At 48.3% G+C, this 72,089-nt stretch overlaps 2 protein-coding genes across 2 annotated transcripts; both read right to left on the bottom strand.

Annotated features, from left to right (window-relative positions):
- Positions 1 to 39,217: 39,217 nt before the first annotated feature.
- LOC112898155 (uncharacterized abhydrolase domain-containing protein DDB_G0269086-like) lies at positions 39,218 to 40,369 on the bottom strand. Its single transcript, XM_025966538.1, has one exon. The coding sequence runs from the start codon at positions 40,367 to 40,369 to the stop codon at positions 39,218 to 39,220; it is 1,152 nt and encodes a 383-aa protein (XP_025822323.1).
- A 279-nt stretch (positions 40,370 to 40,648) lies between these two features.
- On the bottom strand, positions 40,649 to 41,293 carry LOC112898154 (neural Wiskott-Aldrich syndrome protein-like). Its single transcript, XM_025966537.1, has one exon. It carries the CDS (start codon positions 41,291 to 41,293, stop codon positions 40,649 to 40,651), a length of 645 nt encoding a protein of 214 aa, XP_025822322.1.
- Positions 41,294 to 72,089: the final 30,796 nt, after the last annotated feature.

The following is a 72,089-nucleotide window of genomic DNA, read 5'->3' as shown; positions in this document are numbered from 1 at the left end:
ACTGTCAATGGGATCAACCAAGTTCCAAACTTGATTGGCGTGCATTGATTCTATTTTGGATTTCATGGCTCCAAGCCATTTCTCAGAGTCTGGTCCCATTATTGCTTCCCTATAGGTTTTAGGATCATCATTATCCAATAACAATACATCACGCTACCCCGTGGTTAGGTGCGGGGCGTGCCCTTATAGACCTTCGTGGGGCTGGTTCTTCTAAAACAGGTTCTACAACTCCTTGTTCATCCCATGAAGGTTCAGTGGGGGCTGAAACATTTCAGGTACATCCCGAATTTCTTCAAGTTGCACGGTGCTTCCACTAACTCCTTTTGAGAGAAACTCTTTCTCTAAGAAGACACCATTGCGGGCAACAAACGCTTTGCCTTCCGCTTGATTATAAAAATAATATCCTTTGGTTTCCCTCAAATAACCCATAAAGAAACATTTTCCTTATTTTGGAGTGAGCTTATTGGACATCAAATGTTTGACATAAGCCTCATATCCACAAACTTTGAGGAAAGATAATGAAGGACGTTTCGCAGTCCACATCTCATATGGTGTCCTTTCCACAGACTTAGTTGGAACCCTGTTTAGTGTAAATGTGACAGTTTCTAGAGCATAACCCCAAAATGATAGTGGAAGATCAGTTTGGCTCATCATCGACCTAACCATGTCTAACAAGGTTCGGTTCCTCCGTTCGGAGACCCCATTCCATTGAGGCGTTCTAGGCGGAGTCAATTGTGGAACAATTCCATATTGTTTTAGATGATCACCAAATTCGTGGCTCAAACATTCACCCCCACGATCAGATCATAAAAATTTAATTGTCTTGCCCAATTGATTCTATACTTCACTCTAAAATTCCTTGAATTTTCAAATGATTCAAATTTGGGCATCATTAAGTAGACATATCCATATCTACTAAAGTCATCAGAAAAAGTAATGAAGTATTGAAAACCACCTCTGGCTATTGAGCTCATCGGTCCACATACATCAGTATGTACAAGTCCCAACAAGTCACTTGCCCTCTCACTTTGACTAATGAAAGGCGTTTTAGTCATCTTCCCAAGTAAACAAGACTCGCACTCGCACGTGTCGAATGATTCAAAATCAAATGAGCTTAATAAACCATCTTTCGGAGTTTCTCTATGCGCTTCTCATTTATATGACCTAAACAACAATGCCAAATAAAAGTGGGATTCAAAGCATTCGGTCGAAGCCTTTTTGCATTAATGTTATAAGCAGGTTTATCCTCAAGATCAAGAACATACAATCCATTCACCAATGGACAGTGAGCATAAAGAATATCATTATAATAAATTGAACAATGCTTGTGTAACACCCTAGGTGTTTAAAATCCTAAGCAAGAAAATCTAAGCATAGTATCATGCATAATAATCTGGAATCATTGAAACAATGCATCTAATTAGGTGTGTGCATATGCATGTGTATGAATGTGTATGTGCATGTGTATGTATGTATGCAGTACACTTTGTATGAATGTGTATGTGCATTTGTTCCTTTTGTGTTTATAACCTTTCATGCTCCACTTTTTATGAAAAATGTAGCATAAAAATACACTCATATTTTAGTACCTTACAAAGTGTACTGCATACACCATTTGCAAATTCAAATGTTTAACACAGGAAATCACTAGTAATTCAAATCCTATTAGTCTTGAATTTCAAATAACTTTTAAATCGAGGCTCGAATGAACTTTTGGATAAAACAAAATTTGTACATTTTCAAATTCCCTACAACATCCATGCTCAAAGTTTTTCATGTTTCTGTTTGAAATTTTGAGAAAATTTAATTTGAATCGGGTCCTTTTCTCTCTCCCTCCCTCTCTCTTCTCTCGCCCTCTCCTGCTCTGCTCCGACCGGCACAAAAGCACCGCCCATGCGGTAAGGCATCCCTGCGACGGCAAGCCGCACCAAAGGACAGCGCCCTGACAGGCCCTGACTGGCCCGCAACCAAATCACCCTCCCCTACCCCGAATCCACCCATGCCCGACGCGCGCGCGCCACGCGGCCGTTGATTCCCGATGGCTGACCCACGACGCGCTGGCGACACTGCGCCCTTGCTGCAGCCTTGTCCTAGCCGCACCTCCCTAGATCCGCTCGCGCCCAGCTTGACCTCCCCTTCCCTATGCGCCTATAAAAGGGCTGCGCCGAACCCCTGCTCACGCACCCCCGAGTACCACCACCGCCTCGCCATTAGCGCCACCACTCGACCTCGCCATCGAGCCCCACTTTCTGCTCCTCCTCCGCCCAAACCGAGGATCTAAACAGGCCACCCTTGACCTGCTAGTTCTCCTCGACTTCCCCATGCCGCCCTCCCTCGCTGGACCGCTGCCGCCATTGCCCGCACCTCGGCGGAGCTCCTGCTCACCGTCGGCAGTCCAACTCCAGCCACCCCAGCCCCAACTGAGCACATCAATAGCTTTCCCTCAACCTCATTGTGCTCTCCCACCCCTTTCCACTCACCGCCGACTAGTTCCATCACCGGATTTTGGCCAGTAACAGCCCTATCACACCCGGTTTTGGAAAAGGAACCGAATGCATCTCATATGTGCGCTAGGATCAAGTTCCACACATATGATAGACGATACAAGCGTATACCCGAAATAATGTGATAATGAAAGAGAGTATCATAGTAGTTTATTACATGACCGAAAGTCTTAATCTTAAGCAAAATAATAAACGTTTATAACTAGCAGCGGAATTCAACTTCACAGGCAGATGACTGGGAGACATACGCCTAGAACTCCTAAAAATTATCAGGTAACTCCGGACAATTATCTTGTTCTGAGTAGCATTGGTTTTAATAAAGCAAGCAAGAGTAACCTTATGGTTGGTACTCAGCAAGTGGAGTAAATTATATGACATGCAACGCCAAAATTAAGGAAAAGCTGACATGGTTTGACCGCGATAAGCATTTTTAGTTGACCAAGTTTTATTTAGCAAGCATTAACTAGATGTAAGTATATACCAACCTTAAATAAATAAAAGACATAAGATAAACATAATAAATAAAGAGCATCAATTTAGATCATCTTTAAGTTCAATTATCATGTGAGGGTCCAAGCCGCTCGTAACCGTGAGCACGGCTGATATATCAGTTTTCACTCTGAAGAGGTTGTACACTTTACCCACAACTCGTGTTTCCCTTGATGCCCGGATTTACAAGACCCTTAAACACTTCCGAGGTGAGTGGCAGGGATTCACTACGAGGCCTTTACAAAGATTCCCTAACTTATGGCAATTCTCTTAAGGTTTCAAGTCAAAGCGGTCATAACTCTCCCTAATGAGGCAGACGCCTTAATCAGGATCATATCTCACCCTCAAGAGGATCGAGCTATACCCCGACGATGCAACCCCTCTTGCCCTTTCGGTAAGGTTGGTATAAGCTAAAGTTTCTAATTAATTAACCAAGATAAGAGCCATGTAGTATTGTGGTTGCACTATTTTCCTGGGTCGTTCTCCATATTCCAATTAATGCAATGATCTTAATTATCACCATAAAGTATTCCCGAACATGAAGTTAAACAAGTGTAGCTTAATTTTCAGGTTATTCAACCAAAGTCTAAGTAAAAGCAACTAGCATAGCTACAACATAATTATAACAACCTAGGTTTAATCAAGGAAGTTCAAAATAACTAGGCACATACTTAGTTTGGGATCCATCATATTCTAGATACATTCATACAAACAAACAAATAGAAGAAATAAGAAATAGTACACTAAACAATATAAACAGAGCAAAACATCATTATAAAGCTACTGTATGCGTCGCAAGGGTCGCGTGAGCACGAGAATCGATGAAAATGGAGTTAAAACGGAGAAGTTATGGCTAAAAACATGATTCTAGGGGCTTATTTGTAGAAGATTTGAAACTAGAAGGGCTCTGAACAAAGAAACTGAGGGCTAGAACATAACTAAACCTTAGACCTAGGGTTTAGATTGAAAAATAGAGGGGCTAGGGATGGCGGTTTATATTTTGGAAAAGGACAGGGGCCTAAACAGAAGAAAAAAGAATCTATTCGTGAATACTTTTGAACTGCCGTGGACTTCGAGTTGCTTTCGATAGAACTCAGGGAATAAACTGCAAAATATCCTACGGTTGACCGGTATCGGGTTATTTGACTCCAGTCTAGATCTAATCTAGACCGTCGGATCTGGATCGGACGGCTACGCGGGGTTGAGGTGGCGCTGGCGCCGGCGGCGAGGGTTTACGGCGGCGGCTCGTCAAAATGTACTGGGGTTTCGACTCGGGTTTCAATGCGACTCCAGCCATGGTTTTGACTCGGGTTTGGCCTAGGACAAACAGAGCGAGGACGGGAATGCGTTTAGGGGTTGGGATGAGGCGCCGGGGGCCGAGGAAGGCGGACGATGGCGAGGCGCGGCACGACGGTGACGGTGAGCAATCGGGCATGCGGGAAGGCGGGGAAAAAGGGGAAAAGAGGCCAGCGAGGTTCCTCACCCCAAGGCAGAGCTCCGGCAGCTGCTCGTGGCAACAGAAGAGCGTCAAGGCGGCTGCAGCGATGGCGACCGAGATGCAACGGTGAAGGCGGTGGTGCAGGCTAGGGCTTTGAGGCAAGGAGGTGGCGGCTGCGGGATGTGCGGAGCCTAGGGCACGGTGCGGCGGCTTTATAGGGCAGCCGCGGGGTCTTGTCGTGCGGGCCCGGGATGTCACACAGCAGGGGAGGCTGGGACTCGTGCCTCGGTTGAACCCGAGTCTGGCTCGAGGTGGAAGACGTGCCCAACAGGCAGGGGCCACCTGTCATCAAGAGAGAAGGGAGAGGAGAGAGCTAGACGCCGGTGGGCTGGCCGGGCCGGGCCATGCGGTGGAGAAAAAAAGAAAAGGCCAGCTGGGTTGGGCCATGCGGGAGGAAGGAAGGGAGGGACAGGCCAGGCTAGGCTGGGCTGCGTGGAGGAAAAAGAAAAAAGAGAGAGAAGACGGGCCGGGAAAAGAGGAGAAAAAGAGAGAGGGAAAAAGAAATGCATTCAAATGCATTTGAATTTAAATTTGCAATTTAAATTCAAATAGAAGACAAGCAATAAAACAATGCAATGCAGCATGAAATGCGCAAGACCTATATTTCCTTATTTTTCTTTTTATGGTTAAGTAAATTACTATTAGTTCACGGCAAATACTCAAAAATCAAAATAATTGAATAAAAACCTTATGGGTCCGAAAAAGAAGCTAGCAACATTTGTTTAGGTTCCTAATTTGAAAATTAGGGTGTTACAAACCTACCCCCCTTAAAAGGAATCTCATCCTCGAGATTCGGCTGGGCTAGCAAAGAGCTGGGGAAATTCTGCTTGTAACTCGTCTTCTCATTCCCATGTAGCCTCATCCTTTGCATGATGACTCCATTGAACCTTACACATCCAAATCCTCTTACTCCGGGTGATTCTCTCCAATGTGTCCAGGATTTTGACTAGTTGCTCTGTGTAAGTCAAATCATCCTATACATTCAACTCCTCCGGTGGCAACGTTTCCTCTAGTACCCTCAAACACTTCTTCAACTGTGATATATGAAACACGTCGTGCACATCTGACAGTCGTGCAGGTAGCTCTAGCTGGTAAGCTACCTCGCCTTTCCATTCCAAGATCTTGAATGGGCCAATGTAACGAGGTGACAACTTCCCTTTGACCTTGAATCTGCACAAACCTCTGATAGGTGACACTTTCAGATACATAAATTCTCCTTCTTCAAAAGTCAACTCCCATCGTCGAGTATCTACGTAACTTTTCTGCCTCGACTGAGCCACCTTCAGATTCTCACGGACAACTTGTACCTGTCGTTCGGCCTTTTTAATGATCTCTGGCCCGAACAACTGGCTTTCACCTGTCTCACTCCAATACAATGGAGTTCTGCACTTCCTGCCATACAATCAAACGGTGCCATCTTCAAACTGGTCTGATAACTGTTGTTGTAAGAGAACTTTGCAAATGGCAAACTCTTATCCCAATTGCCTCCGTGTTTTAGGGCACAAGCCCTAAGCATATCCTCTAATACCTGATTTGTCTTTTCTGTCTGCCCATCGGTCCGTGTCAATTGACTCATGCAACTTCTGCCAAAATCGAGATTTGAACTGAGTACCTCTGTCTGACACTATCTTCTTAGGTACCCCATGCAAACACACAATTCAGGAGATGTACAACTCTGCTAATCGTGCCCCTGTCTAGGTAGTCTTCACCGGAATGAAGTGAGCTATTTTGGTCAAACGATCCACTATGACCCATATAGAATCATACCCATCTCATGTGTATGGCAACCCCATGATGAAATCCATACCAATTTCTTCCCATTTCCATTTGGGCACCTTCAATGGCTATAACAAACCAGCTGGTCTCTGATGTTCTGCCTTGACTCACTAACACACATCGCACAGTGCCACATGAGCTACAACATCACGCTTCATGCCATACCACCAATATCTCTCCTTCAAATCCTGATACATCTTGGTACTGCCAGGATGAATGGAATAAGCCGAGTCATGAGCTTCCTGCAAATTTTTCTCATGACGGTGATCCACATCGGGCACACATATCCTCTTTCAGAACCACACCGTTCCATGTTCAGCTTTTGTGAAGTCAGGTGCCTTGCCTGCTTCTATCATTTCCTTTATCTCCTAAATCTTAGCATCTTCAAGCTGATCCTTCCGTATTTCCTATTCGAGAGTTGGCTCCACTTCCATAGTGATTCCTTCCGTATGAGCAATGAACCCGAGGTTGAGTTGTTCAAACTCTTTGTACAATTCCCGAGGCATCTGGCTAACCATTGTTGCATTCACATAGCTCTTGCGACTCAAGGTATCGGCAACCATATTTGCCTTCCCTAGATGATAGTGTTCTCTAGGTCATAATCCTTTATAAGCTCTAACCATCTTCGCTATCTTAGGTTGAGGTCATTCTGAGTGAAAATATACTTCAGAATCTTGTGATCGATGTATATCTGACATCTATGACCCAACAAATAGTGCCCACATATCTTCAGAGCATGTACCACTGCTGCTAACTCCAAATCGTGTGTGGGATAGTTCTACTCATGTTTCCTCAACTGACGAGAAGCATATGCAATCACGTGTCCCTCTTGCATCAATACACAACCAAGACCTTGTTTAGAAGCGTCACAATAGATGTCGAAACTCTTGTGAATATCAGGTATAACCAACATTGGTGCGGTAGTCAACCTTTTTCTCAATGCATAACCAACACTGGTGCGGTAGTCAACCTTTTTCTCAACTCATCAAAGCTATTCTGACATGCCTCTAACCATATAAACTTCTTTTCTTTCTCTAGTAGTGATGTAAGTGGTTTCACTATCTTAGAGAAGCCTTCTATAAACCTCCTATAATATCCTGCGAGTCCTAGGAAACTTCGGATCTCTGACACTGTCGTTGGTGGTTCCCAATTCAACACATCTCTTACCTTCCCTGGATCCACTGCAATACCTCCGCCTGTGATAACATGACCAAGGAACGAGACCTCTCTCAACCAGAATTTACACTTGCTAAACTTGGCATACAACTGATTTTCTCTGAGTTTTTGCAGAATAAGCCTCAAATGTTCCTCGTGTTCCTCCTCATTCCTGAAGTACACCAAAATATCATCGATGAACACCACCACGAACTTGTCAAGATACTCCATGAATACTTTATTCATCAGATACATGAAATAAGTTGGAGCATTATGTGGCAGAACTGCCTGAATTATTCCGGTTCAAGTGTGCAGACCATCGCTGTACAGGCAATAGGGTCTCAACGCACTTCAAACGAAACAACTCATTGGTCTGTCGGGTCACCGTCCGATTCAACCATGGTTACACAGGATCGACGTTGATTTACCTCGCACGAAGTCGAGTCCAGCCTTACAACAGCTCGCAAATTTCACACCACAGGATAATTAAACATTATTACACAGGAGTTTTATTTCATCCTAACTAATACAAATTTATACAAGTAGTATTTGAAACTTCAAGTTTTAACTGACACTATTTAGAGGGGCAGCGGAAAAGATATAACAACACGACTACTCGTCACAAAGAAGGCACCATACTTAGCCCAGAGCATGGCGTCGCATCAAAGGGTCATTGCCGGTCGGGGACGGATCCCATTCCACGGACCAGCCAAACAGAACAGTGCAGGGCCAAGGAGAACTAGCCACTAAGTCCTCGAATGGCATACCTGAAAACCACATTACTAACAAGACTGAGTATACTAATACTCAGCAAGGCTTACCCGCCAATTGGGTATACTTAGCCCATAACTAGACCATGAGAGGTTGAAAGGCTCTAGGTTTTCTTTTCCTGAAAAACAACAAAGAGTATGTCTTCACTTTCATATTTTAGCTTTCAGATTCAAGTTTCTTTTAATCATTCTAGGTAAGCACCTATACTAGTCAAGCAAGGTAGATCTTCAGCATACATCAAAATTATTCCATTAACTGTTAACTGGAGATGGTGTGACCTAGAAATTTAACTGTATCCAACCAAAACTTACATTTGGAGAATTTGGCATATAAACGGTGGTCTCTTAATCTCTAAAGAACCACATGGAGATGTCTTGCATGATCTTCTAGGTTTTTGGAATAGATCAGGATATCATCGATAAATACCACAACGAATTTATTGAGCTCTGGCATGAAGACTGAGTTCATAAGATACATGAAATAGGCCTATGCCGGGCTATAGCTCTATAATGAATTCAATGTCTCTATCCGGAGGCATCCCAGGCAAATCATCCAGAAAAACATCTGGGTACTCACATACAATAGGGATGTCCTCTAGCTTGATTCCTTCTATAGCATAGGCACAAGAGTTGATGCACTTCCGTGGTGAGAGATAAGGAATAGTAGTGCCTTGGTAGGGTGAGTCTATCTCAACTGCTCGAGAAGAGATATCTAATGATACTCGGTGTCTAGTCATCCAATCCATGCCTAGTAGGATATCCATTCCTTCTAGATCTAACACAATTAAATCTATCTTTACCAGATTGCTACCCAACTGAATTGGCACATTTCTACAGATTTGATTTGAGACAATTTTACCGCCAGGAGTCGCTATCATATATGCTCCTTTAGTAGGATAGTAATCCAAGCCTACTTTTGTTCCAAACTTTGAATTGATAAAATTATGAGTTGCACCAGAATCAAAAAGTATAACTGCGGGTTGATGGTGTATAGTGAATGTACCCGTCATTATTGGTGCACCCTCAGGAAGTTCGGAGAGAGTTGTGAAATTCACCCTCCCTTGGCGGACTTGCACAACTGGCTTCTTGCCCTTGCCCTTGCTACTCTGGTTGGATGTCTGTCCTTGGAATGATTTTCTAGGTTGTGGGCAATCTTTGATGAAGTGCGATGAACTGCCACAATTGAAACAATGATTGTTGTTGTTTCCCTGGGTGAACTATGGTAAGTTCGGCCTGGGACTAAACTGTTGCTGATGTTGCGGTACAAGCAGTCGGTTGAATCTAGGCTGCTAAGGAGGTCTGACGATCCATCTTCCTGACAGATTATTTCTGGGCAGGGCTCGTGTAGGTGTATTCTGGACTAACCGATACCTCGGGGGTTGAACATTCGAGGGTCTAGTGGGTATCTTTCACTTCTTTTCAGCCCGATGGGCTAAAATGCAATCTTCTTGAGTAATGGCCATGTTGACTAGCTCATTGAAAGTGTCTACCCTCACAAGATTCAATCGTTCTTTGAGCTTGGTGTTCAGGCCACGACGGAAACGATCTCACTTCTTAGCATCGGTGTTTGCATGATAACCCGCATATTGACACAGGTGATTGAAAGCCTGTGCGTACTGCATCACGGGTTCCCTGGGTAAGAGCTAAGAATTCATTGAGCTTCCGCTCAATAAGTCCTTCAGGAATATGATGCGCACTAAAGGCGGTCCGAAACTCTTCCCATCTGACTACATGTCCCTCTGGTTGCATGGCATAATAATGATCCCACCAAATGCGGGCAGTGCCGTGAAGCTGCTGTGCTACAAAAAGTGCTTTATTTGCTTCTGAACATGGTGCGAATAATAGCGCAAACTTGGACTCAATAGTACGGAGCCATGCGTCAGTGTCGAGAGGCTCTTCAGTCTTGTGGAACAGTGGGGGTTGGGTACTGAAGAAATCTTGATAACCAGCAGATGGAGGTTCATCCCGACCTTGATGCTGGTGGTGGTATTGGTTCATCTGTGCCTGCACTAGCTGATTAAGTAACTCAGTCTGCCGCGCCATTACTTCTGCCAGATTTGGTGGTGCTGGGGGTGGTTGTTGGGAACCGCTAGCCTGGTCCAGCCTGAAACCTTCAGGGGTTCCACGCATAGCGCCAACCATCTGAAGAATGGAAAATATTCATTAGAAATCACCAATACTTGCTTCCATTTCCAGAGATATACCGCACAAAAATAAAACATATGGAGATAGTGCAACAGATTGATAGCTCAAACAATAATGGGACAGGAACTCGGGTTACAGATCATAACTTGTGGTCATTATGTTACATCTCGGTAGTCTATTAATTACAACCAAGCCATACCTACACATGCCGCATATAACACAACAAGTGGCCCTTAGGTCAGACTAGATTGCTCACTCCCTATGTCACACTATACTACACTGGGTGCATCTAGAAGGTCGATGATTTGAGAGAGGCTAGAAATCATCGAGGTTGCCCACAGACGACTGGATGCCAGAAGAAGAACGATTGGGCTAAAGATTAGGTTCGGGATCTCCATGCTCGGAATCAAGATCAGAAACTCCTGCAATCTCTTTCGGTCTTCTTCTTCTTCACTATCAAGCTCCTTAGGTACATCAGGAGGTACCGGCTGCTCTTGGAGCACATTGATGTGGGTGATGGCATCATCTAGCTCAAGGGTGAGGTCGTGGACTTGCTCCTGGAGGAACTCAATAATGGTGTTGCGCTGAATAATTAATGTGTCACTCTCAACGATCTAATCCTCTCGATGAATGATGGTTTCATCCTGCTGTGCGATAACTTCATCTTTAGCAGTGATCATAGCTTGGAGCTCTTCAATCTGAGTAACCTGTTGGTCAACATTTCTGTGATGACTTTGGGCTATGCTGGTCAATTGGTTCATACCGCGATGTTGAAGTATCTGATAGTGGTGCTGTGCATTCATGAATATGATTGTAGCACATAGTGTCTCTTCGGCCAGATCGCCCAGCAAATGGCCACAATGCGATACTCGGAAAACCCACTCGGGATCACGAGAATCAGCTGCAGGTAATAGGCCAATAGGATACCTAGCAACTTCTTCTGGATGTTGGTCACAAAAAATGTGGATAGCTTCAAGGGTTGCTGCTTCTATAGTATCAACGAGGCGATAGCCAACCACATTAATCTTGATGGGCTGCCACAGAGAACGAAAAGGATGTTGAGGGATAGTCATCTTCACTCTGCACCGAGGAACACCCTCTTCACTATACTCAACTCCATCGTACTGTGGTGGCTCGGTGTAGCAAAATAACTGAAGTGACTCCCACAAAAGATGTGGAAAACCCTCCTAATGCAAGGCATTGGTATGAGCATGTCCCTCGTGGTCCCAAAAGATCTTTGGAAATTCCGCCATCTGAAGCAAGAATTCAAATGGTGAGATTGAAGGTTTTCAACAATCAGTTGAATAGACTCGGGCAATAAAGGTGAGTTTAGATGCAGGGAATGGCCGGAATGCGACTACCCTACCGAGAACAACTCATTTGTTCAAGAGCGTAGACCATCGCTATACAGACGATAGGGTCTCAATGCGCTTCAAACAGAACAACTCATTAGTCTGTCGGTCACCGCCCGATTCAACCACGGTTACACAGGATCGACATAGATTTACCTCGCACGAAGGCGAGTCCAGCCTTACAACAGCTCGCAAATTTTACACCACAGGATAATTAAATATTATTACACAGGAGTTTTATTTCATCCTAACTAATACAAATTTATATAAGCAGTATTTGAAACTTCAAGTTTTAACTGACACTATTTAGAGGGGCAGCGGAAAAGATATAACAACGCGACTACTCATCGCAAAGAAGGCACCATATTTAGCCCAGAGCATGGTGTCGCATCGAAGGGTCATTGCTGGCCGAGGACGGATCCCATTCCATGGACCAGCCAAACGGAACAGTGCAGGGCCAAGGAGAATTAGCCACTGAGTCCTCGAATGGCTTACCTGAAAACCACATTACTAACAAGACGGAGTATACTAATACTCAGCAAGGCTTACCCGCCAATTGGGTATACTTAGCCCATAACTAGACCATGAGAGGTTGAAAGGCTCTAGATTTTCTTTTGCTGAAAAGCAACAAAGAGTATGTCTTCACTTTCATATTTTAGCTTTCAGATTCAAGTTTCTTTTAATCATTCTAGGTAAGCACCTATACTAGTCAAGCAAGGTAGATCTTCAGCATACATCAAAATTATTCCATTAACTGTTACTGTTATTACTCTATGTGGAAGAAGTATCAAGCAGTCTCAATCTCTGCGAGAAACGGACGATTCCTGAATCGAATTTCATAACCTTGCAAGGGATCCTAACTCACACGCTCGGAAACTTTCCTTTCTGGGCAACCATTCCCCTCATATTCTGGGGCGTGGATCAGGACCACCACAAGCGACTGTAGGACCATACGCACATCCAATGTGGAGGACGTATGTCTACAGCGTGACTATATGACCGTACTCCTGTCTACTATGCAGAACGTATTCCTACACGTCGGTGTGTGTGTGCAACAAGACCAAAATTTGAGTGGTGGGGTAAGTCCACTAGCCGGGCCAATCAGGTACTAGACTTACCGCATACCATATTTACGGTATGTGCTAGTACTTTCAAACACTTGACCACCACTACCACACACTACGGCCTTATCCAATTGATCAACACAGACGGGTACCATTCCAAGTCATGGTATTGCACATAATCCCGTCCGTGATCCTTATAGTGATTGTAAAATAGTAAACAATCAACTCCTATATCGCGCGAGTGATAGGAAATCACTCAACTTCTGCCAATCCTATTAGCAGAGCATCTACTCGATAAAGACTCGGAACATTACATAGGTTCCTAGGTTTCATGCAACTAGGGTTTCATAACAACTCCTGACACTTAATGCGCAAGATAGATATATAGTAATATAAGTGCATAATTTAAAATACTGGGTTATGCACTGGGGCTTGCCTTCTTGGGTGGGGCTGGGGTCACGAATATCAGCAACTTTCGAACTTTGGTTCGAGGCTTCAATAAGATCCTCGGTGACGTTCACTTGGTCTTCAGATATACCCTGCTCAGGTTCCGGGACCAACTCGTAAGTTCCGTCTTCAAGCGTCGTCGATTCTACATGATATGCAATGATTTAAATTAAGTGATTTATTAAGTCAATAATTTTCCTTCATGATAAAGTTGCAATCCAAAAACTTTCATTCAATATATCACAAAGCAATGGATTTGAATTCCAAGAATTCAGATTTGCTTATTATAAATTAAACCTATTACTTTACTAGCATCATAATTAATTTCTATAGCTTTAGGCCTAGGAGTACTGAGGTTAGGAATTTAACTACACATACTTGAAGTTAATACAAGATTTCTGTTAATTTTTCATATTTTTAAATTTAATAGAATAGTAGTACGAAAATGAACAAATTCTAAGTTAAGATAACAATTTTTTATTTTTAGTTTGAAATCTACAGAGGCTCTAGCTTTGAATTTTTATAAGCAGGTTTATTTCTATCAGATGAGTTTGACATAAATTTTTCATAAATTTTTGAAAGCAAAAACTAAGTTATTTGAATTAAATTTAAATTTCAATTTTAAATCAAAACCTAAAGTTAAACAATGCTATAAAATTATTAAAAATTACTATGAATTACTCAACTTTGGAACAACACATGGTAAAGAGATTTAAGCATGAAAGCATCAGTAACATGCTTGAATAAATTTACTTTATTTCAAGCCCACTTTGTACAAATTTAAATGAGTTCAAGTTAGAGTGCAGTACTGATGATGAAATTTGCACACAAGTTCACTCATACCACATAAAAGTTGCATACCAAAAAATACATGAAATAAAGCTAACATGTAAAAGATACTTAAAAGATTCACTTTTGATAGAGTTTAAAATAGAACTTAAAATATTAAGTTTCCAACTAAACTTTAGTAACAAAAGTTGTAGAACTAGATTCCTAGAGTATAACAGAACTGGTTTGATAATTTTTAGATTTTTCTACAAATTTCTATCCATTTTCAAAGCTGGCTGATTTGAATTGAGGGGCGTACTGATATTTTGCAGAGAGGACCCTAGAAAGAAAAGAAGGTCTGCAATTGGGTCCCTGGCCGATTTAAACCGAGGGACAGCAACGGCGGCGATCAAATTCCGGCAAGGATGATCACCGGCGGCGAGGGGGAAGTGGGGGGAAAGGTTCAGGAGCTCACGGCGGGCTCGGGGGTGGCCGGAATCGAAGAAGGAAGGTGCAGAGACGGCGGTTCGATGGAGAACCGAGCCGGCGCGGCGAGGTCCCGAGGCGGCAGCGGCGTTCCAGTGGCCGGAGTGCAGGAAGGTGGCGAAGAAGTGGCTAGGAAGCTTCCACGCGTAGATGTAGTGCTAGTGGTGGGCTCGGTGAGGGCCAAGAGGGGCAGAGCGGCGGGACGACGGTGACACCGAACCGCGGTGGTGAAGAGAATCGCCGGCACGGCGTTCTGGGTGGGGTAAGCGCGAAAGGATGGAGAAGAATTGGCTATGGAGCTTTGGTGGGATGTGGCGGTGCTAAGGAAGCACCGGGTTGCAGACGTGGGGCGGCGGAGTTGGCTAACGGCGACGAGCAAAGAGTGGGGCGGTAGTCTGGCGATGGCGCCGAGTGGAGAAGAAGCCGAGGAAGCGAAATGTGGCCGCGCGAGGAGGTAAAAGAAGTCGAGGAGGACTCCTGTACGTGCGGCGGAACCAAGAAGAGGCACGGGCGAGCGGGAGCAGCTGCTGGCGACCGGCGGCATGACGTGGCGGCTTCGGGTGACGGCGGCACAACATGGCGGGACGGGGAAAGCCAGCAGGGGTCGAGCGAGCGGTGGGCGGGGGAGCTGGAGGGCCAGGTGGTGGGGTTAGAGCGGCGAGGGGCAGCTGGCAGCGCGGGAGCTCCCCGGCGAGGGGCGGCGGGCGGTGGAGCAGAGCCACAGAGAGAAACAGAGAGGAAGGGAAGAGAGGACGACGATGTGGACCCCTTTGTAATTTCCCAAAAGAACAAGGAGTGCATGGTAAAGTAAAATTTTCTTTCAAACCATAGCCCAAATGAAAATATGCGCAAAAGCAAAAGTGTAGAGTTTAAAAAGATCTACAACTTTTCTTTAAAGGTTAGCTTCAAAAGAGTTAGGGTTTTGAAATTATTTTGAAATCCGACAAACTATTAAATTTCACATAAAACCTATTTAAATTTCACATTCCAATTGAGACCTTATGGTAATTCTACTTCTTACAGTGGTTTAGAAGTAAATTCTTGCCTTTACAAAACTAACCTTCATATAATTTTAAATTACCCTATCTTCAAACACATTTATCAAAAGAACCCTAATTTTTCTATAATTACAAAAATACCCTTTAACTTGTATTTAGGTTTTAAAAGCATTTATCAAAGCAACACACACTTCATTATAACAAGCACAACATATACTAGAATTTAGCATGCCTATCTCCTAAGTACCTGAATGTCACACATTAGTCAACCCAAATGACATTCTGAGGGTGAAAGCAAGCCCGCCCATATCTAGTGGTGAAAGCTGTCTTGGCAATATCTGAGGGTCGTATCCTCGGCTGATGATATACTGATCTCAAATCAGTCTTAGAGAATACTCTAGCTCCCTTCAACTGATCAAACAGGTCTTCTATACGAGACAACGGATACTTGTTCTTGATGGTAACCTCATTCAAAGCTCTATAATCAACTCACGTCCTCTACGTATCATCTTTCTTTTCAACGAATATCACGAGTGCTCCCCAAGGTGAAGAACTAGGACGAATGAACTGCTTATCTAGCAATTCTTTTAGCTGTTTCTGAAGTTCCTCTAATTCACCAACTGACATTCTATATGGTCTCTTAGCAATAGGTGCAGTACCAGGTAAAAGATCTATGAGGAATTCAATATCGCTTTTAGGGGGCATACCTGGCAAATCATCGGGGAAGACATCTGGGTACTCACACACGAATCTGATGTCCTTAATCAAATCCGCATTCAGTTGATTTACTGCATAGTCTGCTGCCGATGGAAGTGTTGCAACGAACTCAAATCGTTCACCTTCTGGGCTCTTGAGGATCACTAACCTTTTGGCCTTGCTCAGCCATCCGATTCTGAGTATGATGTCTATTCCCTTAGAATCTAGTACTATAAAATTTGCATGAAATTTCCTACCCACAATCTTGAAACTGACACCAAGGCACTGATACATGGCCTTTATATTTCCCCCAGGTGAACTAACTAGCATGTGGTTTGACATAGAATGCATAGGAATGCCATGTCTTGCGACAAACTGAGCATAAATAAAGGAATGCAATGCTCCAAAATAAAATAAACTGATGCAGGGGCTGAGTTGACTAGGAACATACCGAACACAACATCCTAAGCCTCCTTAGCGGTCTCCGCAGCCACATGATTCACACGCCCACGGATGTAGTTCTGCTGACCCTTGCTGTTCTGCTGCGTCTGGTTGTTGTTCCTGGGTTGTTGCTGCTGTGGAGTCTACCTCTGTCCACTGTTGTTGAACTGGCTTGGAGTATTCTGGGCATTTTTCTTAGGGCAACGATTGGCATAGTTTCCCACCTTATCACATCTGAAGCACACATTAACACCGGTGGGAGCAGGGGTGCTGTTCCTCACAGGTGTTCTAGTAGGGGTGTTCTGGCAATTCTGTAGAAAATTGGGACGCTGAGTTGACTGACCAGTACGCTAAGCTTGCTGCTAGTGGTGGTTCTGTTGGTTGGGGCACTGGTATTGATTCTACCCGTAGCTAACACTCTGTCCTCTAGTGCAAAAAGGTGTCCCTTGCGGAGGCGCGAAACGAGGGCGTGAGTTGTTGCTGAACAGCCCTGACAACTCAAACTTTCTCTTCTCCTCACCCATCTCCTTGCAAGCATGCTCCACCATGATTGCATTATCCACCATCTTCTTGAAGTTTTCAAATGTGTGCACCATCAGCTGATATTTGATAGGACTAGTCAGACCATCCCTGAAGTAATCCTGCTTCTCTTCAACATCTGCGACATCTGCGGGAGCATAGCGAGACAGCTGGATGAACTTGTCCTGGTACTCACTCACAAACATTGCTCCCTGTTTCAGTGCAAGGAACTCTTGCTTCTTGAGCTTCATCAGACCTTTGGGTATGTGTTGCTCCCTGAAATTGTTGTTGAACTCCTGCCAGGTGATGGTGTTGGGGGTGTCATGAGCTATGGTGTAAGCATCCAACCAATCTGCGGTGGTTCCTTCCAGCCTGCTCGAAGCATACAGGACCTTCTCCCTACCAATACACTGGACGATGTTCAGCATCTTCTCCACCATCTTGATCCAGTCATCAGCTTGCAGAGGATTAGGTGAGTGAGAAAATGAAGGAGGCTTGTGGCTCATGAACTCCCTATGCCTGTCTCTTGCTGGTGGTGGTGGCGGTGGTGAAGCTTGGTTCATCTGAGCCCGCATATTGGTGATAGTGTTCGCCATGTTGGTTAGCAGCTGAGTCTGGGCTGCGAGAAACTGCTCCATCCCTGCTGATGACGCCTGGTGCTGTTGACTCTGCTGAGGATCGGGGTTGGTATTGTTGCTCGTTTCCTGACGTGGTATTACAGGCTAATCAACCCCTGATCTGGACCTGGTGTTCACCATTTGATCGGTTAGAAAAGTGAGACTCATAAAATTAATCATGGAAAAAGGATAGAAGCAAGGATAAGATAAAGAGAGTAAATAGAATAGGTACCCCAAACTTTATTAAACTATCTATCTTTATTAAAATTTGATATAATTGTGGTCACCACTCCACAATTTATCGCAATCACTACAAAGATCCAGATCAAATTGTTCTCACAAAACCAAGCACACAAGCACATTAACTAAGATTAAACAAACTATAAAGGCCGTTCGAACTAGCGATTATAGAAAGACACTTAAAGACAATCCTAATTTAAACTTCCAGATCTAACATCTCTAACGATAGCGGGTGCGGTAGCCGGGCTCTCCATAGTGAACGTGCTTGCGGGAAGGTGACTCTGGCAGGTACTCGATGGACTCGTCACTATCGTACTCCAGGGATAACTCCTGATCTCCCCTCAAATGAGCTTCCAGAATCGCTTTCTCCCTTATCATCTTCCTCAGCTTCCTCTTGACCTCCTGGATCTCTGCTCCGGTAGCATCCAAGTCAGTACTGAGAGTGGCGACCAACTCCTGTGTGGTGTCCATGAGTAAACTTCCTTCCCCAGGGGGTGGGCAGGAATCTGCGCACTGGTGGCACCCTTCATGCGGCGTGGAAACTGTTGAAACTCGGTGCCCTGGAGCTCATCCCGATATTTATGGCAGAGATAGTAGAGAGCTCTTCTAGCAGCTTCATTGGTCCCTGCATCCAAAGTCCTCCTGAGCATGTCATCAAAGTGCTTGTAATACTCCATCCAGCTGCCATACCTCTCATCCGGAACACTGATCACTACTGCCACTAACCACTCCACCTCCAACTGAGCATTCTTGTACAAGCAAGCTTCATAACGTGGCATTAGTGGGAAGCCGATTCTCTACATGGCCCTTCAGAGAAGTGCTGGGAATTGACCTTCAGCAAAGTCCAGGCGATGTATTTGCTTCTCATAATGGGGCTCTGGTGGCGGCTTGTCCGCTGCACCGACTGGCTCTGGATCATCATCTGGGTCCTCGTCACCACCATCGGGTGCGGCTAGGTCCTCATCACCATCTTATGCATTATCTCCTCCTGCGACACCTGGATCGGCACCGTCTCCTCATGCAACATCCTCATTGCTGTTACCTGCCGTGTCTGGTTGGTCCTCAGGCAGCTCCATGGGCTCCTCCTCAGTGTCAGTGTCCACCCAACCTCCTCCATAGTAGCCGTAGTTGTCATCATCATCGTCATCGACCACCACGAACTCGGGCAAGTCCTCTGGCTGTTCGAGCTCCTCCTGTTCGGGCACCTCCTGAGGATACTAGATTGGATGAGGCGGTCCACGGGTGCTCTTGTGGATGGTCTGCCTGGTTTTGGCCATCTATAGCAAAAGGCGAGGACAGCGCAAGATAGAGGATCTTTAGAAAGTGTTATAGGTAACCTTAAAGCAAGAATGAGTTTGCAAAATATCAACACACTTGATGCAAGCATGAAGTCAAGGATAAGATAATAGTGATATAATCAAGAAATAAGCAATTTTCAAAAGCAAGCAAGCTGAAGCTAGTTTACTAAGCAAAATAAGCCTTAAATTCTAGCAAAATAAGCCTTAAATTCGACCATTACTAACTAGGCTAACGTCCTACAGTCAACACTACTCTGATACCACTTCTGTCACACCCGGTTTTAGAAAAGGAACCGAATGCATATCATATGTGCGCTAGGATCAAGTTCCACACATATGATAGACGATACAAGTGCATACTCGAAATAATATCATAATGAAAGAGAGTATCATAGTACTTTATTACATGACTGAAAGTCTTAATCTTAAGAGAAATAATAAACGTTTATAACTAGCAGCGGACTTCAACTTCATAGGCAGATGACTGGGAGATATACGCCTAGAACTCCTCAAAATCTTTAGGGAACTCTGGACAATTATCTTGTTGTGAGCAGCATTGGTTTTAATAAAGCAAGCATAAGTACACTTATGGTTGGTACTCAGTAAGTTGAGTCAATTATATGACATGCAAGTCCAAAATCAAGGAAAAGCTGACATGGTTTGATTGCGATAAGCATTTTTAGTTGACCAAGTTTTATTTAGCAAGCATTAACTAAATGTAAGTATATATCAATCCTTAAATAAATAAAAGACATAAGATAAACATAATAAATAAAGAACATCAATTTAGATCATCTTTAAGTTCAATTATCATGTGAGGGTCCAAGCCACTCGTAACTATGAGCACGGCTGATATATCAGTTTTCACTCTACTGAGGTTGTACATTTTACCCACAACTCCTGTTTCCCTTGATGCCCGGATTTGCAAGACCCTTAAACACTTCCGAGGTGAGTGGCAGGGATTCACTACGAGGCCTTTACAAAGATTCCCTAACTTATGACAATCCGCTAAGGTTTCAAGTCAAAGCGGTCATAACTCTCCCTAATGAGGCAGACACCTTAACCAGGATCATATCAAACCCTCAAGAGGACCGAGCTATACCCCGACGATGCCCTCTTGCCCTTTCAGTAAGGTTGGCATAAGCTAAAGTTTCTAATTCATTAACCAAGACCACAGCCATGTAGTATTGTGGTTGCACTGTTTTTCTAGGTGGTTCTCCATATTCCAATTAATGTAATGATCTTAATTATCACCATAAAGTATTCCCAAAATGAAGTTAAACAAGTGTAGCATAATTTCTAGGTTATTCAACCAAAGTCTAAGTAAAAGCAGCTAGCATAGCTACAACATAATTATAACAACCTAGGTTTAAACAAGGAAGTTCAAAAGAACTAGGCACATCCTTAGTTTGGGATCCATCATATTCTAGACACATGCATGCATATAAAGTAAATGTGTGTATTTATAAAGTTATTAGGACTGGAATATGATCAAGGACCACTTGCTGTCACACCCGATTTATAAGAACATAAATCGAGCAATCATATATGCGCCAGGATCAAGTCACGCATATATACAACAGATTATCAAGATATCACAACACATGTCACGAATAGAAGCGTATAAATTATAAATTGAATATCTTTATTACAACTGAATCAAGAATCAGTTCAAGGAATGCGGAAGCGTAAAATGTATGCATAAAGAACTGGGCACCACAGGGACGTCGACTGGGAGACAAACGCCTAGAAGTTGTTGAAGCCGCTGACGTAGTCCTCCACGTTGCCGGGTACTGAACAGCAGTCGAAGATATTCGAAGTAGAACAGAAGAGTAGAGAGGCAAGTGTGAGTACAAACTAGTACTCAACAAGTATAACACAAACTATGAGGCTCTAGGTTGGCTGACTCAACTGCACTAGCTTTTAGTCTTGGCAAATTTTATTAAAGCTAATTACTACAAGTGGATGAATTACCATAACCCAATTGCATAAGAACTTAATCAATATTAATTAAGAACTACTGAGAACCATCCAAACCGAAACCACCCGGGAAATCTCCCTAATCAAAGGTTGATAACCCCACTAATCAAAAGGAGGATCTGGGCTGCTCATGACTGTGAGCACAGCTGATATATCAGTTTTACTCTCTCGAGAGGTTGCACAACTTTACCCACAAGTCATGAGCTACGCTAGTTGTTCATCACACTTCCTTAGGTGAGATGGCTAGCAAGCACACTACGAGACCATTACAAAGGATCACGTTGGTAAGGTGTAACCGCTAAGGATTCTGGATCAGCGACGATGGGGCCCACCTCCGGGGGTACAAGACACACAGCACAGACCAAGCCGGAGGAGCAGGGACCATTGAAGCTTACCACCCCTCTTGCCCACGCAGGTAAGTTACTCCCGAACCAACACGACCTAATTAGTAAGTCAAGACCATCCCATTCCAGTCTTGTGGTTGCGCGGTTGTCCCAGGTTGTCGCTCTATGAACCGGTCCTTATGGAGAGTGGCCAGCCAAGCACTAAGCACCGTGCTGGCCCCCTAAACCAAGTTTCTACAAAAACATATTTTTAAGGACGCACAAACCACTCAAGCACACAGCACAGAGGGTCGGCTCCAGAATTAAGTTGCATAAGATCATTAGCAAATTAATTAAAAAGGACCAAGATATGTTATAGCGCAGCAACCTAGCACAACTAACCAAAATGCAACCCAAAGGACATATAAACGATATAAAGTGGCTAGGAAAGTCCTTATAGGCATACAATATTAAAATGCAATATGAAATTGTATTAAAAGTGATAGGATGTTCATGTTATACTTGCCTTCCTCGTACTCCCCCGGCTGCTGCTCGAACTGCTCGAAAGATGGCTGCTCCTGGTACTGCTCCGGTGGCTCGATGTCTACTCACGATCGTATCAGCAATACATGGGCCACACATGCACACACATGCAAACAATAGCAAAATATAAGAAACAGTACACCAATACAATAGAACAACACACAAAACTGGCCTAGAACTATTCTACGCTTTACAATGATCACGTGGATATAAAGAACACCTAAAACGGAGCTAAAACACGAAAACTACGCTTAAAACAAGATCCAGGGACCTGTTTGCGAGAAAAACAGAACTTCCATGGGGTTCTGTGTGCAAACTGAGGACCTAAACGTAATTAAAGGGTAGATATAGGGGCTAGCACGAGAAAACCCAAGATATGGACCTCGGATTCAAAATCCAGGAAGCTCAGGGGGTCAACCGGGAAGAAAAGGGCCTGTCTGAAAATACTTTTTGAACTAGGGGTGGACGGCGGGTTAACTCCAGAAAAACCCGAGGGCTCTTTAGCAAAAAGACTGGCTGAAGCGGTATCTCCGGTTCTAGGCCCTTGGATCTACTCTCTACGGCTCGGATTACATTCATCTCGCGAAGGGGTACACTTGATTCTCATCCATCCGATCGGGATCTAACGCACCAGAGCCTAACATAAAGAGAATTCAATCCCGCGCGCCGGATCAAGGATGGACGGCCGGGATTTAAGACAAGGGCGAACCGGTACGAGAGAAACACATCCGCTGGATCACGATCCTACGGTCGGGATCAAGGGGCTAAGGATCTAATCCTACCCACTGGCCGCAGATCGGACGGCTCAAAAGAGGGAGAGGGTCCGGCGGCGGTGGAGGTCACCGGAGCTTCCTTCCCGCGGCGGCGCCTCGCCGGAGATAGCCCAACTTCGTGCTCCGGGCTCGGATCTGGACGACATCAGGCTCGGGAGCTAGGGCTGGGCACCATGAACGCATCTGGGCACTCGAGGCGGTGAATTTGGGCACGATTAGGGTGTATCGACGGTGAGGGCGGCTCGGGGTGACTATCAACTCCGGCGTGCGCGTGTTCCAGGGGCTAGGAGGGATCCCGGGCTTCGACATCTAGTGCATAAGCTGCGGGGGAACGTGTGATGCTCACCAGGGGCCTGTGGTAGCCGGTGCTGCAGTGGAGGATGGTCGGCGACGAGATCCCGCGGCGGAGGGGATCGGGTCCTCGCGGGAAGTGATGATGCAGGGGCTCTCCGGGCTACTGGTCACCGGGGATTGATGCGTGGAGGTCCTGTGAAGGCGCCAAAGGGATTAGGGGAGTTCGGGGACCACCGGCGATGAAGAATTGCGGGGGCGGAGCGGCTCACCGGCGGCAGCCTCGTCACGGATTCCTGGCGATGCAGAGGCGTAAGACCCAATTGTTGGGCCCGGGAAGCTCCTGGATGGCAAGGTGGAGCTACTACGGCCTTTGGCTGGAGCTGAAGGGCACTGGAGCGGGGGATCCGTGGCGGAGCAGGGGCCGCCGGGCGGCGGAGCAAGGCGGGCGTGGTGCTTGGGCGTCGGTGGCGGCTGCGGGGGTTAGGGTTAGGGTTCAGAGAGGGTCGGAGCTGCCCTTTGTAGGGCGGTGGAGCAACACTGGCGCGCGGGCCCGGGGAGAGAAGGCCGCCGGCGATCTCGGGGTCGTTGCGCGCTGAGGAGGAAGAAGGAGAGGGGGAAGAAGACGCTGACACGCGGGGCCGGCCGGGCAGAGAGCAAAAGGAGAGGAGCGGTGTTCGGGCTGGAGAACGGGGCAAGCTGGGCCAGGCGTGCGCGGCCCATGCGGGGAAAAGAGGGGAGGAAAGAGGGGAGGGGTGCTGGGCCTCGGGTGGCCCATGTGGGAAAAGAGGAGGAGAAAAGGAAGCTGGGCTGGGCCAAGGAGTTTTGGACCGCTCCTTTCTCTTTCATTTCTTTTCTCTTTTCTATACTCACTAATTCAAGCCAATCTAATTGAATTCAAAATACAATTTGAATTCAAATCTATAAACCCAACACAAACAAAATAATGCTGCAGCATGAATGCACAAACAATTTATTCCTATGATAATTTTTATTTCCTTATGTTATAAAATTACTTTAAATGCGAGATAAATTAGGGAAAACCCTGGAAAATTTATTTGAGCCCAAATAATTCCATTAAAATTTAGGAAGATTACCTTAGGGTGTTACACTTGCCTTCATCAAAGAACTGCTGCTACTCGGGAATGTCTTCAAAGCCTTGCTCTTGCGAACCCTCAAACTCCGCACCATCTATCGTAACACACAAGTACATACAAACAAACAAATAGAATAAATAAGAAACAATACACCAAATAATATAAACAGAGCAAAACATCGCTGTAAAGCTACTGTATGCGTCGCGAGGGTTGCGTGGGCATGAGACTCGATGAAAACGGACAAGTTATGGCTAAAACATGATTCCAGGGGCTTATTTGTAGAAGATTTCAAACTAGAAGGGCTCTAAACAAAGAAACCGAGGGCTAGAACATAATTAAACCTTAGACCTAGGGTTTAGATTGAAAAACAGAGGGGCTAGGGATGGCGGTTTATATTTTGGAAAAGGACACAGGCTTAAACAGAAGAAAAAAGGATCCATTCGTGAATACTTTTGAACTGCCGTGGACTGCGGGTTGATTTCGATAGAACTTAGGGGCTAAACTGCAAAATATCCTAGGGTTGACACATATCGGGTTATTTGACTCTGATCTAGATCTAATCTAAACCGTCGGATCTTGATCGGACTGCTACGCGGGGTTGAGGCGGCGCTGGCGCCGGTGGCGAGGGTTTGCGGTGGCGGGTGGCAGCGGCTCGTCAAAGTGTACTGGGGTTTCAACTCGGCTTTAAATGCGACTCCAGCCATGGTTTTGACTCGGGTTTGGCCTGGGACAAACAGAGCGAGAAGGGGAATGCATTTAGGGGGTTGGGATGAGGCAATGGGGGCCAAGGAAGGCGGACGATGGTGAGGTGCGGCACGACGGCGACGGCAAGCAATCGGGCGCGCGGGAAGGCAGGGAAAAAGGGGAAAAGAGGCCGGTGAGGTTCCTCACCCCAAGGCGGAGCTCCGGCAGCTACTCGTGCCAACAGAAGAGCATAAAGGCGGCTGCAGCAACGGCGATCGAGATGCGATGGCGAAGGCGGCGGTGCAGGCTAGGGCTTCGAGGCAAGGACGCGGCGGCTGCGGAATGTGCGGAGCCTAGGGCACGGGGTGGCGGCTTTATAGTGCGGCCGCGTGGTCTTGGCGTGCGGGCCCGGGGCGTCACGCGGCGGGGGAGGCCGGGACTCGTGCCTCGGTTGGACTCGGGTTCAAACCCGAGTCTGGCTCGAGGTGGAAGACGCGCCCAATAGGCGGGTCCCGCCTATCAGCAAGAGAGAAGGGAGAGGAGAGAGCTAGACGCCGGTGGGCTGGCTGGGCCGGGCCATGCGGTGGAGAAAAAAAGAAAAGGCCAGCTGGGTTGGGCGTGCGGGAGGAAGGAAGGGAAGGGAAAGGCCAGGCTGGGCTGGGCCGCGTGGAGGAAAAAGAAAAAAAGAGAGAGAAGATGGGCCGGGAAAAGAGGAGAAAAGAGAGAGAGGGAAAAAGAAATGCATTCAAATGCATTTGAATATTAATTTGCAATTTAAATTTAAATAGAAGACAAGCAATAAAATAATGCAATGCGACATGAAATGCACAAGACCTATATTTATTTTTATGGTTAAGTAAATTACTATTAATTCACGGTAAATACTCTAAAATCAAAATAATTGAATAAAAACCTTAAGGGTCGTAAAAAGAATCTAGCAACATTATTTAGGTTTCTAATTTGAAAATTAGGGCGTTACAAGTCCAGCCCCACCTAGAGACTACATCGCAATCGCCAAGTTCTTTTTAGAATCCTTTCTGTTAGATCCAGGAACCTATCTGTGAGAACCCAAGTACTTTTATTTTCAAAAGGCTGTCACTTGTAAACTCAATCTAAAATCATAGAAAAATTAGAAAAATACAAAATAAAATTTTTTGTGACCCTCTTGATGAATCCAACTACTTTTGCGTAGACAGATGGCTAGTTACAAACTAAAACTTGATATAAAGTTAATCTTGTTTTAAAGAGCCTATAAATGTATCTCTTGATCTAGGATAGTACTGTGAATGATTTTTCGACTGCAAGCTAGTCTCTGCTTCTTAAGACTTGTGTAAAACTTTCAAGGCCAGAACATGTCTCTAAAAGTAGTTTTTGTTGGATCTTTATTGATGTGCTATTTTGCTAGAGTTATTTGTTCATGCTATATTTTAGGTTTGAAACTTTTACAATAGAGTAACCTTGATGCATAAATGCTATGGACAAAGCTTGGAACTTTTTACTTCTCTCTAACTTACTCATATGTTTTTAGTTAAGAAAAACTACATTAAATTAAAGAAACTAGTTCTATGCTTACAAAAATATGAAATTTTAACCAGAGACTACCTTTGAGTAGATTATCATGTTTGAAAAGTTTGAGATACAGAAACTTTGTGGAACTACCTGTAGAAATAAATCTTGATTAATATAGATGTAGCTTGATTTATTTTCTATGCCCTGTATCTTGCGCACTAAAACCTGAAAAATTTAAAGTAGACTCACCATAAGTTTAAAAGTACTCAGTAAAATATTGAGCACCAGTTTTTGCATGGTTTGTTATGTATAAATGAATCTTGATCCTAGCAGTAGCTGCTTAATGTATTTTTCATGATTAATCTGCTGAATAAAAATGGCTGCAAATTTCACAGTGAGTTTGTACTTAAGTAATGTGCTCTGCATAAAAATCTCAACTCCAAAAATTGTCTCTACGAGTAGTTTTGTTTAATCCATGCTTACTTTTGAAAATGGCCATTTATGGAAGGACAAAACGACTCGCTTACTTAATGAAGTTAGTTAATCCAGATAAGTACTCGATAAATAACTGCCCAAGGAAAAGAAAATGACGTGCTTTACAACTTAACTTTAGATTTGTTGAATTACAACTTTACAGTGGAATAGTTATTTATCTTGTACCATTAAAACCACTCATACATATGCATTCATACAGAATCGATGACTCTCGCCGAAAGAACCTACGAGCTGGTACCCGAGTATTAGAGTGAGCAGCGCGAAGCTCAAGTTAATCTAACTGAAGTTGCAAAAGACCTGAACCAAAGTTCAGAAGAACTCCCAACTAGTTTTGCTCAAGAAGGCAAGCCTCGGAGCATAACCCCTACTTTTAAACTTATGCAACTTTTATTTATATATGGTATTGTGCATTAAGTTTTTAGGAGTTGATTGAAGCCCTAGTTGCATGATCCTAGTACGTATGATATAAACACTAGTTTGTGTCGATCACTAGATTGCGATGTTAATAGGACTCCGGTAAAAGTCGAGTGATTTCCTATCACTCGCGAGATATAAGAATTGCTTGTTTTACCTATGTTGGAATTATAAGGTTGACGAACGGTGCTATGTTATGATATTCCTGTTGATGATTGAGGCCCCGTTTGTTTAGCAAAAATGCTAAGGTTGCGGTGTGTGATAGTGGTGGTTAAGTTTTTGAACGTACTAACCACATGCCGAGAATATAGTAATTGGTAAGCTTAAGTACCTGATCGGACCGGCGGGTGGACAACATCCTCACCCTCTTGACTTCGTTCCTATATGCACATGGTGAGTGCAAGAGCAGCCACAGCCTGGCGTTGTACCATGGTTCGTGGACCTCTGTACTTGAAGGGGGTGGCCCTAATCCACAACTAGGGAAGAAAGGAGAAAAGTTGCACGTGTGACTCTACGAGTAACCACGTGACGTGTGTTTAGGTTTCTCTTTAAGAAATTCAATTCATACCGTCCGTTTCCTACGGCCATTGAGATTGCTTAACCTTTTTACCACATAGAGTAAGAAGAGGAACAATGATGATGATTAATCTGATTGGATGCTCAGTTAATTAATTTCCACCATGTGTGATTTGGATAGTTGCTTACCTAGAACGGTTAATCAACTAGAACTTGATGCTAAAACTTGAAAGCAAGGACTCACTCTTAGATGCTTTTTGGTAAAAACTATCCTCAGCCAAAAGCCTTGCATGTCTAGGAGTCGGCTAAGTATATACCACTAGTCTGGTAAGCTTTTTTGAGTATTAGTATACTTAGCCTTGCTTGTGGCTTTATTTTCAGGTGAGACCTATAAGGACATGGTTGCTAGTTTGACTTGGCCGTGTACTCTTCCTTCTGGTTGGTCGGTGGAATGGGATACGTCCCCAGCCAACAATGATAACGTTGAATGATGTCATGTACGGGTTTCATCATGATATCTTGTATCGTTGTTAGAACTATCATTCATTTTCCGCTGCACTATTAAACTCTAAAAGTTCTTATTTATGAATATTTTTGAACTTGATTTGTAATAATAATTCCACTTGAACTCTATGATGTAAAATTTGTTGATTGTTGTGTGGGTTGTATGTATGCATTGTTTCGATCAAAATTCCAGTGGTTGCATCGGGATGTTACGCGACAGACTATCGTTTTACTCCGTTTTAAGTGTGTGTTAGCCCGGATTGCCTCTATGGTGATGGTTAGCGCATTTAAGCTGTATTAATTTGAGCGGTTCTACCAGAGCTTGTTCTTTATTACAATCTTGTAACTATCAACTTCTTCCAAACATGAAGAAGAAATAATGTTTTTACTCAAACCAGGAATGCAATAATAATTATTTAATTCCAAAACTAATCCTAAGGGAAACAACAAGTGATAAGTGCCGACCGCCATGACCGCAAACTTTGCTCCATTGCCGACACGAACATCCAACTCGCCCCTTGCAAATCTTCTAGTCCTTTGAAGTCCCTGCAACGATTTGCAAGTCTGAATCATCGACCTAGTATCAAATACCCATGATTCACTAGAAGCTATAGCAATATTAATTTATGTAATATTTATAACATTTATACCTAAGGAAGAAGTCTCACTTCCCTTCTTGTTCTTGAGATCCTCCAAGTATTTCTTGTAGTTTCTTGACCAATGCCCCTTGGCATGGAAATGGAAGCATTCATCATTAGGAGTAGGGCCAGATTTGACCTTTGGATTTTGTTGGAGCTAGAGGGCTCATTAGGAACCTTTCCTTTAGCTTTGCCTTTAGGAGGTGTCCAACGCTTCCTCTTTTTGTTCTCCTTCTGAACCAACATCACATGAGTGGGGTTTTTCTTAATGCTCTCCTCTGCTTTTTTTAGCATCCCATGCAATTCAGCCAATGTTTTCACCATACCATTAATCTGAAAGTTAATGATAAAAGACTCATAGCTCGCCTGGAGCGATTGGAGAATGACATCAATAGCTAGGTCAGGCTTGAGTTTAGAACCAAGTTTCTCCAAAGTCTCAACGTAACCAATCATTTTGATCACATGAGGACTAATTGGGCTACCCTCTACCAGCTTGCATGCAAACAAGGACTTTGAGATGTTGTACCTCTCAGTTCTAGCTTGGTTCTCAAACAATCCACGCAGCCCCTCAATCATGGAGTGAGCATCGGCATGCTAATACTACTTCTGTAGATCAGGAGACATAGTGGCAAGCACGAGACAGCTGGCAACGAGTGAGTCATTGCAGTGCTTCTCATAAGCTCTTCTAGCTGCAGTAGTTGCTCCATCAGAGAGTTCATCAGGGTATGGTTGCTCAAGAACATACTCCTTTTTCTCTTGCCTGAGAACAATTCTCAGGTTCCTGTACCAATTAGTAAAGTTCATCCCATTACAATTTCTTTCTCAAGAACAGATCACAAATTGAAAGTGGAAGTGTTACTCTCACATAAGATCTACAACATTAAAATAAAAGCAAGGTTTTAGCACTAAGTTTTATGTAATGCTTCTATTAACAAGTTTAATAAAAGACTCCCACTATATTAACATCATCGACATATAGGGGACCAAGATCCATATTCATTAAAATCCTAGTGAGTTTTGGCTTCACTACTAGAAAGTCAATGACATAGGTAAACAACACGTTGCTAATCATATCTCTATATGACTCTTGTTTGTTGGGTGGCATCCAATGCCCCGGCTCCAACTTCATATCCTAAAGCCTAAAACCATTTTGATAGCTTTGTTGAGTAAACCAATACTATGCAAGTTAATGTCCGACACCCACCCTATTCATGATGATAGTTGATGGTACTCTACTTTAGTAAATCTACCACACAACGATCAAAATTTTAATAGGTGCAGCTTTTGGAAAAGGATATCAAAGTTCTCAACTTTAATGAGGGAAGCTATTCTATCATGATTAAAAGCATATTGACCACATAAAAGACATGAAAGAATAGTATGACATGAAAATAAACATCACACGCATATAATCATATTATATTGTGAATAGTATGGCCTTTTGCATCACAATGGGCTACATCGCCATGGCTCTACGGTGACCTCCATTGCCATCCTTCCTATCTTGTGGTGATCATCATCGTCATCATGCTTGAAGCCTCCAAGGATAAATACTAAGATATTACATCTAATAGCACTAGTAAAGTAAATTACATGAGGGGCTCAAGCATCACATGTCGACACGCAGGCCGTTATACAATAATGGGACTACCTCAACCCACATAGATCATCACATGATATTGAGGCCATACCATTCACATCATACCCTGCAAAAACAAGTTAGGTGCAGAACATATTCTACCGAAGGGGTATCAAAGCTCTTTGAGAAAACATAGATCGCATCTGTAGAATCGCTATGAAAATCTCATCAGATTAATCCAATCAAGCCGATTTAGAGCCATTCACAATGTCCCTTATTTTCACAAGATCAATCACATTGACCATCGCGATAGGTACATCGGAGAAGACCGCAACACACGACTTAGACACGTCGGTTCAATCTCTTCTCATTTGCACAGTTATCCCAGATGGTGATTCCAGCCGGCATGGGCAAGTCCTGTGCATAGCCGAGAAAGAATACGAACAAATCTATAGTAATTCTAATGCTATCAAAAAGTACCGATCCCACACTGTGCACCAATCTATATATTGCATATGAACAGATTGCAAAACCCTAAACAAAGCATATCTCTGTACATGCATCCAGACCAAAAGCTAAATATGATCACTATGGTACCACTGTAAGGAAACAGGAATGCTACGCTAGCGAGAATTCATAATTCTACCACGTTCAACAAGGATCTTGTCGGTACATACGGACAGGGGTACCTCCTGCTAGGGTGTCCAGGCCCTTAGCGTCTCACCATCCGTAATCTCCCCCTCGTCTTCCGGGTGACGTGGCATACGGCCCGGGCCTGACAGCTGGGATCATGGTCTCCAGACCTTCCCCGTGCTCTTAGAGGTCCGGGGCCTCCACGTGCCCATGAAGGCAGGGTGGCTCGCGGGTTGTCACCGCGGACCCGGACTCCCCAGGGAGGTCCGGGGCCGCCACGTGTCGAGGCCGGCCCTCCGCAGGCCTGACCGCTCCGACCGGCTTCGGGGGCCCGGACCCCCCTCCCCCAGGGAAGGGGTCCGGTGCCGCCACGTGCAGGCCCCGCGGTGGGAGCGGGGCTGGCCCTGCCACGTGCCCGTGGCAGGAGGCCCTTCGTGGGTCTCCAGCCTACCTACCAGCATTTAATGCGGTAGTTGGGCCGGGCGCGCCCAAGTCAAAAAGTATGGCATGCCACTGACACACGGGGCAGGTAGGCTGACACCACGGTAAGCCCACCTGTTTCCAAGGCGGCGCGTCGTGTCACCATATACTGTGCGCAAGCAGCGTACAGTCCCGTCAAGGCGCCGTGCGCGGGCATGATGATGGCCTGTAACAGGAGAGCCAAGGCGTGCGCTGCCACAGTGCACGAGGAGGCAACGGTGCAGCGGGTCAGCGCTGCTCCTTCGCCTGACAGGTTCTCACCCAACAGTGGCAACACGGCTCCACTGTTGGGTAACACTGACAGCGGTCACTGTGCAGGCAAGGCTGCACACGGCAGTATCCTGGCTGTAGATACGCACATCAACTTCTCGATAGAGAAGACTACGGAGAGGAGCTGGAGATGAAGATCTCCATATCTCTCATAGAACAGGCTCCTGTTAGCCGGGCCTATCTGTCGGGGTCCCGCACAGTGTAAGCACTCCCCTTGGACTATAAAAGGGAGAGTGCACCCGTTAGAATAGAAGGTTCAGATAAGGTCAGGTTCATACGAACACTAGCCAAGGGGCATCCAAGCTCACACAATCAATACAACACCAAAGTGGACATAGGGTATTACGCTCCGGCGGCCCGAACCACTCTAAATCCTTGTGTCTTTCCTGCGTTCATCCGCAACCGATCAAGCGCTCCTGAGTCTCCTCCAAACCCATCCTTAACTAGAATTAGGTGGGTGCTTTCCGCCACCCGGCTGGAGATTTCCTCCGACATTTGGCGCGCCAGGTAGGGGGCTTAGGTTTGGTTTGCGCTTGGTCGAAGCTCGAGACCACAATGGCGCAAGAAAATGGTCATCATGACCTCCTGCTGGGTGAGGAAGTGGCATCCTCGACGCACACGCCTCACACCGTCCCCCACCTAGGGGGCCGTGCGTGCCGCTCCACAGCGTCCTGAGGAGCAGGCTTCCGTGGCCCAATCGGTGCCACCACCGAACGGGCCGCTCATGGCAGCCAGGGAGTTGCTTCGCAACCCCCCTAGTGAGGCGGCCTCGCCCGACGCCAGAGGCAATGGCGTGACGACGTCGACTGCCTCCTCAACCTAGCGCAGGCTTCCCCATGCTCAGCGGGGGTGTCTGTCTCCAGGCAGCGCCGTCGTCAGGGTGGCGCATCCGGTTCTGTGCACTCACCATCAGTGAGGAGTGCACGGACCGAGGACCTCCGAGCGGAGCTCAACCGCAGACGTGCGGGAGAGGACGCCCGAGTCTCCATCGAGCGGGCGCGTGGTCGCCGGCTCAGTATCGAGGGTCGTGACCTTGATGCCGAACTCGCTGCGGTGGCTCCAGCGCTGCAGGGACCTATCCAGGCACCGGTGTCCGGGGTGGGCTACGCAGCGCTCGCAGACCACCTTCGCGCGGTCGCCTGGCCGTCCAAGTTTTGGCCGCACCTACCGAAAAAGTATGAAGGGTCCACCAACCCGTCAGAGTTCCTGCAGGTCTACATCACTGCCATCACGGCGGCTGGGGGTAACGACGCCGTCATGGCAAGTTACTTTCATGTAGCCTTGACCGGGCCAGCCTGGACTTGGCTCATGAACCTCACTCCGGGATCCATCTGATCCTGGGGTGAGCTCTGCGCATAGTTTACGGCAAACTTCACCATTGCGTACCAGCAGCATGGTGTGGAGGCCCACCTACACGCCGTGAGGCAACAGCCCGGAGAAACCCTCCGGACCTTCATCTTCCGCTTCACCAAGGTGCGTGGAACTATTCCGCGTATCTCCGATGCGTCCATCATTACGGCCTTCCGTCAGGGGGTCTGTGATGAGAAGATGCTGGAGAAGCTGGCGACTCATCAGGTGGAAACCGTTACCACCTTATTCGCTTTGGCGGACAAATGCGCCAGGGCTGCAGAAGGCCGTGCGTGGCATTCTGCGACCCAAGCAGGTCCCGCTCAGACGAGCGGGCCCAGTGTCGCTGCCCCTGGCAGCGGCAAGAAAAAGAACAAGAAGAACCGTGGCTTCGACAAGTCACGGATCGGGGGTCCGGCCGTTGCTGCAGCAACGACCGGGGGCCAGAACCCCCGAGGCAAGCGCCCACGGCAACAGCGCACCGACCCCGGGTCGTGCCCTGTTCATCCTGGGGCTCACCACAGCGCCACCGAGTGCCGCAAGATCCAGAAGCTCGCGGAGCGTCTCAACAAGAGGCGTGACCAAGCCTCAAGGGAAGGCTCCTCCCCTCCGCGGTGGTTCGGCAAGGAGAAGGCCTCCGATGCCGACGCGGCCGCGACGGAGAGGGAGTTGGGGTACCAAACCCCCAACAAGGACCTCAAGGGTCTCTTCCACCAGTCCGACTCTGAGTCCGGTGGTGACGAGCGCCGCAAGAAGCTGTACATCATGTATGGCAGCAGTTCGGAGCTCGTCTCCCGGTGGGACGTCAAGACCCTTCGCCGAGAGGTCCTCTCGGTGAAACCGGCGACGCCGAAGACGGTGCCCCACCAGCGGTGGAAGAACATCACCATCTCCTTTGGGCCGTTGGACTGCCCGGAGAACATGGCGGGCGCTGGTGTGCTGCCGCTCGTCACAGCACCCACCATCTCCAACGTCCGCCTCCACCACGTGCTGATCGACGGAGGTGCAGGTCTCAGTGTCATCAGCTATGCAGCGTTCAAACACCTGCAGATCCCGGAGTCCAAGCTGACTCCTTCGCGCCCATTCTCCAGAGTGGGCCCGGACCCAGTGTACCTGGTGGGGACCATCTCCCTACCGGTTACATTCAGGACGGAGGACAACTTCCGTACCGAGAACGTGCAGTTCGAGGTTGCGGAGGTTAACCTCCCCTTCAACGCCATCATCGGCAGACTGGCCCTGTACCGGTTCATGGTCGTGGCCCATTACGGGTACCTGGTCCTGAAGATGCCTACTCCGGCAGGCGTCCTCACTGTCCAGAGCGACCGGGCCGCTGCCGTCGTGGCGGTCGAAAAACTCCATGCGCTGGCAACAGAACTTGCCCCCGCAGCAGGCGCCTAGGGGTCCGACCCGTCAAGCTCACGTGCCAAGGCTCTGGCCAAGGCACCCAAGGTCCGTCCATTCGATACGGACGACGTACCCGTGAAGACCGTCCAGGTCAGAGCGGAGGCCTCCCAGACAACCCGCATTGGTGGGAATCTGGGGGAGAAATAGGAAAGCGCGCTCATCACCTTCCTCCGGGCAAATGTTGACATGTTCGCCTGGGAACCGTCACAGATGCCCGGGATCCCTAGGGAGGTGATTGAGCATCATGTGAAGATCCACCCCGACGCCAGGCCGGTCCGGCAGAAGCCACGCAAGCAGTCCATCGAGCAGCAAAACTTCATCCGTGAAGAGGTCCGCAAGCTGCTACAGGCTGGCTTCATCGAGGAGGTCTATCACCCAGTATGGTTGGCCAATCCAGTCATGGTCCTGAAGGCTAACGGGAAGCTTCGGATGTGCATCGACTACACCAATCTTAATAAGGCATGTCCAAAAGACCCTTATCCACTTCCGCGTATAGATCAGATTGTAGACTCCACCTCCGGGTGTGATTTGCTATCCTTTATAGATGCCTATTCTTGTTTTCACCAAATCAAAATGGCTAGGGATGATAGGAAGCATACTGCTTTTGTAATAGTGGATGGTCTTTATTGTTATATAGTGATGCCTTATGGATTGCTTAATGCTCTACCCACCTTTGCTCGTGCAATGAACATCACTCTAGGTGATTTGGTTAGAGATATAGTTGAGGTGTATGTTGATGACATCATTGTCAAGACTAGAGAGTCAAATTCCCTCCTAGAAAATTTAGCTCAAGTCTTCGACAAGTTACGTGCGACCTCCACCAAGCTTAACCCCGAGAAATGCATCTTTGGCGTGTCGGCGGGAAAGCTCCTTGGTTTCTTGGTCTCCCACCGGGGGATCGAGGCAAACCCGGACAAGGTCCGAGCGATTGAGGCAATGAGACCCCCTGCGCGCCTCAAAGATGTGCAGAGGTTAACGGGGTCCCTTGCAGCCCTCAGCCGCTTCATTTCGGGGCTGGCGGAGAGGGCACTCCCCTTCTAAAAGCTAATGAGGGGGTCCGGTCCATTCACACGGACTGAAGAGGCAGAATATGCCTTCCAGGAGATGAAGCAGTACCTCACCTCCTTACCGGTCCTGGTCGCACCGGACCTAGGTGAGACCCTGTTTCTTTATCTTGCAGCAACGGCCGAAGTGATCAGCATGGTGCTGGTCACCGAGAGGTCCGAGCATCTCCCGCAGGGGGCCTCCGTGGACCCTCCTGTAGGAGAAGGAGGTCCGGCCTCCACCAGTCTAACAACCGGCCCTACTTCGGAGGGTCCGGCCGGGTCCCGACCCGGGGAGACACCTAGCGACCTGGGGTCCGGCGAGTCCCCAGCTCAAGCAGAAGGATCCAGCCCGGCTGGCAGAGTCAAGACCATCCAGAAGCCAGTCTACTACGTCAGCGAGGTCCTTCACGAGGCAAAGGCCAGGAATCCTGAGACGCATAAGCTCCTTTATGCTATACTCGTTGCGTCCAAGAAACTCCGTCACTACTTCCAGACCCACAAGATTGTGGTGGTGACCTCCTATCCATTGAGGGCAATCCTCCACAATTCCAACGCCACGGTAACATCACCAAGTGGGCAGCTGAGCTCGCTGGATTCCAACTCGACTTCTAGCCACGCCATGCCATCAAGAGCCAGGTCCTTGCTGATTTTGTCGTGGAATGGACACTAGCACCAAGCGTCCCTGGGGGTCCGGACCATGGGACGGACCCCCCACGTCTGGAAGTCAGGGCTCCGGTGTTCACCGGACCTCACTGGATGCTCTTCTTTGACGAGTCCGCCCGTAGCAAGAGGGCAGGGGCTGGCGTGGTCCTCATCAACCCACATGGCGAGCAGTTGAAGTACATGGTGCACCTCGACTTTGAGGCCACCAACAACATGGTAGAGTATGAGGCCTTAATCTTTGGACTCACGGCGGCTCTGTCCCTGGGGGTCCGGGAGCTCCTGGTCAAAGGAGACTCCCAACTCGTCATCAGGCAGGTCCGGGGGGAGTGTTGCTGTAACAATCCCCAGCTTGCAGCTTATCTCATCCATGTGAGGAAGCTTGAGAAGGACTTCGATGTGCTGGAACTGCAACATGTTCCACGTGAAGGCAACTCAGTAGCTGATGCACTCTCCACGAGCGCATCGACTCCGAGGGCGTCTTCCAGAGGCATCTGCTGAAGCCTTCCGCCCAGCCTGCCGACCTTCGCGAAGGGGGTCGGACTAGCACCTCGAAGCTAGCGGTCCCGGCGGCGCTCCATCCGTGGGGCCCGCCAAGGGTTGTGTGCTCCCTCGAGGGTCCCGAACACCTCAGGGGGCCACGCCCAGTTTCTCAGGAAGGTCCCGATGCATGGATCTCTAAGGTTCGGGACTACCTGAAAGATAATTTCCTTCCTGAAGACCAAGCATCTGCTGAGCGTATAGTCCGGATGGCTAAGCAGTACACGGTGGCAGAAGGGGATCTCTACCGCCGTGGCGCCAACGGCATCCTCATGCGGTTCATCACCTAGGAAGAGGGCCGCGACTTGCTCACGGAGATCCATGGAGGCGAGTGCGGAAGTCATTCTTCATCCCGCACGCTGGTCGGTAAAGCCTTCCGGCATGGCTTTTATTGGCCGACAGCGCTCCAGGATGCAGCTGAGTTGGTAAGGTCCTGCAAAGTGTGTCAGTTCCATGCGAAGCAGATACACACTCCAGCTCAGGCACTACAGATGATTCCTCCCTCTTGGCCCTTTGCTGTATGGGGGTTGGATATCTTGGGACCTTTCCCTAGGGCCGTTGGCGGGTACCGGTACCTCTATGTCGCCATTGACAAATTCACCAAGTGGCCGGAGGCAACCCCAGTGGTGAACATCACCAAGGCGTCAGCAACCGCTTTCCTCAAGTCAATTGTGTGCCGGTTCAGGATCCCGAACCAGGTCATCACCGACAATGGGACTCAGTTCACAAGCCAATACTTTCAGGAGTACTGTGAGGACATTGGCATCCAGCTCTGTTTTGCCTCAGTGGCGCATCCCAGGAGCAATGGCCAAGTCGAGCGGGCTAATGCTGAGATCCTCAGAGGACTCAAGATCCGGACCTACTGCGATCTTGAGAAGCATGGCGCAAGATGGACTGATCAGCTTCCGAGCGTGCTATGGGGAAACCGGACCACACCTAGCCGGGCGATAGGGGAAACCCCTTTCTTCTTGGTCTACGGGGCCGAAGCGTGCCTTCCCCCGGAGATCACCATGGGCTCTCTACGAGTCCAGGCTTTTGATGGGGACTTGCAGGAACAGCAGCGTCGCCAAGACGTGGACCTCGTCGACAAGCGGAGATGGCGAGCAGCAGTCCGAAACGCACGGTACAACCAAGCACTCCAGCGCTATCACCAACGGTTCGTGCGTAGTAGGGAGCTCCAGGTCGGGGACCTAGTCCTAAGGCGCATCCTGAACCGAGAGGGCCTGCACAAGCTCTCCCCCAGCTGGGAGGGGCCCTTCAAGGTGATAAAGGTGTGCCGACCCGGATCTGTTCGTTTGGCTACGGAGGAAGGCATGCAACTACCCAATCCATGGAACATTGAGCACCTCCGTAAGTTCTATCCCTAGGACCTAGTTGAGAGGAAATTTTTCCTTTGTAATTGGTAGCATCACCATGCGGACCAGGGCGGTGGAGGTCCGCACTCGTAAACCCGGCCCCTGGCGTACATCGCACAATTCTTCTGTACCAATTCATTAAGGAAAGATTTGTTCTCAGTGTGTCCGTAAGGTTTATATGATTCTATTTTTTCTTTGCTTCTCGTTACACTAACCCCCCACGTGGTCTTTTACGTCTGTGCTGTGCCCGAGGCCTTTCTTGAGTTTCTACGCCACGTCTCTGCCCCAGGACCTCTGTCTCGCAGGAGAAAAGGAACCGGACACCTGGGAACTGGCTTCAGGGAGACGTGCTCGTTCTTTGCTGGGGTCCAGGGTTGTGTAGCCGCTTAGCCTGGTTCCGTACCCTAAGCCTACATGCCCTGCCTCCCTAGGGCGAGTACCATTGTAACTCGAACCATGGACCTGGGGGCCGGGACCCCTTTAATCCCCGAACCTAGGCCCTGGCCCGCTACGCAACTCAGGAGGCCCTCGCTGGCCAGACCGGGACCTCGTGGGGACGTCTACTAAGCGTCGATCCTAAGTCATGTGCAGGACCTCGGTTCTATGGCAGCTAGTCCCGACCTATCGCGACTACCTCCGAGGGGGCCACGGGACCTCGGTATGCTTGAGAACACTTTACAGGATCGACAATCAGAAAAAACAGCTAAGTTTTTTCGCAAAAGTAGACGCACGAAATATTTAATACATTACTGATAATGTACATGGAATTATATTACATCACAAAGTTATATTACAAAAACAATAACAAAGATACTAGTCCTATTGTCCTGGTGGCCCGGAGGCGTCCCCACTCCTTGCAGGTTCGGGACAGCGTCAGATGCGGGACACCACCATGTCTGCCACCTCTTGCACTCCCTCCTGTGCGGCGGCCGCCGTCGCCCGGATAGGACCAAACAGGATGGGAGTTAGTTGGATGGTGGGGTCGTGGCTCCGGAAGCAGGTAAGGATATACTCTGCCGTCCCCCGGGCAACTGCTCGCCCTTCTGTTTCCAATAGGTCGAGCATGCCGGACTCCAGGCCTTGTAGTCGCTCGGCAATGGAGTCCAGCACCTGGAGGGCGACACCAAGTGAAGAAGGAGCCTCCGCCACCCAAATGGGGCTTGCTCCAAGAGCTCCCAGGGAGGAGTTCACCTCACCGGCCCACCTTACAATCCGGCCGATGCTGGCGCTCCGCTCCGCCTGGAACTCCTCCACCTTGGCCTCCATTTCGTGGAGGGCCACCTCGAGCTCCCGAAGCCTCCGGGTCCCGGCCGCCAGTTCCTTCTCCACGGCCGCCTCCCGCTCCTGGAGCTCCTCGAGCCGGGTCACCTCCTCTGCTTTGCGGGCGGCGAGCCTGCGCTCTCTCTCCACCGCGGCTGCCTCCAGTTCTGCAAGGGTGGCTTCCTGCGCCTTGGTCATCTCCACCACCTTCTTGGCCTGGTTGGCCAGCTCCAGGGCGGTTGCCTCCCTGTCCGCCGCCGCCTGCACCCTCATCTCCACCAGGAGCTCCCACTCGAGGGCATGCTTCTCCCGCCGCGCAGCCGCTCTCTCCCGTTGGGCAGCTGCCGCCTCCCGGTCGAGAGCCTGCTGCAACTGCTCCTGCAGGAGTTCGCGCTCCAGCACGAGCTTCGCCCGCTCATCGGCATAGTGGGCGGAGACGGACTTGATGCGGTCCCCCAGGCGCTGCTCCCAGTCGAGGAGCCGGTGGCGCTCAGCCTCCAGCCTCTCCCATTCCCGGCGGATCCCTGCCTCTAGCTCCTCCTGTGCCTGCTGGCTCTTGGCGAAGAGGCGGGGGAGCGGGACCTTCGCTGGACTTGGCAGAAGACACCTTCCCAGCACCACCTCCGGCTCCTCCTCCTGCGCAGGTGGAGTGGTGGTGCTGGCGACCTCCGTCACCTCCGGCGCCGCCACCTCTGGCACCTCCGCGGCCTCCGGTGCTGCCGCCTCGGCTGTTGCCGCTGGTTCAGCTGGAGGGGGCTCCGCCATGGCGTCCGGTGCTGCTGCTGCTGGAGGCGCCTTGGTCGACGCAGCAGGTCTGGTGTCCTCCTCCTCCGAGGTGGATTCGGGCCTTGGGGGTGTGGCGACCTCTGGTTCCGGACCTCGGGGTCCGGCAGCTGCTGGTACTGGTTGGGGGCTGGACCCCCCAGCTGGGGCGGCTCCGGCGGACGTGCTCGATGCGTCCGAAGAAAGGGGCCTGTCAGATCATCAACAAGGTTAGGGCCCTAGGAAGACAAATGGAAAAATAAAAATTCCAAGGAAGACCACTTACACAAAGTCAAACCACTCCCAACTGCCCCGCGCATTTGGGGGGACCACCTTTTCTGCCGAAGGCCCACTGGACCTTTGGTGGATGTCCCCGACCGCTGGCACTTCTGGCGGTGGGGGTGGGGTTTGCGGCCTTGGCTCCGTTGGTGGTGGTGGCGTCACTAGCCGCCGCATCGACGGTGGCGATGGAGGAGCCTGCTGCCCCGGAGAAGGCCGCTGCACCTCCTTCGGTCTCCTCTCTGGCTGCTGGCGCTGCGGCGGAGGTGGTGGAGCTCCGCTCTGCCCCTCCGCCTCAGCCGTCTTCTGGCGCTTGGGGGCCGGCTCCCCAACTAAGGAGCCGTCGCCATGCTGGAGCCTCCGGGACTTGCTCCCCTCGGCTTGGCTACTCCGCGCGGGGGCCGCCCCCTGGGCCTCGTCGTCCCTCCGAGCTAGGGTGGCACCCGCATTGTCCTTGTGCCGGTGCTCCGGCATCGGCACCTTCTCCTTTCCCTTCCCGGCGGGGGCCGGACCTCGGGGTCTTGGCCCCCCGGGACCTTGGCTGGTACGCTGCTGGCGGTCGGGTGTGGCGCCGGGGATGTGGAGCCCGCGATTGGGGTCGCCTCCCAACCGCCGAACCGCCAGGCCACCCTCGTCCAGGGTAGGCATCGATGCCAGGACTGACGCCCGCAACGCCTGGTCCTCGCACAGGGCCTTCACTCCACTCGGGAGGACCAGGGACTCCGGGCTGAACGCGTCGCCAGTCATTTCCTGGATCGCGACCTCCAGCTCCGCCCTGGTGAAGTCCGTGCCGGGCCCGCGCGCGATCCTGCAGCAATCATTTGGCCCTGTGTACATGTAGGCCATCCGGGAACGCTGCTGCAGGGGAGCAATTCGCCGCTTCAGGAAGTCGCCCAGCACCATCATGGATGTCAGGCCGCTCCGGTGGAGATTCTTGACCCGATAAAGGACCGGGCTGAGCAATTCGCCGCTTCAGGAAGTCGCCCAGCACCATCCGCGCCAGTCCTCCCACTTGGAGCTGGAGAAGGCGCTGATGTAGGAGCTCGCCATCCCGTGCTGGAGCTGGAAGTAGTAGGCGCCGACTTCGCGCTTGCTCCTCTTAGTCCCGACCAAGGCATAGAAATGCCTGAAGATGGTGGTGCAGGGGCGCACCCCCACGAACATCTCCATAAAATGGGCGAAGACCGCCATGAGGAGGACGGAGTGGGGGGTGAGATTATGAAGTTGGAGGCTGAACTCCTCCAGGAGCAGGAGGAAGAAGGAGGAGATCGGAGGAACCAACCCGCACATGGCGTACGAGTTGAAGAGAATGAACTCCCCTGCGGCAAGGTCGCGGAGGGGGATTTTGCCGGTCCTGATCTTCTTCGCGTGTTCCGGCGCGGTCCATCCCACAAGGCGGCGCACCAGGTCCTGTTGGGCTTGGGTCTGGAAGCGGCACGGAAAAGGAAGCGAAGACATGGTGATGGCGCTGAGATTGCTAAGGATGGATCGCAAGGGAGCAGGGAGGAGAAGGATGCCGAGCGCAAGGAAGCTGATTGCAAGGAATGTGCGGAGATGAAGGGGCGCTACAGCATCTGTTGATGGCAAGAGCGAAAAGGTAGCCGTTCCCTTCGGCATCTACTTTTTATGCAAAAGCTGTTGCCCTCTCGCGCTCCGCGGCGACCGAGGAGAAGTTGAACGGTTGCCTGCACCAGGCCCCCTCCTCTCACACCCAGGCCCCGGCCCGCCAGTCAAAGGCCTGGCCGCTGGAGGAAGGGGGGAAAGGCGGAATCCGAACCGCCCGAGCCGCGGGATAGGCTCGAATAAGACAAGAATCTGAACCGCCTGACGCGCACGGCGCGGGCGGAGGACGGGCCCCTCGGGGATCCCGCTAGAGGGAAAGGACATCCATGCCCTTCCCTGGCGGGAACAAGCTGTCCACCCGGCGCAATGCTGGGATATGGCCCCACCTGCGGGTTCATCCCTCACCCGAGGTGGGCCCGGGGGCCTCTGTCGGTACATACGGACAGGGGTACCTCCTGCTAGGGTGTCCAGGCCTTTAGTGTCTCACCATCCGTAATCTCCCCCTCGTCTTCTGTGTGACGTGGCATACGGCCCGGGCCTGACAGCTGGGATTATGGTCTCCGGACCTTCCCCGTGCTCTTAGAAGTCCGGGGCCTCCACGTGCCCATGAAGGCAGGGTGGCTCGCGGGTTGCCACCGCGGACCCGGACTCCCCAGGGAGGTCCGGGGCCGCCACGTGTGGAGGCCGGCCCTCCGCAGGCCTGACCGCTCCGACCGGCTTCGGGGGCCCGGACCCCCCTCCCCTAGGGAAGGGGTCCGGTGCCGCCACGTGCCGCCCCCGCGGTGGGAGCGGGGCTGGCCCTGCCACGTGCCCGTGGCAGGAGGCCCTTCGTGGGTCTCCAGCCCACCTACCAGCATTTAATGCGGTAGTTGGGCCGGGCGCGCCCAAGTCAAAAAGTATGACCTGCCACTGACACACGGGGCAGGTAGGCTGACACCACGGTAAGCCCACCTGTTTCCAAGGCGGCGCGTCGTGTCACCGTATACTGTGCGCAAGCGGCGTACAATCCCGTCACGGCGCCGCACGCGGGCATGATGATGGCCTGTAACAGGAGAGCCGAGGCGTGCGCTGCCACAGGGCACACGGAGGCAACGGCGCAGCAGGTCAGCGCTGCTCCTTCGCCTGACATGTTCTCACCCAACAGTGGCAACTCGGCTCCACTGTTGGGTAACACTGACAGCGGTCACTGTGCAGGCAAGGCTGCACACGGCAATATCCTGGCTGTAGATACGCACATCAACTTCTCGATAGAGAAGACTACGGAGAGGAGCTGGAGATGAAGATCTCCATATCTCTCATAGAACAGGCTCCTGTTGGCCGGGCCCATCTGGGCCCCGCACAGTGTAAGCACTCCCCTTGGACTATAAAAGAGAGAGTGCACCCGTTAGAACAGAAGGTTCAGATAAGGTCAGGTTCATACGAACACTAGCCAAGGGGCATCCAAGCTCACACAATCAATACAACACCAAAGTGGACGTAGGGTATTACGCTCCGGCGGCCCGAACCACTCTAAATCCTTGTGTCTTTCCTGCGTTCATCCGCAACCGATCAAGCGCTCCTGAGTCTCCTCCAAACCCATCCTTAAATAGGATTAGGCAAGTGTTTTCTGCCACCCGGCTGGAGATTTCCTCCGACAGATCTCATGTAAGTAGATGATCATGGATCGTTACCACTAGTCGCGCAACGGAAGTAGAGTTGGGGTAGCTCACCCCAATGTAGTCGCGCATCGGCGAAGAGGAAGCAAATCGCAGCTTGCAGCTCCTCCTCTTTGTCCCGCCGATCAGCACCACAGCAACGCCGGTCACCGGTGTGCTAGCACCGCACGCTCGGCTAGGGCTTCGTGGAGAAGAGAGGTGACGACAGCTAGGGTTTGTGGCGCAAGCGCAAGAGGATGGGGGACACTCTCACCTTGGGCTGCTTTAGGGAAGGAAAGAGGTGGCGAGGCGTTTCCTCCTTCGCTGTCAATCATGGCCACCGTGGAGGCCGGTGAGGTACGCCTGATCAGCGTACCGGGTCGGGTCTCGAACGATTCCACTCACTCCCCTGCATTGCGAGGACGCGTGGCGTCCGAGGCTCAAGCAACGGTGAACTAGGAGGCACGAGCAATCGAGTAGCGATGGGAAGCGGTGGGGAGAAGAGAGGGAGAATGGGAGAAAGGATCAGAGGAGTGAGGGGGAAGGGAGCTAGGGTTTGGTTTGCCAGGGGGTCCATGCAAAAACACACTGCAGCATTTTCTGCAACAATATAAGGATTCCGGCTTTTCACTTGTTTACATCTAAGTAAATTTAGCAGTAGAGAAAGGACGGCCACCAACAATCAACCGAAAGCGAGCGGGTGCCTACGAGCTATCGACCTTGGCGTGCACGAGCCTCCATCCAATCGAGGGCAGCGAGCTGGGGACACCCGTCGGTGGGCTACTCAGGCGGACGACACAGCTCAAGCAGAGCGGCAACTTGGCAACACCAGCGTCAACAACTTGATCCAATTGTTTCTTCCAACTCACCGCATGCTAATCCTCCGTTTACTCTCTCCTCATTTCACTTGCATCAGGCTTCAACGAAAATTAAGCTCAGACTGGATGTTTCTTTTTCTGTGTTTTGCAAAGTAGCGGAAACCTTTCCAAGGAACGGAGAGCTCTATTCCTCCGTTCCAAAGGCCCGGTGACATAAGCATAATGGAGGAACAAAATTTCTTTGAAATTCCTTTAGGAATCCTTTGAGCCAAACAAGCCCTAAGTAAATTTATTAGGCATATAAGAGTAAAATTATGAATTCTTTTACAGTGGATTCCAACCGAATTGGACTGGGATAATTTTCGTCAACTTGGAGCGCTTTCCTGCAAAAGAGCAGGAGACACGTGGCAACGCCAGAGGAGCTGAGCTGGTGCCGCCATTTCCCACTACAGGCCGTAAGCCGCCGCAGCCGTGTGCTTCCACGCTAGGGTTACGTGCTCGATTTTGAATAGGAGAGGGCCGAAGGGGATCGATTTGGATGTTGACTAGGATGTAGGGTGCATGTGTGGGCCAATCTCGTCATTGTAAGCTGGGGCAACAATGATATATCCAGTTTACTCAAACGATAATTACAGCCAAAATGGTGATATTTTGGTACGGAACTGGCATCAAGGGGAATGAAATTTTCATGTAATAGTACTCAAATAAAGGAAAGTGTTAAATTTTGGTGGCACATAGGGAAAAAGATCAAATTTTAATTTTATATAGCGAATTTGCTCTTTTCCTATTAGAAAACAAGATGAGTAATCTGCTGGACACGCTCTTAATAATAGGTTAGACTTTTAAGCAAGCATCATGCACCAATATACAATAAGTTTCATTAGGCAAGAATGTCGGACCTAACGGGGCAACGACAGCTTATAAGAGCCCCCTTTGCAGGGCTCAAGCCGCGGCTCCAAAAACAGCTTCAGCAGCAGCTCTGCTCTACCAAACGTCCAATATCAAAACTGCTCCAAGATCGAAGCACATGAAAGCTATTTTTCTCTCTCCTCTCTCTGGGTGCGTCTATTCGTAACACATGCGACTAGCTGTCGTACCATCGAAGAAGTCCACCGAAGCTAAAAGTATTCTAGAGACAGAAATTGTTCCAAAATAAAAAATATTCCAAAACAAGACAAAAATATTCCGAAGATAGAAATTGTTCCAAAACAAATAAAAATGTTTTAGAAAAAATATCATCTAAACACAATTAAGTGTGGTCTAGTTTTGAAGATCTCATCGTAAGAAATTAATTGAAGATCTCATTGTAAGAGACACGGTAGAATCAAAATTTAATTTGAATAATTAGTCTGTGAGATAGAGATTTTTTATTTGAATGTATATATAGCATGCAAACCGAGACACCCAGGCTGCGGCAGTTCTCTTTGTGCGACGCGTCCATGCCTGTTCGCGCGTATGGTGAATAGAAAATGTGCTCTTCGTCTCCTCACGGAACACAAGGAGCCTTTATGGCTTCTCCAGCTCCGGCTCATTCGTGCTACAATGCAAGAGCTGAGCTGGAGCCGGCCGGAGCCAAACGGGCTTAAAAATATCATCTAAACGCATGCGTTGCTACGGAAGCTAAAATATTAACTGTAAAAAGATAAAAATCTACCAACAAATAATAACAATTATCAGGTATAACATTGCCATTTCAAAAAATATTAAGTAAATCATCTCACTTTTTGCTCAGCTTTGTCAGGCAGCCTAATTGTCTTCCTCTAAAATGGTCATCAACCGACTTAAATGGAACTCACGTACCACTATGTGAACTTGCTATATTACTTTACTATAAAACTTGGGTGCACTAATTTACTCCAGATTCAGCAATTAAGAAAATGCATTAACATGATTAATAGATGCATATGTTTAATATTCTTAAGCATATCGATTCCAATGCAAAAACAAAAAGTAATTAAACAACTACAAGCACACACATGACATGGATGGGATAAAATTTTCATACACGTTTGTATGTGCTGTTCTGTTTGAGACTCGAGTGGTTTCATCTTCTCGCTCTTTTGTTCGGCGGACATATCCTCGAATCAATCCCTTTCTCGCTGCCTCTTAAGTTCCTTTGGATCATGGGACTCAACTCTCCTATATATTAGGAGTAACTTGCGTACCTTCAACAGACAATAGTAGATCATATGACTAAGATAATACACACGACACCGAGATCACAATTGTAGAACTTCAAGTCACCTGGACCAGTAGTGTTTGTTATATCACCAAAGGGAGTTCTTGCAGATTTGTAGGAACGAGAAGGATTACTCGTCAACAAGAACCATTCACAGTCACTTGTTCGGAAACGGTTTCTTGCCCAACTACAATGTTTGGACCGAGCATGCAGAAAGAAGGATTATGCTGGAGAATGATGAAGAAGAAGGTGATTTTGTTACTCACTTTGAGGACAATTACTATGGTGCCTTCATTGAAGATACTACAATGGGTGAGTCTGAAAAAAATGCTGACGCATAGGTTGCAGAAGATATCTTTGTCAGATGCTGCGTGGAGCAGAGGAAGTATGCGAATTTGAAAAGGAATCCAAGGATCTGAAGCGTATATTAGAGAACTATAGAATATTGTTGTATCCAGATTGCAAACAAGGCCGCAAAAAGTTGGATAACACATTGGAATTGTTGCAATGGAAGGCATCAAACGGCTTGCCTAACAAGGGATTCAAGGAGTTGCTGAAACTTATAAAAAACCTACTCCCTGAGGGTAACACATTGCCCGAAATGACATACGAGGCAAGACGTGCAGTTTGTCCTCTAGGATTGGAAGCATAAAAGATACATGCATGTTCTAATAACTGCATACTCTATCATCATGAGGAGTATGAAAATTTGGATGCATGTCCAGTATGCAAAGCATGTCGGTATAAGATCCCTCGAGAAGATCCAAGCGATGTTGAGAGGGTGCATACCAAGAAGAGAGTTCCTGCCAAGGTGATGTGGTATTTTTCTATAATACCATATTTGAAACGTCTGTTCATGAACAAAATCAATGCAAAGTTGATGCGATGGCACAAAGAAACGAGGAAGTAAGATATTATGTTGAGACACCCTGTTGATGGATCCTAGTGAAGAAAGGTGGATAGAACATTCCCAACTTTTGCAGATGATGCAAGGAACATAAGGTTTGGATTAAGTATGATGCAAGGAACATAAGGTTTGGATTAAGTACGGATGGCAGAGCAATGGCCATAGTACTTGGCCTGTGATACTATGTATATACAATTTTCCTCCTTGGCTTTGTATGAAGCGTAAGTTCATTATGATGCCAGTGCTTATCCCCAGCCCGAAACAATCTGGTAACGATATTGATGTGTACCTGAAACCACTAGTTGATGATCTTCTTTTGCTGTGGAAAGAGGAGGGGTTTCGTATGTGGGATGCACACGCAGAGAAACATTTTGATCTGCGTGCATTACTTTTCGTAACCGTCAATGATTGGCATGCACTTAGCAACCTATCTGGACACTCCAATAAGGGTTATAAGGCATGCACACATTGTTTAGATGAAACCGACAGCATGTATCCGAAGCACTATAGGAAGATTGTATACATAGGCCATCATCGATTTCTTCCAGTGAAGCATCCATTAAGAAAGAAGCATGCTCATTATGGTGGAAAGGTGGATCATCGTACGAAGCCTAGGTACATTTGTGGGAAAATGGTATTTGAAATGCTCAAAAATATAAAAGTAGTATTTGGAAAGAGACCTAGTAGCAGATTAGTGCCCAGTGTTGAAGGACGTGCACGTATGTGGAAGAAAAAGAGTATTTTTTGGGATTTACCTTATTGGAAAGTCTTAGAGGTCCGCAACACAATTGACGTGATGCACCTCACCAAGAATCTTTGTGTGAACCTGCTAGGCTTCCTTGGTGTGTATGGTAAACCGAAAGATACACTGGAAGCGCGCAAAGACCTGCAACGTATGAAACAAAGAGCCGCCTTACATCCAAAGAAGAGGGATAAAGGACGCCATTACTTAGGTCCTGCCTGCTACACTCTAAGCAAGCAAGAGAAGGAAAGTATGTTTGAATGTTTGAACAGTATCAAGGTCCCGTCAGGCTACTCTTGGAATGTAAAGAGGCTGCTAAATATGAAAGACAAGAAATTCGCACGTAAAGTCCCATGACTGTCACGTGCTCATGACGCAATTACTTCCAGTTGCATTGAGAGGTATTGTACCAGATAATGTTTGAGCAACAATCATAAAGCTATGTGCCTTTCTCAACGCAATTTCACAGAAGGCAATCGATCCGACGAGTCTATTGAAGCTACAGGAAGATGTTGTCCAAAGTATAGTTAGTCTTGAGATGATATTTTCTCCATCATTTTTCAATATTATGACGCATCTCCTGGTTCACCTTATCAAAGAGATTGGTATTCTCAGGCTTGTCTTCCTCCATAACATGTTTCCTTTTGAACGATTCTTTACAATCCTAAAGAAATACGTCCGTAATCATGCTCGTCCAGAAGGAAGCATTGCAAAGGGTTATGTGACAGAGGAGGTCATTGAGTTTTGTGTTGACTATGTGGATGAACTTTTCCAATTGGGGTTCTAGTATCACGGCATGAGGGAGGCTGATTGGAAAGGGCACACTAGGAAAGAAATCAATAAATGCCAATGATCATGCTTCGTTGAGCAAAGCACATTTCACAAATCTGCAACAGTTAGCCTTGGTGGCTCCGTACATTGAGGAGCACAAGCAGATCGTACAAAGCAAGTACCCTTGGAAGTTTGAAACCTGGATTACAAAGAATCACATCAAAACTTTTCCCACCTGGTTGCGCACGGAACTTATGGCTAACGAGGACATTCATGAACAACTTGCCTGGTTGGCCAGGGGTTCATCCAATACAATCTTGATGTACCAAGGATATGAAATTAATGGATACACATTTTACACAAGATCCCATGACAAAAAGAGCACCAATCAAAATAGTATTGTCCGTATAGAAGCCATAGATACTAATGACCAAAGCAATTCATATTTTGGTTACATTGAGAAAATCTGGGAACTCGACTATGTGCCCTTGAAGATTCCTCTATTTTGTTGCCAATGGGTGAAGCTGACTGGAAAAGGTGTTGATATTGACGCATACGGAATGACAACCGTAGACCTCAAAGAGCTTGGCTATCGAGACAAACCGTTCATCCTAGCCAAAGATGTTACTCAAGTTTTCTATGTGAAGGATATGTCGAGCAAACCCAAGGAGGACAATTCTAGCAAATCAACGAAGGAAAAATCAGAAGATGATGAGCCAAATCGCCACATAGTTCTGGAGGGCAAAAGAAAAATTATGGGAGTCGACGATATCATGGATGAAGAAGAATACAATAAGGCTGAGGACATGACCCCGTTCGTAGTGGATGTTGACACAAGTATCCTTTTAGCCTAGGAGGACGCTCCCTACGTACGCCATGATCATAATGAAGGAATGATTGTAAAGAAAACTATCATTAATATTCCATTAGATGATTAATTGTCTCTTGAATAATTTTTAGCAATCATGTAATATTTTTAGTCATCATGTAATATTTTTAGCCTCTTGAATAAATTTTAGTCATCATGTAATATTTTGACTAACACACACTTACTCACACACATATACACACACTCGCTCTCACACACACACACAACACATGCAAACTCACTCTCTCTCACACACACACTCACACGCTCACTCGCTAACACACACTCTCTCTTTATAGGGTGAATTTTATATAATTAGATATAAAAATACAATATTTAAAATTTTTTGGTGAACTTTTGCACCCATATATGATTTTTTAGGGAAATAAAAGACTTTTTGCAGAAAAGCAAAAACTAAACAAAACCAAAAAGAAAGAAAAATGAAACGGCGGGAAATGAATTCCCTGTGAAAATGAGAACCAGTACCTAAAGGGGGGGAATTCGCTCCCGCCCGTTGGCGCCCCCTTATGTACCAGGTGGATAGGTCAACCAGTACCTAAGGCTCGGCCTAGGGTACCAGGTGAACTTTCCACCTGGTACCTAAGGCTTCTATAGGTACCGGTTCTTATTTTCACCAGGTATCTATGGGCCGGGGTATAAATGTCCTCCTTCTCTTCCTCCTCCTTCCTTCTTCGCCCAGCCCAATCAATGACATCGGCCGCCATGCACCTTGCCCTCCACCGCTAGCCTCCCTCGTCCTCCACCACCACTGCTGCTCGACTCTTCGCCACGCCGAGCCGAGCCGAGCCGCCCCCGACGCGCTCACCCTCCTCTTCGCCGCCGCACACCTCCGGCATACGCGCGCGCTGGCTGCGGCCTCCTCCTCCCGCGCCCGCGTGCACCTCCTTGTCCACGCCGGCGCCACGCCTGCCGCTGCTGTTCGCCTCCAGCGCTGGCACCCACTGCCCGTGCCGCATCGGGCGATCTCTGCCTCCGCCCCTCCGCCTATGAGCCTCCTCCGATCCAGCCTCGTCCACACCATCTCCGTGCCCGTGCCTTGGCCTCCGCGCCCCACCACCGCCTCCACAGCCTTCGATCCGCTGCCTTCAGACCGCCCCCGCATGCTGCCCCCCCACCTCTCCAACGACGTACGAAACGCTCAGCCGCCTGCCACCCTTTCGTAAGGGCATAGCGCATTAGGATTTTTTATTATTATATTAGGGTTTAGTTATGTTTTTGTTTTTATTAGGGTTTAGTTAGTTTTTTATATCTTTTATTTAGGTTTATGATGATTATAAATTACATTGATTAGGTACATGTTCTTTAATTATGAAATTAGGTTTAGTTTAGGTTCATATTTAGTTTTCTTTAGTGTACATTCAAATTTAGTTTTTTCTTTAGTTCTTTAATTATGAAATTTTATGTGTATGTATTATAAAGATGTGTAATTTGAAACATGTATATATATAATATTGTTTATGGAAATTACATGTGTCATTTTCTAGACTTAGTAATTATTGCGTGCGCACATACACACACGCACACTCTGAGACATGCGCACACACTCACTCACACATATAACACTCACACACACATTTTTCTTGGTAAAGTGTTCCATGAAGTTACATGTGCCATTTTCTTAGGATTTCAGTTAAGATGCACGGTGATGGCGATGGTCCAGACGCCGAACGGTTCCTTTTAGATCAAATCAACTATGATAGTACGACCGTCTATGAGAACTATGGTGAAGAAGAGGTCTGGACTGTTGATTCTTTCCTAAATATGTCCGGAGATGACATAGAAGAAGAAAATGATGACTTTGCGCCGAGGCATGAGTATCCCGTTCCTAGCGAGATTCCTATTGGGGTACGTATCTTATATATATGCTTACAGAATCTTGATTTACATTTTGTATTAATATTAGTTTTTTATTAATATATCTTTTTTTCAGTCCTCCTCCGGATCGAAGAATAGCAAGTCCAAAGGTAAACGATAGCAGGCCAAAAAGATGGAGGGAAGATAGGTTGTCACACAAGTGGACATAGAGGGCTGCCCATGTGCTCCTGAGGAGGCTGGTAAAAGGTTTACAACCTAGTGTGGGGTTGTTGTTCGGGCACGTGTGCCGATCACCACAAGACTCTGGAAAATGAAGAATCCAGACGAAGAACGCTACACCGTGCCTCCAAACCAAAAGGAGATGTTATGGAGAGAACTCGAGGATATGTTCACTCTTCCTGAAGGAGCAGATGAAGAACCTATGTAGAAATGTGCCTTGAAAAAGATGGCCCTTACATTTTCAACATTTAAGAAGAAATTATTTGGAAACTACGTCAAGAAGGACAAGGAACCATACTGGGACAGTTTCCCCCAGGTTAAACCTTACTACGAGGAGTTCAATTAATACAAGTTGTTTGAGGAAGCTCAGGAGTTATCTGAAAAGAACAAGGTCAATGCAGCCACTAAGAAATACAACCACCACCTCGGGCTGGGTGGATATAAGAAGGCAATTTAGAAATGGCAGAAGATGGAGTAGACCTCAAGGCTAGTGGTATCCAGCCGGTAACTTGGGACTGGCTGGAAAGATCGAAGCAGTGGTTGTTTGCTAATGGTGTCACACTTAACCAAGAGGATGGTAGTTTGGTGGTGCCCCGGATAATGGAAGAAGTGGCTTAGAATTTGGTTGTAGCAATAAAAGAGGCCAAAGAAGAAACATTCAAGCCTCATAGGGAGAACGATGCGCAAACCAAGGCCTTACAAAACCCAGAACACCCTGGATGAGCCCGCGGCATCAGCGTGGTCCCATGGAAAGTTGCTTAGGCCGAAGATGGCATGTACAAGACTCATCGCAAAAGTAAGGCAGAACAGTAGGACAAACTTCGTGCCTTAAAAGATGACATGACCAGAAAAGTGCAATAGCTAGAAAGTGAGAAGGACAAAAGGGTCCAACAGGCAATGGCGGTTGCTCTAAGTCAGCAGCACGGCACTAGGACGCAACCAGATGTTGTGATTAGCCCAGCCTCTCTGCGACGTAGCAGGTGCGCATCCACAGCAGCCCCTGGGGATGAGCCCCAAGAGAATGAGCCAGTTGTTGATAACCAAAGATACCCAGTGGATGATATATCCACGCAGACACCATGTGAGCTACATGTGAGAGCAAAAATTATCACCGCTCTGGTAGCCTACAGGTCAGCCTTACCGGTGATTTTTGGTGGTATGATTCAGGGTAGGCAGGTATTGCCTGGCTACTCTGCTGTCACTGTGGAGTAGATCGTTGAAGCCGGCGGACAAAATGAAAAGCTCAAGCTCGATTTTATTGGAGGGGACGAAGAACAGACGTTGGGACAGGCACTCCACGGTTGCATTCTATGGCGCAAGACCCACATCAAACTTATTGGGAATACAGCGGCTCTTGTGGATCCTCCTTCACCGTCAGGCCTGGATAATGATGATGATGGTGACATTTGTGGTCCTTCATCTTCGCCACTACGGGCTCCCTCACCATCATCTCCGCTGAGGGCCAGGAGCACTCGGACTCCTCCAGCAATAGCCAAAGGAAAAAAAACATACCTCATCGCTCCCACCGGCTGGAACCCCCAAGAAGCGGAAGGTTGTCGTCAAGAAAATAGGCCCAAAGAAGAAATTAGTATACGAGATGACCAACGAGGAACTGGCGGAGCATACGTGCCAAGAGGTGATAGATCATTTCAAACCTAAAGTACCAGAGAAGAGAGTGCCAATAGATGCAACACTGGTAGCAAAGTTGTACGATAGCTTGAGCGACGCCGCCAAGAGACAGGTAAAACTACCCTCAAACTTCAATCGCATGCTGATAAAGGCCTATCAAAAAATAAAGAAATATGGGAAGACCGTTCCTCAGCTTGGCACACAATAGAAAATCCTTGAGCCCCTCCGAGTGCAGATGGATAAAGAGAAACACGCGTCGAAATTTATGCAAGAAACGGGATATACCTATGCGCAGGCAGACGGGCAAGAAGATATCCCAGTAGCTCAAGTTGTAGGTCTTCCATACAAGTATGAAACATCTTTTGTCACTGAAGATGAGGAGATCAATCTAGGCAGGCAGATGCACAAATTCCATAGATGGTACCTGCGAATGTCGAAGGAAAACGACCCGAAGCAGATGTTTGGAGTTAAGTATCACGACCACGATTTCTTCACTGGGGAAGATGACTTCTGGGTGAACTTCGAAGATGTGCATGCAATATACTGTCGAGATGCCCTCGACATATCTCTCATCACCATCTGGATCTTGTAAGTATCGACTAATCTCTAGATTAATACAATTTATTAACCAGCGCAATATTCTTTGTGTACTATCTAATTTATATTATATCGTGTAGTATGGAGCTTCAAAGATGCTGAACTGAAGGATGGCAACATCGGGTGGGCTTCATGAATCCCATGGTTATCAACGAGGAGAATGTACGGTTGAGATATCAAGCAACGTGTGTTAACATGTTCAATGCCCTAGATAAGCAACATTACAAACCCTAGATACTCTTACCCTACAACTTCGAGTAAGTCTTGATCGACACATAACTCTTTGCTTTCCCTAAATACTTGTTAAGTCTAATACATGTATATATGCTTATATATCTTTTCATTGGATTTTGCTCGTAATTTCTGTGGAGAGTAGAAAACTTATAGTGTTCGACTCGAAGAGAAGACCAAAGACGGACATCCAACACATCATAACCCATTGAACATGTAAGTTTAATTTGCACAATAAAATTCTTTTTATTTCTAGATCAATTAAACATCAAACATATTTTTATGCGCCGGGTGTGGAGAAAATTTGTGAAAAAGTACGGATGCCAAGGTGAATGGAAGGATGAATTAACTGTTAGAATGGACTTTTCGGTATGTGGGGTCGTTACCATTTTGCATATCTCATCTGGTGTTATGTATATGCATACGCAAATATTGTATACCTAGTTTATTCCTCCTATAGTGTTCGAGACAATAAGCAGGAAATAATTGGTGTGGATACTATGTATGTGATTTCATGCACACCCTAACAGATTTCGGGAAGCCTACGACGGAGGACCTAAGAGTACGCACAAACCGTTCATAAATACGTTTACAATTATTCTGACGCGATGAACTAATATATCAAGCTTTATTTTTTTTAAAATGATAGATGATGCAAATAAAGAATGAAGTTCTACATGTGGATACGATTGATGCCGTATCAGAGCTGCTGATAAGATTCATTATGAGGGAGATCCTGGATCCTAAAGGCAAATTCTACCACGACGGTCCTACTAATAGAGTAGCATCTGCATCGACATCATGAGGGCTTAGAACTTGTAATCGTGATATTTGTATATTTATAAATATTATTATGTCCAGATAACTTAATTACATGATTATCAACGATATTTAGTTATTTTCATACATTATTTACACACGAACACGACTAATGGAAGTATAGTAGTATATAGCTCAGATACGCGTAGCAATTCTGCAAACATAAATAGTAATAAACAATTCAAATAAAATAGGATTTGTGAAAAAGAGGAGAAAACCCTTAGGTACCGGATGAAAAGACCAACCGCTACCTAAGGGTGCCTTAGGCACCGGGTAAAATACCCTGTGTACAAAGTTGAGACTTTCAGTCTCGGTTCCTTAGTACCGGTTGAAGAACTGGGACCTATGCCTATTTTCAACCAGTATAAGGGCCTGTTTTCCAGTAGTGAGTGGAAATTCAGTACCAAGGAGTAAAATTTTAGGTGGAAGGATGACGTAGTTGTCCACCTCCATTTAATAACCACCTGTGCACTCAGATAGCTGATTGGTGGGACGCTTACACCGCCGCACATGCTGCCGCTGAGACAATTACGTGCCCAATGAAGTCGACACAGATGAGAAGCAACAGGAACATTTTTGTCACACCCGATTTATAAGAACATAAATCGAGCAATCATATATGCGCCAGGATCAAGTCACGCATATATACAACAGATCATCAAGATATCACAACACATGTCACGAATAACATTAATATAAATCGTAAATGAATCATGAATAAATTATTTTATTACAACCGAATCAAGAATCGGTTCAAGAGTTGCGGAAGCGTGAAAGAGATACATGAAGAGCTGGGCGCCACAGGGACGTCGACTGGGAGACAAACGCCTAGAAGTCGTCGAAGCCGCTGACGTAGTCCTCCACGTTGCCGGGCACTGAGCAGCAGTCGAAGATATCCAAAATAGAACAGAAGAGTAGAGAGGCAAGTGTGAGTACAAACTCGTACTCAACAAGTATAACACAAACTATGAGGCTCTAGGCTGGCTGACTCAACTGCATTAGCTTTTAGTTTTGGCAAATTTTATTAGAGCTAATTACTACAAGTGGATGAATTTCAATAAACCCAATTGCATAATAAATTAATCAGTATTAATTAAGAACTACTGAGAACCATCCAAACCAAAACCACCCGGGGAATCGCCCTCGTCAAAGGTTGATAACCCCACTAATCAGACGGAGGATCTGGGCCGCTCATGACTGTGAGCACAGCTGATATATCAGTTTTACACTCTCGAGAGGTTGCACAACTTTACCCACAAGTCGTGAGCTACGCTAGTTGTTCATCACACTTCCTTAGGTGAAATGGCTAGCAAGCACACTACGAGACCGTTACAAAGGATCACGTTGGTAAGGTGTAACCGCTAAGGATTCTGGATCAGCGATGATGGGGCCCACCTCCGGGGGTACAAGACACACAGCACAGACCAAGCCGGAGGAGCAGGGACCATTGAAGCTTACCACCCCTCTTGCCCACGCAGGTAAGTTACTCCCGAACCAAAATAACCTAATTAGTAAGTCAAGACCGTCCCATTCCAGTCTTGTGGTTGCGCGGTTGTCCCAGGTTGTCGCTCTATGAACCGGTCCTTATGGAGAGTGGCCAACCAAGCACTAAGCACCGTGCTGGCCCCCTAAACCATGTTTCTACAAAAAAAACATATTTTTAAGGACGCACAAACCACTCAAGCACACAGCACAGAGGGTCGGCTCCAGAATTAAGTTGCATAAGACCATTAATCAAATTAATTAAAAAGGACCAAGATTTGTTATAGCGCAGCAACCTAGCACAACTAACCAAAAATGCAACCCATAGGATATATATAAGGATATAAAGGTGGCTAGGAAGTCCTTATAGGCATACAGAATTAAAATGCAGTATGAAATTGTATTTAAAAGTGATAGGAAGTTCATGTTATACTTGCCTTCCTCGTACTCTCCCGGCTGCTGCTCGAACTGCTCGGAAGACGGCTGCTCCTGGTACTGCTCCAAAGGCCCCGCGTCTACTCACGATCGTCAAACATAGTCCACACATACACACATGCATAGCAAGAACAAACTATAAGAAAACAGTACACCAATACAATAGAACAGCACATGAAACTAGCCTAGAACTAATCTACGCGTTACAACGATCGCGTGCATATAAAGAACACCTAAAACGGAGCTAAAACGTGAAAACTGCGCTTAAAACAGGATCCAGGGACCTAATTGTAAGAAAAACTGAGCAACCAGGGGCTTCTGGACAAAACCCGGGGACTAAAACGTAATTAAAGCTTAGACTCAGGGGCTAGCGCATGAAAACCCGAGACATGGACTGCGGCCACAAATTCCAGGAAACTCAGGGGGTCAAACGGAAGGAAAAGGACCTATCTGCAATTATTTTTGACTCACGGGTGGACGGCGGGTTGATTCCCCAAAAAGGCAGGGACTCTTTAGCAAAAGGGGCGGCTGAAGCGGTATGTTTTAATCTGGATCCTCGGATCTAAATCGGGCGGCTCGGATTAGATCTGTTACGCGAAGGGGTACGCGCAGATCTCACCCGTCCGATCGGGATCTAACGCGCCAGAGCCGATCATAACGGAAATTCAAATCTCACGCGCCGGATCAGGAACGGACGGCTCAGATTCAAGCAAGGGTGAACCGGTATGGGTGGATTTGATCCACTGGATCCAGATCCAAAGGTCACGATTTCACGAGATCCCGATCTAATCTGGGACGTGGGCTACCGATCCAACGGCCGGGGGAAATTGGGGACGCAGGTGGCGGCGATTGCTCGCCGGAGCTCGTCCCCGCGGCGGCGCCTCGCCGGCTTAGGCCAATCTCGGCCGTCCGGCCTCCGTTCAGGACGAGGTCAAGTCCTGGAGGACGCTGGCGGCACGCTTAATCTCTCTAGGCGATCGGCACGGCAGATTGGAGCTCGGGGCGGTGCTCCCCGCGGCGGAGGCGGCTCGGGTCACGGTGGCAAGGGGGATGCGCACGGGCAGAGGGGAGAAGGGATAGGAACGGGCGTGGCGTGCTCCTTACCACTCCGGGGTGCGGCGGCGGCAGCTACGGGCCGAAGATTGGTGGCGCCAGTGTGGGGTCGCGGTGGCGCAGAAGCTCGTCGACGGCGGCGGCTCCAATCCGAGGGGCAGTGCAGCCGCGCAAGACCAGGAGGGGGAAAGTGGGAGAGGTGGATGCGGCTGAGGAGGAGCGCGAGAGAGAGACCGCGGCTAAGAAGGGAGGGCGGTCCTCGGCGTGCGGGTTGCGCGCCCAACGGAACCCGAGCTTCTCGCGGTCGTTGCGGCTCACCCACATCCGATCGCGGCCGGTTTCTAGAAGGGTCCAGGTGAGGGAATGGGTCCGGAGTGCGGCTCGGGAAAGGGCCCAGAGGCACGGCGGAGGGGGACCACGGCCAGTGACCGAGCGGCCGGCCGGCGGAAGAGAAATAGGGGAGGGAAAAATCGGGCGCTGAGAGGAAGGAGAAGGGGGAGGCGCCGACAGGCGGGCCCAGGGTGGCAGCGAGAGGGAGAGAGAAAGGAGCGCGGGGCTGAGGGGGAACCGGGCCGGGGTCGTGGCCCACGCGGAAGGAGAAGAAAGAGGGAAGGGGGTGCTGGGCCTCGGGCTGGGGAAAGGAAGAGAGGGAGAGAGGGCCCGCGGGGAAGAAGAGCTGGGCCGCCGTGGCCCATGCGGGAGGGAGAGGGGAGAGGGGAGCTGGGCCAAGGAGAGGAAATGGGCTGCCCTTTCTTTCCCTTTTTCTTCTTTCCTTTTCTTTCCTATACTCAAACCAACCAAACAACTCATTTGAATTCAAATAAATTTGAATTCAAACCCTATAAATTCCACACAAGAAAAATAATGCTCCAGCATGAATGCACAAACAATTTAATCCTATGATAAATTTTAATTACTTGCGTTATAAAATTACTTTAAATACGAGATAATTTAGAGAAAACCCTGGAAAATTTATTCAAGCCCAAATAAATTAATTAAAATATGAGAAATTTACCTTAGGGTGTTACAATTTTCTGGATGGTCTGATAGGGCCATTCAACTATCAACTACAGAGTCACACGTTCCCAAACTTTCAGACGCTACTGAACAAGGCTATAGGCCTAGAAAACAAGCGTAGTGAACTTGGCAAACAGAAGCAGAAGTTCCAATCTCAAGGGCAATCCAACAGCAATACCCGCCCCCACTACAACTCGTCACAGGATTTTCCATCTCGTTCTGGAGGACAAGGCGGGAACCACCAACAAAATCAACAGCCCCAATGTACTCCTCAGCAATTCTAGTATTTCAATCAACCGACACAATGCAATCCCGATCAGCAACATAACCGTTCAGGCAACACAACAAGGGCACCAGTGAGAACCAATAATCCAATCATGCCAATTCATCCCAATAGCTACTTCAAGTGTGGTGAAGTGGGTCATTATGCCAGCATATGCCCAGAGCGCAACATGCAGAACCCCTAGAATCAAAAAAGCAATAACCAGAGATGTGGACAGCAATCGTCCCAAGTACGCACTGGGAATCCCAAAACTCAAGGCAACAAAGGTCAACAGAACTTCGTGCGTGGTAGGGTGAATCATGTGGCATTATGTTTATCTGCTTCTCAAGATGCCATGACTAAGTGGAGTACTCACTCTCCGAGGCGACTTGAAGAAGTCGTACGATTGCAATCAGGAGGCGATCCAGTATGCTTCAACTACTCGTGTGCCAGATGCTTTAGGGGAAATACTCGCAGCCACGTAGCAGCTCTCCCAGTCCGGGCTGGAGATCCCTTCAAGGAAGGCCAGCAAGTCGAGCATCCAGTCAACTGAGGACGTGGCCCTCAAGACGATCCAGCTCCAGGAGGTGACTCATCTAAGACCGCCGTCATCGGCGCGGGCTTAGGCGAGAAATAGAAACTCGCGCTCGTCAGCTTCCTTCAGGCTAACCGAGACATATTCGCGTGGAAACCAGCGGACATGCCAGGGGTGCCCAGGGAGCTGATCGAGCATAGTCTGAATCTACATCCACAGCCCGGGCCCAAAAAGCAACGCCTGCGAAGGTTTGCCCACGACAAGCGTGAGGCAATTAAACGGGAAATAGCTAAACTCCTCGCGGCTGGATTCATTAAAGAAGTAATCTCGTCCTTGTGCGAAAAAAGAATAATGAATGGAGAATGTGTGCTGACTACACTGATCTCAACAAGTATTGCCCGAAGGATCATTTCGGGCTACCGCGCATTGATCAAGTCGTCGACACGATGGCAGGTTGTGTGCTCCTCTGTTTCCTTGATATTGTTATTTAGGTTATCACCATATTGCGCTCAAGGAGTAAGACCAAATCAAGACCGCGTTCATCACCCTGTATTGGACATATGCTTACAAAACTATGTCCTTCGGGTTGAAAAACGCAAGAGCAACCTATCAGCGCGGGATCCAGATGTGCTTTGCTGATCAGCTGCATCGGAACGTTGAGGCTTATGTGGATGATGTGGTCATCAAGACCAGAAGTCCCAACGGCCTAATTGCAGATTTGGAAGAAACGTTCAGCAGTCTACGCAGATTTTGGTGGAAACTCAACCCAACCAAATGCGTTTTTGGAGTGCCATCAGGGAAGTTGCTTGGGTTCATCGTCGGAGATCGGGGAATTGAGGCCAATCCTGTGAAGATCACGGCCATCACCGATATGGAGGCTCCGGCCACAGTCAAAGATGTGCAGAAGCTGACAGGATGCATGGCAGCCCTGAACAGGTTCATCTCCCGACTCGGGGAGAGAGGACTACCCTTCTTCAAGCTTCAGAAATGCCAAGATAAGTTACAATGGACGGAGGAGGCCGAGCGGGCCCTGCAAGATCTGAAACATCACCTTCAGTCTCCACCGATCCTTACCGCACCATTGCCGGGGGAAGATCTACTACTCTACATCGCGGCAACAACTCATGTTGTCAGTAGTGCTATTGTAGTCTAGTGAGGCGAAGAAGGCCATGCGTTCGGAGTGCAGAGGCCTGTCTATTTCGTCAGCGAGGTACTCTCCGAGTCTAAGGTACGGTACCCGGCGGATCAGAAACTCTTATATGCAATTTTGATTACTTCATGAAAGTTGCGCCATTATTTCGACGAGTACAAGATCACTATGATTACGGATTTTCCATTGGCGGATATTCTTCATAATCAAGATGCCACGGGGCGTATATCAAAGTGGGCAGTGGAACTGGGGGCTTTGTCTATCGACTTCAAGCCAGACACTGCAATCAAGTCTCAAGCTCTAGTCAATTTCTTAGCTGAGTGGAGAGAGAATCAAATTCCAACTCCAGTCGACAGGCCAGAGCATTGGACCATATATTTCGATGGATCTCTCAAGCTCGACGGCGGCAGCGCTGGGGTCCTATTTATTTCTCCACAAGACGAACAGTTGAAGTATTGTCACACCCGATTTATAAGAATATAAATCGAGCAATCATATATGCGCCAGGATCAAGTCACGCACATATACAATAGATTATCAAGATATCACAACACATGTCACGAATTAAAAGCGAATAAATTATAGAATGAATATCTTTATTACAACTGAATCAAGAATCAGTTCAAGGAATGCGGAAGCGTAAAACAGATACATGAAGAGTTGGGCGCCACAGGGACGTCAACTGGGAGACAACGCCTAGAAATCGTCGAGTCCGCTGATGTAGTCCTCCACGTCGCCTGGTACTGAGCAGCAGTCGAAGATGTCCCAACGAGAACAGAAGAGAGGAAAAGGCAAGTGTGAGTACACAAATTGTACTCAACAAGTATAACACGAGTATGAGGCTCTAGGGTTAGCTGACTCAACTGCATTAGTTTTAGTCTTGGAAAATTTTATTAAAACTATTTACTATAAGTGGATGAATTACCATAAACCCATATTGCATAAGAAATTAATCATTATTAGTTAAGAACTACTGAGAAACCAACCAAACCAAAACCACCCGGGGAATCTCCCTAATCAAAGGTTGATAACCCCACTAATCAAAAGGAGGATCTGGGCCGCTCATGACTGTGAGCACAGCTGATATATCAGTTTTACACTCTCGAGAGGTTGCACAACTTTACCCACAAGTCGTGGGCTACGCTAGTTGTTCATCACACTTCCTTAGGTGAGATGGCTAGCAAGCACACTACGAGACCGTTACAATGGATCACGTTGGTAAGGTGTAACCGCTAAGGATTCTGGATCAGCAACGATGGGGCCCACCTCCGGGGGTACAAGACACACAGCACAGACCAAGCCGGAGGAGCAGGGACCATTGAAGCTTACCACCCCTCTTGCCCACGCAGGTAAGTTACTCCCGAACCAACACGACCTAATTAGTAAGTCAAGACCGTCCCATTCCAGTCTTGTGGTTGCGCGGTTGTCCCAAGTTGTCGCTCTATGAACCGGTCCTTATGGAGAGTGGCCAACCAAGCACTAAGCACCGTGCTGGCCCCCTAAACCAAGTTTCTACAAAAACATATTTTTAAGGACGCACAAACCACTCAAGCACACAGCACAGAGGGTCGGCTCCAGAATTAAGTTGCATAAGATCATTAACAAATTAATTAAAAAGGACCAAGTTTGTTATAGCACAGCAACCTAGCACAACTAACCAAAATGCAACCCAAAGGATATATATATAGGATATAAAGTGGCTAGGAAAGTCCTTATAGGCATACAGTATTAAAATGCAGTATGAAATCTGTATTTAAAAGTGGTAGGATGTTCATGTTATACTTGCCTTCCTCGTACTCTCCCGGCTGCTGCTCGAACTGCTCAGAAGATGGCTGCTCCTGATACTCGTCCAAAGGCTCCGCGTCTACTCACGATCATCAAGCATAGTCCACACATACACACATGCACAAACCATAGCAAACTATAAGAAAAGAGTACACCAATAGAATAGCACACCAAACTGGTCTAGAACTATTCTACGTGTTACAACGATCGCGTGGATATAAAGAACACCTAAAACGGAGCTAAGACGCGAAATCTACGCTTGAAACAAGATCCAGGGACCTATCTGCGAGAAAAACTGGACTACAGGGGGTTCTGGACAAAAACCAGGGACCCAAACGCAATTAAAGGGTAGACACAGGGGCTAGCACGTGAAAACCCGGGGCTTGGACGGCGGGCACTAAAACCGGGAAGCTCAGGGGCCTAGAAACATAAAACAGGACCTAACCGTAATTACTTTTGAACCAAAGGGTACTGCGGGTTGATTTCTCCAAAAGACAGGGGCTCTTTAGCAAGAATGCCAGGCCGAAGGGGTATGCTTTAACCTGGGCCACTAGATCTCGATCGCACGGCTCACAACAGAGAAAGGTCGCGATCTAATCTCACCCGTGGATAACAGATCAAACGGCCAGGAGAAAAAGGGGGCGCGGGCTGGCGGCGCTGCTCGCCGGAGAGCAATCCCCGCGGCGGCGGCTCGCCAAAGCTGGCCTATCTCGGTCATCTGGGCCCCATCTTGCACGAGGTCAGGTCCTGGAGAAGGCTCGCGGTACCGTGGTTCTTACAGGACGTCCAAGACGACGGATCGGGGTCGGGTCAAGGCTCTCCACGGCGGAGGGCGGCACGGGGTCGCCGGCGAACGGTGCGGTGCGGTTCTGGCTCGAGTTTGGGCTGCGCTTCACATGGTTCCGCACCAGCGCCACACTAGGAAGCTACCGAGGGCTCTGGTCACGGGGCATCGGGCATAGGGCGGAGCGGCCGGCGGAGAGGAACTATTCCTCGCGGCGGTGCACTGGCAAGCGGCGGTCGGGCTGTTGCAGGAAGCTAGGGGCTCCAAAGATTAGGGCAAAATGATCCTAGGGACAAGGGAATGCTCACCTGGGCTGGAATTGGCTGGAGGCGCGGCGGAGGGCGGTGGTCGACGACGGCGGCGGCGGACCGACCTCACCTGCGGCAATGTCGGGTCAAATCCGGCGTAGAGGCTCGGGCTCGGGTGGGCTGGAGGTTTGCGGCGGCTTAGGGTGGCCCGAGGGTAGCTGCAGATAAGAAGAGGGGGGATGGCCGCCTCGGCGTGGGAATCAACCGAGCAACGGAGCTCCCGATCCTCACGGGATCGTTGCGGCCCGTCCCGATCCGAGCGCGGCGCGCTTCTAGAAGAACCCAGGCGGGGGATGGAACTGACGCGCGGCTCGGACTGGATGTGGCGCGGGGAAGAGGGCCCGGGGGTGCGGTGGCGCGGGGCCACGGTCAGCGGCTGGGCGGCCGGACCGGCGGAGGGGAAAAATAGAGGAGGGGCGCGAGGAAGGGGAGGAGTCTGACCAGTGGGGCCGCTTGGTCAGAGAGAGGGAGAGAGGGAGAGAGAGAGCTGGGCTGCGCTGAGGGAGCTGGGCCCTGGGTGCGGTTTGGGCCAAGGAAAAGAGAGAGGAGAGAGAGCCCGCGGGAGAAAAGAGAGTGGGCCGGCGTGGCCCACGCGGAAGGAGGGAGGGGAAAGGAAGAGCTGGGCCGGGCTAGGAGGACATTTGGGCTGCCTTCTTTTATTCCTTCCCCTTTCCTTTTCTTTTTCTATACTCTAACCATTCAAACCATTCCATTTGAACCCAACACAAATAAAACAATGCACCAACATGAATGCACAAGCAAGTTGACCCTATAATTAATTTTATTTTCTTGTGTTATAAATTGCTTTAAATGCCACAAAAATTAAAGAAAAACCTGGAAATTTCATTTGAGCCAAAATAAATTCATTAAAATTTAAGGAAATTACCTTAGGGTGTTACAAACCTACCCCCCTTACAGGAATCTCGTCCCGAGATTCGAATAGGCTAGCTAGCAAAGAGATCGGGATATGTCTTCCTTAACTCATCTTCTCGCTCCCAAGTAGCCTCATCCTCCGTGTGGTGAATCCACTGAACACGGCACATCTTGATCCTCTTGTTTCTGGTAACTCTCTCAGATGTCTCCAAAATTTTCACCGGATGCTCGATGTAGGTCAGATCCTCCTGCACATCTAACCCTTCTATCGGTGTTTGTTCTTCTGGCACCCTCAAGCACTTCTTCAGCTGAGACACATGAAACACATCGTGCACTCCTGAGAGACTGAGAGGCAACTCCAAACGATAAGCCACCTCACCTTTCCGTTCCAACACCTTGAACGGACCAATGTATCGAGGGGCTAGCTTTCCTCTTACGTTAAACCTGCGGATTCCTCTCATCGGCGAGACCTTCAGGTACACAGGGTCACCCACTGCAAAGGTCAGATCTCGATGATGCACATCCGCGTAGCTCTTCTGACGAGTCTGAGCGACCCTCAAGTTCTCGCGCACCTGCTGTACCAACTGTTCGGCCTCCTCAACAATATCCGGACCGAATACCTGCCTCTCTCCAATCTGATCCCAATATAGCGGAGTCCTGCACTTCCGACCATACAGGGCCTCGAAAGGAGATTTCTTCAGACTGGCCTGATAACTGTTGTTATACGAAAACTCTGCATAAGGCAGGCACTTATCCCAGCTGGTACCATACTGAATAGCACAAGCTCGAAGCATATCCTCCAACACTTGGTTGGTTCTTTCTGTCTGCCCATCTGTCTGAGGATGATATGCAGTACTGAAGTGCAGCTTCGTATCCAACGAATCATGCAACTGCTCCCAGAATCGTGAAGTGAACTGAGATCCTCGATCAGATATAATTTTCTTCGGAACACCATGCAGACAAACGATTCTGGAGATGTACAACTCTGCGAGTCTAGCGTCGGTGTAAGTAGTGTTCACCGGAATGAAGTGGGCAACCTTCGTCAACCGATCCACTACTACCCATATAGAGTTGTACCCCTTCTGAGTACGAGGCAATCCCACAATGAAGTCCATAGTGATCTCCTCCCATTTCCACTCTGGAATCTTCAACGGCTGCAATAACCCTGCTGGCCTCTGATGCTCTGCCTTGACACGCTGAAAGGATCGATGGACCAAGAGGGGGGGTGAATTGGGCCTTTTTCAAATTCTAAAATAAGGTAAAGCAAACTTAACCTATGCAAAGCTAGAAAGGCACCAATTCACCAACCGGGTAACTAAGCTACCTACACAAGCTAGGAGAGATAAAAATAGAGGTTAAGCCTAGCAAGGTAGAGCAAAGTAATGATCCCTAATTCAAGCACATGAATAAATTGCATGAAAGATAATGCTTGAATAAGTAAAGTGGACAAGAGACAACCGGATTTTTTCCCGTGGTATCGATGTGTTGGCACACACCCCTAATCCACGTTGTGACACTCACAAAGAGTTTGTCACCTCCCAAGTCACCAAGACGAGAGCGCTCACTAAGAGTCTCCGTTCACCATCCCGGTGTGGTGGAGATCAAGCCACGTACAATCTTATTCTCCGGGCTCCCACAATCCTTGGCAAGCTCCGCGAGAATCACCTCGATCACCAAGATCACCTAGGTGATGCCAATCACCAAGAGTAACAAGCTAAGGCCTTCACTTGAGCAAGAACCGATCACCAAGAACGGATGCACACAAGCTTCTCTCTACTCAAGTCCTTAATCTTGCTTCTTGAATGATTGAATGAACAAGTATGTGAAATGATGAAGCACAAGGTGGCTCTTGACTATAGTATGAGTGTTTGGATGTTGCCTGGTGTCAAAAGTGGTAGAATGACCCATTGGAGGGGTATATATAGGCAGCTCACACGAATAGAGCCGTTGGAGAAAAAGCTGCCAGAAAACTGCGTAGCGCCGGTTAATCCGACGTCCCTCTAATAGTCATCGTCGGTTTAACCGGTGAATGTAAACTGCCACCTTCTGAAAACTAGCCGTTACAACTTGGGCAGATTAACCGACGTATCATCGGTTTAACCGGTGAGTGTAGTTGTCCACTGATCAACTGAAAAACCAAGTCTCTGGACAACTGCACCGACGTCCAATTTCAAATATCGTCGGTTTAACCGGTGTATTGATTTGTCCAGACTCTGCTGACCTCGTTTAACCGACGTATATAAAAGTTGAAGCGTCGGTTAAACTGGTGTTAAGGATTTTTCCTGATTTTGCGTTTTCTGATTTGAGTCTTGAATGAAATCCAAATATTCTTGAGATATAAGTTGAGAACCACTTATTTGAGCTTCTAGAAACCTGAGTGACCATTGTGTGCATCCATTTTCAAGTGACCAAGTCCATGCTCAAGTTACTTAGCCTTAACCCCTCTTAATAGTGCGATCACTACAAAACTATAAAACCTATACTAATCTAAGTGTCCTTCTCAACCTTATGACACTTAGGACTAGAAAGATCCTTAGTCTTGATATATAATTGAGTTGAATGCCGAGATCGCCTTTTTGAATAACGAAAATTAGGGGCCTCTTTTGACATATGACCAAATGAGCAATAATGGTCTATGAAGCTGCACAAACTCATTAGTCATAATAATAGTTGTCATTAATCACCAAAACATACCTTGAGGGCCTAGATGCTTACAATCTCCCCCTTTTTGGTGATTGATGACAACATAAACATAAATAACGAGAGAGCGAGAAAGATAAGGCAAGAATAATCACACGCAAGCTCGGAACGAGAGAATCAAAGAACTCAATGGCTCAAACGAAATCCATAGATATGTCTCAAAACTCAGCATGCTCAAATGACAAATGTACATATCCATGAACTAACACCAAATGTGATACAATATGAAACATCAAAGTCCTGATCACGAGCTCTCTCTAACTCTACCCTTCCCCTAACTCTCACTCCCTCTCCCCCTTTGGCATCAAAGCACACAAAAAAAAGGAGCGAGCTACGGATCCAGCTGACGTGGTACGGCAAGGAAACGATCCGGGTCATCGTCGTCGTCGTCGGACGGTGGATCCTCAGTGACGGACGGGAGCTGCTGGTCAGAACTGCCTGCAGGAGCTGAGCTGACTGGAGGAGTGGCTGTCGTGGAGGCTCGCGTGCTGGCACTGCCTGGAAGAGGGTCCGTAGAAGTAGTGACCGGCTCAGCAGAAGATGTGTCAACATCTGAAGTGGTAAGTGCTGAAGCTGCCGGCTGTGTCAACTGCTGAAGCACGGAACCCTCTCCACCTCCCCCTGAATGTAAAGGCTGTGGTACGACTGGGAGGGCGACTGTCTGAACTGCTGAGGGAGACTCCTGGAAGAGTGAAGTCGCTGGCAGTGGAGAGAAGAAAGGACGACCCGCAGACCCAAGAAGTGCTGACATCGAGAACATGGTCTCCGGGGTCGCGGAAGAAGCTGGAGCAGTAGAGGCTGGAGCTGGAGTGACTGCAAGTGGAGGTGCTCCAACGCTCTGAAGGCCTGGCTGACCTGGCTGCTGCGGGGCGAGTCCGGTGTGAGAGTACAGCTGTGAGATCATCCCGAACATCGCCATCATGCCCTGCTGCTTCTGCTGGAACTTAGCGTCTGTCCTCTGAGAGACTCTATCAATAAGACCGACAAAACGCTCCTCTGTCGCAGCTCGCTCTCGGGCGGCCTCCCTCTGTATAGCTGCAAGCTGGGCCTCATGGGCTCTCCTGGCCTCCTCCTGTGCACGACGGTCCTCTCTCTGCTGTGTCACTAGCTGCTGTAGAAGTGCGGTGAGCTCAGACGGCTGAGACACCTGTCACTCTGAAACTGTAGCAGCAGCAGCTGACACTGGAGCTAGCTCTCCGGACCCACCTGCCTCATGATCATGACTAGCTGGGGCTGGTGCAGGGAAGTACTCCTCATCCTCGGAGGAGTCTGACTCAAGATCGGACCAGTGTATCTCATCCTCTCCTCCGGGAAGCTGTGCCTCGGCGGCAAGCAGTGCCTCATCCTCCTGTGCTACACGAGCCTGTACCTCAGGTGACAGCCGTGCCATGGCAGCTCTATCAGCCTGCCTGCCTCTCCTCCGGTCTGAAGGTGCAGTCGGACGGTAGACGGGGAACCATGGAACCTCGTCCTGATAGTATACTGCACTGACTGGTGACTCAGCTGGCACAATCATAGAGCAGATAAAACTGATCCAGTGAGCATATGGAAACTGACGCACGACACCCATCTCGTCAGTGATGACATCCTCAATCTCAGCCAAGATAAAGTCAACAATGTCAAACGGCTCGTGAGTAAGGATGTGAAGAAGCAGTAGCTGCTGCAGACCTGTGAACCTCTCTGGGTAGCCACTCCTCGGGAGCAAAGTCCTCCGGAGTGCCATGTGAACTGCGTATGCCTCTGGGGTCAGCAGGCTGGGAACTCTGGCGTAGGAGGCAGGGAATGGCTGGCGGAAACACTGAGAGATCGCCTCGTGTGAAGGTGCAATTCCGCCAATCATAGCTCTACGCGGTGGATCTGCATCACCATAAACCATCTCGTGCAGGGAGACGTCAACTAAGTCAACTCCAAGAATCCCTGCAAGTGTAGCCCTGGACAGACCAAAGACCTGGCCTCCAAACATGAAATGTACTGCTCTGCGCTCTGGGGCAATCCAAGCTGTGGCATAAAAGACTCGAACCCAGTCCACAATATATCTATTCCGCTCAATCGAAAGCAACCTGGGCAGACCCCTGAAGTGAGCAAAGTGCTCCCTGACATCGGCTCCCCCTGCGGCTGTCCTCAGAGACACCCAGTCAAGCACCCTGTGCGGGAAGATCCTGTGGCCCCGCCTCTGGTAGGTCTCGTAGAAATTGGCCTGAAGAAGCCTCCAGAACCTACGGTCGACCCTGCTGTCACGTGTCACGGGAAACCACTCCTCCTCCTGAACACTCCACCTGAGCCTCTTGACCTTCGTCGCATTGGCCTTGGTCAAGTTCTGGAGCAGCACACCTGGCTCCAGACGCACGACAGTGTCCATGTGAAACACTACGCGCTCGGCCGCTAGGGCCTCGGCTCGACGAGCTGCTGCTGCTGCTGCTGCGGACCTGCGAGGCTCCTGTGGCTGGTGACCTCCTCGCGTCCTCGGTCCGGTGCGACGCTCGGTCGCTGGCGAAGTGTCACCTGCGGGGGACGTCTGCCGGGTGCGGCAAGAACGCCGTAAAGTCGGTGACTGTGTGCTCTGCCCCTGTGACTGCTCAGACTGCTCTCCCTCTGCATCTGAATCTGTCTCTGCAGCTGAAGGTGACTGATCTGACTCTGCTGCTGCTGTCGTGGCTCTGGTGGCCCTGGCACCTCTGACTCTGCCCATTCCTCGAACTCTGCCTCTGCCCCTGGCTGGCGTATCCCTGATCGCGAACGGACGAGCACGGCCTGATGCCTGCTCCTCGGCGGCCTTAGCCACCATCTCGGCCCTCTCGGCCTCTCTCGCTGCACGGGTCCGCTTGCGAGCGGGCTCCTCGACCACAATTTCCTTCCCCTTTCTCTTCTCACGGCCCATCACGACACAGGGAGTGCCAAGAACACGGCGGCGCGTCGGCGTGCGGGCGGCGCAAAACAGCGGCAATGGCGGTGGCTGCACGCGGGCAGCGCAAGGCGATGGCGATGGCGGTGAGGAAGGCGTGCGAGCACAGGCGGCGGCGGACGGCGGCGCGCACGGGCGGCACAAGGCAGCGCGGTGGCGGAGGTGACGGCGAAGGCGAGGGGGCGGCAGAGAGTGAAGACGCGCGGGCGGTAGCGAGCGGGAAGAGAGTTATATGACAGGTGGACCCCGCGGATTTTCTTATCACCGGTTGATCCGACGCTTAGGTATTGAACGCCGGTTGATTGCATCGGTGTAGTTTAATAGGGACTCTGCCAAATCTGCTTCTGTACACCGGTTTAACCGATGCTCCGATAAATGAACTCGTCGGTTGAACGACGCAAACAACAGTTGATTTTCAGGTCAGATTTGTGGTCTGTTCACCGGTTGATCCGATGCTGCGAACTTTGTATACACCGGTTGAACGCATGAAATGACTGAGCTGAAGCTGAAGCTTAGTAACGCCGGTTAAACTGATGGGTATAGATCCATTGAACGTCAGTTTAACCGGTGAAGCCAAAAACCCTCTCTCAGCTCACTCTTTTATGCTAAGTCCAATGAACTTATAAAATTCAAATAAACTCAAGTTAATGGACTTGCATAGGCGACTTTACCCCTCAAAGTAAGTAGGATAGCTTACTAGCTTAAATAATTTTTCTTTTCAAAACCAAGGAAAAGTCGCAAGAGAGACAAAGCGCCAAATTAAAATGTATGAGCTATGTCGTAGGAATATTGAAGAAGGAAAGCTTCATACTCATCACGACATTGCTCACTAGGCAATAACGCACCTAACGCTTTACTCTTTTCACTTTTCATGAATTAAGATCTTGTATATAAAACAAGTCTCATTATCATCAAGTGATCTCCTTTGTGACCCTTACGCATGCAATGATGGTGCAAGTTACAACCACGTGCGAAAGTAAGGTAAACATGAAGTGCACAACTATATGACAAGAAATTCATAGCGAGAATTTAAATTCTACTTGTCAAGTTTGATCCCACGGAAAGCTTTATCATGATAAGCCTTTCTACAAGCCTAGAGGAAAACAAGTGGACCACCACCTCTAGCTAAACCCTTGCTCATCACTATCTTACCATGGTTAGACAAGTGTCCTATATGTATGCATTTTTCTATATGACATGGCAACTTACATGACGTTTGCCGCATCTAACACATTAAGCTCATTCCTTAGCCTAACAAAAGTACTCTCGTCTAAAGGTTTTGTGAAAATATCCGCCAATTGCTCCTCGGATCTCACACCTTGAAGGGAAATGTCCCCCTTGGCTT

Source organism: Panicum hallii, chromosome 6, assembly GCF_002211085.1.
Source record: "Panicum hallii strain FIL2 chromosome 6, PHallii_v3.1, whole genome shotgun sequence".
Taxonomy (NCBI): Eukaryota; Viridiplantae; Streptophyta; class Magnoliopsida; order Poales; family Poaceae; genus Panicum; species Panicum hallii.
This window is presented reverse-complemented; position numbering and strand designations above follow the sequence as displayed.

Coding starts and splice junctions, on each gene's coding strand:
- LOC112898155 (XM_025966538.1), bottom strand. CDS start 40,369: ATGGCGGAGCCCCCTCCAGCTGAACCAGCGGCAACAGCCGAGGCGGCA.
- LOC112898154 (XM_025966537.1), bottom strand. CDS start 41,293: ATGCCTACCCTGGACGAGGGTGGCCTGGCGGTTCGGCGGTTGGGAGGC.